Source organism: Watersipora subatra, chromosome 5 (assembly GCF_963576615.1).
Source record: "Watersipora subatra chromosome 5, tzWatSuba1.1, whole genome shotgun sequence".
Classification (NCBI taxonomy): Eukaryota; Metazoa; Bryozoa; class Gymnolaemata; order Cheilostomatida; family Watersiporidae; genus Watersipora; species Watersipora subatra.
The window spans coordinates 56,562,268-56,634,356 of record NC_088712.1 but is presented as its reverse complement, the minus strand read 5'-3'; the positions used below and the strand labels follow the sequence as shown (position 1 = coordinate 56,634,356).

Genomic DNA, 72,089 nt, shown 5'->3' with positions numbered 1-72,089 from the left:
CTTGTTGGAGTAATTTTATGAACAATTGAATATTCTTATCATTTTAATAACTTGCAAACCAACCAATAGGCAAGACGACAAGAAGAAAATATAAAAATAAATGTTAGAAACTATAAGTTTATACATACATTTAAGAAACATACATGTTAGAAACATTAAGTTTATACAACTAGCTGAATGCCCGAATTGATATTAATAAAATAATTACCCAATAAATTTGATACAAATAAATAACTTAATCTGGTCTAAATCTTGCTATAATAATAGTAATGTCTGAAGACAGTTTAATAATCGTTATGTTACACGTGATGATCTCTCACTGGACACTTGGCAATGGATCAACAAACAGACAAACACTGAAATTTAGACATGCAGAAATAAAAAGTACTCTCATTACATTACGAGAAAAATAAAGAAAAATCTAAAAACAAACTCACCTTGAATAGTCGAGACACGCACGGTGATAGAGCTGGCACGCTGAGAAGAGAACTCAGCGAAGCATTTGAAGCTAATACCAAGCAGCTCTGTTGAAACAGTTCCTATTAAAGAGAAAACATATGGAGGGGCAGAAGCTGCAACAAGTTGACAGTATGCTTCTGTGAGTGCGGATATCTTTGTTATAAGCAGCTCATTAACAGGTAGCCATTTGTTGGTATTAACGTCATAACGGCAAGCAGTTCTAGGGCTAGCCACATTATCCCCATTGACCAAGTACACAGCTGTAACTTCAGACTCTCCAATAGCCGCGCATGATATTTTTATCCGCTCATCTCTGTAGAAGGTTCCAGGGTACCCGAATGTCTCTATGGACAATCTAACTTCGTTTCCTACAAGCACAAAGAAGTCAGAAATTATATGCATACTAGTACCATGGTAGTTTAGTGAGCAGTAAAAGATTGGCATTAGTAATGAGTCTTTGCACAGTTATTCGGAAATCTTAAACGGCTGACCGAGTGGGGCAGTTGTGAGAGTGTAGGTCTACCATTCTGCTAGGTCAGAGTTCAAATCCTGTATCGTGCTCTCTTTTTGTCTATTTTTATAGTACAAAAGATTAAGGAACATAATATTTTTATTGTTTGAGTTTTTGGCATTGAAATTCATGGAAACCCAGAGAAATAACCAATCGTCGGCATTAAACTTCATGAAGCTCTTTGGTACATTAAATGCTATACTGTAGATGCAAATGCATTGATTTGGTTTTAAAAATTTGAAGCCAATGTAATTAGCTTTCTAAAGGAATTAAACTTTTTCTGCTTGTTGTATTTAAAAATGCAAGCATAGTATTAATTAGCACTCAACACAATAGAGAACTTTTAGGTTGCAAATATTGTGTAGATCAATAGCTTCAACCTACTTTGAGCCGTAGCACACTCTTTACATTTACAAAACTCAAGGCACACCACTAAACAAAATGATACAGAATGACACTCTAATACAGTTACACATAAAATTAGTCAGTTTTTCCTTCCATTTATATGTTCACTCGGTGTAAAATCTGCTCTTGTTTCAATGAAGACAACTTGGATATCCTAGCAGAAATAGCAAAAAACACATGAAGCTCTCAGCCACCTCCCAAAGCCTCAGAATAATAATGCCAATTTGAGAAAAAAAACTCTTTCTTAAGGAGTTTGAACCCATGGCATTATGATTGGCACACTGGCACTTTGACAAACTGCACTAAGCAGCAACCTACATTATACCTTTACTAAAGAATAATTGTTCAAGTACTTCTCTGTGCTTTATAATCAAAAGTTTGCAGATTAATGAAGAGCAACCAATACTAATATGAATGAAGCTTAAAAAGAGGCGTGTTATTGATAACTTCCCACGACCTGTCTGACTATTTCTCATGACACGCTAGTGTGCCCAGCATACTGGTTCGAAATCACTAGTGTAGATCAGCAATAGTGAGCTAAACATTGTTTAACGTGTTTTACTTTCTGCAGATAAAAACTCATTTGTAGTTCATTCAAAACATTTATTGAAAATAAAATGGGCTTCATGTGATTAAAAAAACTGCCTAATAACTTTGATTTTAATTTCAATTATTGGTAAAGATTGCTGAGACAATTAAGTTAGAAATGTTGTGTCTCAACATCCTATGTTTCTGTGAGAATTTGCAGCCATTTTCTTTATGTACTTTTTGTTCCATTTAGTATATGCTTGCAGCTTTCACTCCTCACTTGATTTCAAACAGTTGGAAGCCATAGAAGAGTTCATAGCGCCACTCTCCCTCACCATTTTCGCTACTTTGGCCTTGAAGATAAACTTAAATAAAATTTTTGGAAATTTTGTTAGAAAGTATCAGTATTTTTTATTATTTGTAATTGGTGTTAATGTTTGAGGTGATCTGCTGGCCAGGATTAACCTCAACAAAACTTGATCACTATAAAAACGCTAAGGAGAAAAATATGTGCGAAATGATCTCATTAGTTGTTGTTGTTGCGATAGTTGATACCGGCTAATGTGACTGCATTACGTGTCTCCATTCTGTCAGTCTCTTTGCAAATATAGACGTTATAGTTGCATTTCACTTGGTCTGAGTATTTTAACTACGATAGAGTTTTATCGGTTTTAATCTTAAAATATCCTGGCTATCAGATCACCTTGAACATCAAAGAACAATCGCAAATGATAGAAAATGACTCATACTTTTTAATAAAATGTACTAATATTTTTGTGTAAGTTCATCTTTAAATGTTGTGCAATCTAGAAACAGACAGACGACCCAAGAAACTCTGGGAACTCTGCAGTCTATTTAAACAACATCATTGCAGTTGCCCTAGACCCAGACACTCACATATGCAGACTGAGGAAAGTATCCATGAGTTGAAAAAAGCCCACCTTCGGCTCGAAACCAAAAATCCAACTTGTTTGCCAGAAGAGCGCGACATAGCTCTTCAAAAAAAGGAGGCCCTAAAACATACTTTTACAAGGTGTCTGAGCCTTCATGGGTGCTGATAATTGCCACAGACAACTCATCTGCAAGTATTCCAGAGCAGAGCAACCTCTGATTCCACTGTGCTTACAGAACAGTTCCTTTAGTTAGTGCCTAGAATGACAGTAAGCATCCGAAGCAAGCACTAAAGGATATCAAGTGACTGCATCTGTTCTAGCTCACACTGACTATTAGCTACAGTTCAGTCTGGGTGCAGCTGTCAATAAAATAAGCCTTGCAGCCATCTACTCTTAAGCCTGGTTTCCAAATATGTCGCAAGAACTGGCTACAGCATCACAGTGCTCTCAGCGGTAAAATGTAATTCTACGCCCCGTGTTCCGCGAGTAGCTGGCGCGGCCAACACAATAGTTCAGCAGTGTTCAACTTTTGCGAAAAGCCGCAGGCAAAGCCTTCCCAAAATGGACTGTACATGTGAAAGTCAGCACATTCGAGACAGCATGGCTAGCTGCCATTTTTTATGCAATCACCAGCAACGCAGCTTTATGTGAACATTAGCCGTTGAGCTTAGTGCCGCAAGTGTTTTTCTGCACGAGATCACTGCAGGAGTTTCGCATTCGATATGGAAACCAAACTTTAAGAGCAAGTCAAACATGAACTACTGGTCTCCAAACAGTCCATCACTATCTTTCCTGAGGAGAAATATTATTGTGTTACATTGCAAAAACTTTTGGTCATCATACAGGTGGTAGTACTCTACAAACTACAGTTATAAAAACAACCATCTGTGGTGAGAGCTTGCTATGCTTCAGTAGCATTTTTATAAACAGCAGCTCCTCAAAAACAACTTCAATGGTGGCTGGAGATATACTACAAAAGTAATAGCGACCAAGGAGGTAATTATCTGTAGATCAGGATGGATTTATTGTCTACCTAATAGATCTGAAAATTATGTAGTGCACACACTCACCAGGTTTTAGGATGAAGATTAAGTGTAGCAAAGGCAATGAAGTAGTTTAGAACAAGAAAACCAGAGATACTAGAAAATATTAGCAGAAAGACAATTGTAATATACTAATCAAAGTAGTCTGCAACACCCAGTATAAAAAACCCTCATTGAATCAAGAATCGCAAAACCACAACTGCTTGCAAGATACTCTACGATCAAGAGGTTTTTGGTAAATAATCCAACACTGGAGAAATGTTTTGAGAATATTGAGGAAATGAAGGCAGTCCTACCAGCAACAACAAAAGTCTCATACTAATGTTATTAGTTCTGACTCCTTACGATTATCAATTGTGTCTTCTTGATTGTAGAAACTGTTTCTGAGATGCCGAAATACTTGAATTGGATCTAGATGGCCCTATAAGTTTATGCTGACTTTTGACTTGGCTCTAGACTTGGTTTGTTTAAACCGCCAGAGAACAAAGAGACCCGCCAGGCCTGCGGTGAAGGCGAGCTTCCTTTACCTTTCCTTACCTAAACTATGTTACTATGTTTTTATGACACTCATGATGCTCATTTAGAGTTGTGCACGAGTTGAGTTACCAGGCCCGTATTCCCTGTGGTGGCTGGGTGGCTGGGCGGCTGAGCCGCCCCATCCTTTTAATGAACTTTGGCGGCTAAGTACTAAGAATTGCAGTATAAGCTCATTCACTTGGAATTTTCAACAACTGATCAACTAGCTCTAGCGCAAGTGCTAGTGCAATTAGTGTTAGTTAGCGCTAGTTGCTCTAACGCTAACGCAACTAGCGCTAGTTGCGCTCTAGCGATGAAATGGAGAGGCTCACTAATCTAGTATTGGTTTTGCTTGTTACTAATGCAGTGAGTGAGAGATCCTTTTCTGCATTGAAGCGAATCAAAACGTCGGTGAGGAGGACTACGAGGCAGACTCGTCTAAATAATCTTCTAATATTACATATATATAAAGATGTTCTAATAGATGCAGAATCAGCTGTGAAAGATTTCTGCCATGGACACATTGACAGAACAAGAGCTATTGCAGTAAATAAGTAATAGCTCTTTTTCTGTCAATGTCCTTTACAGAAATCTGTAGTGTCATGAGTTTTATACCATCCGTTGAATAAACCTAACATAAACCATAAACAATATACTTATGTAGATTTTGACGCTTACAATGGATTGCATTTATGCATACTTTGGGGGTTGTTGATGCTTAGAAGGTCTAGAGCTTCCGAACCCCGATGGGGGGCTTACACCGCCCCCAAACCCAAAGGTGTTCATAACCAGTTGCCTAACATTTGCAGCCCCATCTTGCAACCAGGGAATACAGGCCTGTGAGTTACTGTGCAATCAAGTGTTTCAATAGACGGTCACACACCGCCATTTAATGACACCGCACGGCTTAGGTGAAAAGATGAGACTGTGTCGCTAATAATTGACCCTGCAGGTCAATAAATAGCGACACAGTCTTTTCACGCTTAGCAGCATACCAAACATTAGCCCAATCGGAATCAAAATAAAAACGAATGAATTGTGAAAATGTTTAGAATGGAATAGCTTGCACAGTATTTTAATGTAACACATTTGCAAGTGCCGACTCCGTCAATCGCAAGGAAGAAATATCTGATAAAGATGTGAGAGTAGCAAAACCCGTTTAGCTTGGGGATTTATGCTGCTTCTATGATGCAGATGGCTTGCAGATTGGTTCAAACTTGCGCATCATGAAAACAGTGATATACAGGGAAGCCTCAGAAGTAAGAGACAAAATGCCTTCCACCTTTTCATATGTGCTTCTTCTATATATATATACACTGCATATATATATAAATATGTATATTACATATATCACATATATTTTTTAAAGTATGTCTGTGGACCTGTAGATCTGTCATTCCAGCTATAGCTATAGTGCATGCTGATTATTTTACCAATGCGGCCAGGCTTACGATGCTCCTGTTAAGAAATATTTTTTGTAAGGTTCCATTACTATATCTGGGGTCAAGGCCAATTCGTCTCATGTGGACAATTATATCATCTCTATGGAAAGAGCTTACATATTCAGGATTTTTATTTTGTTTTCTCAGTTCATATTTATTGCATCATTACCGAATCATCTTTTATTGTAATCGTAGCAAAGCTGACTTAATTTAGCTATTACTTGCTAATTATTTTACATTTACATCTAAACCTTTTTATAGGTGTTTTATTTTTTTTAATTTATTTGACCTGCACGAAACATTTTCCTCATGATATGAAGTTTAAAATTTGTTTGACAAAGTTTGAAAACTTTTACAGTTGCTTTTATTTACTCTTTTAATTTATTTCAATTACACCACAACACTTTTCTCATGACATGTAGTTTGAAAGTTAGAATGGCAAATGTTGTTATATGTTAAATACAAATCAATTTTCTGACCAAAGACTTTTTATTACCTGGGCAACGCTGAGGAGCACAACTATCATTGTATACTGCTTATGAATACAGATATATACTTGATTATCACTCTGCAGTTGATTTGAGATTAATGTGGTATACTGTGAAGAAGTTTCTTAAACTTACACTCATATTTCCTAAGCATAACTGCAAGTACTCAGCCAGACATTGCTAAAAAGATTTTCAACATTACATATTCCCCAACTTTGCCATTTTCCAATACTTATAAAGAGGTTTTTCTAGTTCTGTAGATCTATATATGAAGGTTTACATGTAAATAAAGATTATCAGCTTAAATCATTGTTTTAGTTGTAATAGCTAGGCTCCCAAAAAGTCTTTTGATTTATTTAGTAGCTAACTAAAAGTTTCAAAACCCTCTGAACCCTGGCCATCCTTGTAAATGTGCATGAGTAACCCTGGACAATTTGTCTAACAATCCAAGGTTTTTAAAATGTCATTAAATATATCTGAATGCACTCATAATACAATGATATTTGACAAAACATTAGTAGAAAAGTTCTGCATCACACAGAACATGTTACCAAGCAGAAAATTGTATTTCACAGTTATTCAGGCAAAAACCATAAAATTTTTTTATGATTTTAGAGAAGTCGTGAAATTATTTACAGTAACATTATATCTATCAAGCACAGATTTATAATTGTTTCATGAATCTAAATAAACTGGAAAATTATAGTTAGTATCATAGAACTCTTCATTTGCATCACAATCATCCATGACTGATCAACAAACAAGTCGTATTGACTTTTTTGCGATATCATTCCAATAATAATGGTTACTACAACGAAGGAAGTAGATAAACATATTTGAAAAAAGTTAAAACTAGAAGCAAAAATTCTGGTCTAATGCCCAGTGCAAGAATTAATTTGATTGGTTTACACTGTTGCCTAGGAACAGCATTTGTAAATAGAGCCAGGTGAATGCTGTTATTCTGGCAGTTAGGGTTTCTGACACACCCTACGTAATGCCGGAATACCGGTCATTAAGGTTCAAAGGGTTAAACAGCTAGCCCTAAAGAAATAAAAGCGGTAAAGAAATCAAATATTAAGGCTTCACAAAAGATGGCCAACAATGATATGGTAAAATATGAGTAGATACATCAGCTATGATTATAGGATGTGATATATGATTAAGTATTTCTGACAAGTTCAATCTCCTTACCTCCACTTGCCTTCAGCAGCAGAAAAAGTAGAAGAAAAATACCGCTCTGCACTTGCATGCCTCTCCTAAGAAAATATTGATGTTAGGTATTATTTACAGGAGTATGGGATTTCATTGTTGTTCTATAAAAATTTCAAATCACCAATTGAATCCAGCAGCAAAAAGACTTAATAAAGTTTCAACTTCATAAAGCCAAGCCAATATTGTTCAACAGCTCAATAAAAGCGATGTGATGACATAATTAAAAAGACTTTTGCCATTTCCCGTTTCCAATTATGAAAAGCACAAATATGTATCTTTACACTTTTAAATACCCTTCCAGCTTTAGTTTCATAGATAGTTTAACAGTGAGTGTGTAAATTGAATGTTGCAGCTCATCTAAATTGGCAGCTTTGTTTGAATGAACATTATTAAATGACATGAAAATAAACTCTCTATATGAATGCAGCAAAACAAATTATAACTATCTCGTTATATAATGCACTTTATAACAGCCTTAGCTATGTTAAAAGCACCACATCTGGTCATTATAAAATAAGCTATTGAAAGTTTGCCTTTTTAGACTTTTATTTTTTTGATATGTTTCTCAGATTTTAAACAAATTTCCTGCTTTTAATTGGCTAATTTTGCTTTATGAACGACAAGCAAAGTATGAAAGGGAAAAATTGGAGTTGTTTGCAATTTTTCCAGTAGTCATTTCTAATATATACGGGTGTCCCACAATTTTAACATGCTTAGGTAGCCATTTAATGTTCTAGTAAATTCAACTTCCTTTGGCATATCTAGTTATGAAAGCTTATTTACTGTGAAAAGGTAATTGCCTGCTATGTAGTCTGTACAAATACTGAGCACACTCACACACTACTCAACAGGTTTACCAGTACATAAGTCTGTTATACTACATAAGCCAAATGATAGTATCTCACAAATATTGTCAAAAAGCTATGCAATGAACCACAGCTGCTATCAAACAAATCGTTTGCAAATGTTAACCAGAACTTATTTGGAGCAACAACAAAAAATAAAACTGTTTTATAATTTCATAGTGATGCACCAATGAATATTGTAAACAATTTATAGAAAAGTTCAGGCGTTGGAGCAAATCTATATAATTATTGTATACAACGGCAGCAACCTAGTGCAAATTTAAAAACTTAAGCGAAACTTTGACAAAATAACATTTCGGAAGAGTAAATACAGTTTTAGAGTGCATGAGCAGACAAAATTTCAAAGGGTTGTAGATATTCCTATGTTGTTCATTAGCCTTTTTTTAAAATACTTCTGCAATGTGCATAAAAGAAATATTTTGATCGCTACATCAATATTAGCAACATCACGTGAAAAAAAGTACAACTACATTAATAATTGCTTCTGTACTATTATCTATTTTAGCCAGTAGTTTTACTCAATACATTAACCAAAGATTATTATGGAAATCAGGAGTTTCCCAAAGACTACCTACCTTTAAATCGAGTAAATATGCAATAACCTTACTGAATATGCCACAACTATGTATAAAATAACTTTCTAACATAACATTGCGTTAAGCTAATCAGTGTAGGCACATCATCGCAGCAAAATTAACATTGCAATCATATTCTAGTAACATAAGGTTTGAAAACCTTCTTTATTAGCAATGGCTAAAAAAGTTGTATTAACACACACTAACCTTGTAATAAGTCCTATCATACAGAGCCTCTGGTTTAGTTCCTCTCATCTGACTACTATAGGGAAGTATCATGTGCAAGAGACATCAACCTGTCTAGTGCAGTGTAAATGAACTTTAACAATCTCTGCAAATCAACATAAAATTATTTCTCTATTTAGATAACTAACAAGGAATGAGAATGCATGATGTTTTGTCATCTTTTGTCATTGTTCACTGAGTGAACTGGGCAATTTTCTGGTGGCTGATGTGTTCATAGACATGATCAAAAGCTATCATGTTTAGCTAATTTAAAATGCTTATTCATGGTTAACTGATCTGAACTGCACTATGAAAGGGATCCTAAGTTAGCTTTTAGGGAAAGAGAGAGACAAAGGTTGACATGAGTGTAGGCTGGTTTTGTAACACTCCTTCTTGATTGCATATAAGTCTCTAAGTCTATGAGAAAGCTTCAGATTAAAAATTTGTAACTCTATTGTTACGCTCTTATGCCATAGTATTGGACTAAGGCTAATGATGCTCCTAGTATTTGCCTTTTTGTCAGCTTGATTATGTTTAGGTGTTAAACTGAGCAATAGTCCTGTACGCTATGAACAAGATAGGTAATTTCCTTAATAGAGCCGTTGTGTGAGCTCAGCAAATCTTTTCCTACTGGTTAAAACTTTTTGTAGAAGTAGTTATGTAACAGGACTGAAATATATAATTAGTACTCAATCTACTTTGTTTATTTTTTACAATATTAAGAAGCTCGAAGTTTTTTTTTTCATGAATTATGACAATAATAAATTTGGGCTTTTAGATATTTCTAACTTGATTTGACTTGAGTTGATTGACAAGGGATACAGCCAAATACAAAGTTTGCATTAAAATGGTTAAATTAAATTTATAGCACAAATGAAAAATATTATAGTGATGGAATGTTAGATCAAGGATTAAATGACAGTTGAACTGTAGGAAGCTTTTGTGCAACCAGCTCCTTTATTCCTTTTGCGCAACCAGCTCCTTTATTCCTTTTGTGCAACCAGCTCCTTTATTCCTTTTGTGCAACCAGCTCCTTTATTCCTTTCGTGCAACCAGCTCCTTTATTCCTTTTGTGCAACCAGCTCCTTTATTCCTTTTGTGCAAACAGCTCCTTTATTCCTTTTGTGCAACCAGCTCCTTTATTCCTTTCGTGCAACCAGCTCCTTTATTCCTTAAGTGCAACCAGCTCCTTTATTCCTTTTGTGCAACCAGCTCCTTTATTCCTTTTGTGCAACCAGCTCCTTTATTCCTTTCGTGCAACCAGCTCCTTTATTCCTTTCGTGCAACCAGCTCCTTTATTCCTTTCGTGCAACCAGCTCCTTTATTCCTTTCGTGCAACCAGCTCCTTAATTCCTTTTCAAATGCTATTCATATTTTTATTTCCAGCTTATCCTAAATTTGATATGTTATCTAGGTCAACTAGATTTTCTTTGTGGTCTATTTAGATAGCTCTGTTTTCATATATGCTCATTATATATATACATATACATATATATATATATATATATATATATATATATATATATATATATATATATACATGTACGTGTATTATTTTTTTGCTACCATGATGCAAAAATTGTGAAAGAGAATTAGCATTATTTTTATCATAGATATTTCCTACCCCAAGCTACAAACTGCTTTTTGTATGTCAAGTCTGATTTGAATATTTATTTTCTTTCATTTTGGAGATTCTACACTAAGAAATTAGCTGAGCTCTTGAGTAATCTAGTATTTGCTATTTTCTGCCATTTATTAGAAAATATTAAAAACTTGTAGTTTTTAATACACTGATAATAGGTGTTGGAGTTGTAGAAGTTTTATCAACAATTATTATATCTTGATAGTTGGTTACCAGTTTTCACTACTAAAGCATGTTTTATATTTTTATCAGTAAGCTGTTAAACAGAATTGCATTTATATGTAGCCAAATAACATAGTCAATTTATCTGTTTAATCTGTTAAGAGAAATGGAACCAATTACAAGGCCTTTTTAATTTTTTCTGCAGTTGCTGTGCCAACTAGACGGTCACTAATCATTAAGAGACTTTTAGCAAACTTCTCAATGTATCGTTCCGACTGTCAGCAAGGAGGTTTGCTCAACTCTTTCACTACCGTGATAAAATCTGATTGAATTATTACTCTGACTGAATTAATTCAAACAGATTTTCAAAAAAAGATATACTGCTAGTATTTATGCAATATCTCGAGAATCAATGCAGATATTGTCTTACTGTAAAATACATCTCAATCAGAACAAAATTCTCTACAAGATAACTATAAAATTGTTTTGTAAATTCTACCTTCGCAAAATTTCTGATGCTTCCTTTGCATTGATAGAGCGCGTTGAGCTCATTATTGCCATGACAATAGCAATTTGGTTTTCCTTCTTTGAAAAAATGATAAGAATCGGAACTGCTTAGCAAAAAGGCTGTTTTGTTAGAGACAGAATTTGATAGGTCTAGTTTATGCTTTATAATGAAAAGAAAAGTGAAACCCTATTGCTAAGCCGATACACCGGCTTTTGGTCTGTACTTATATTACAGCTTACCATAGCGAAAGTGTTAAAGCAGGAAATATTCAAGTTCGCTTCATCTTCGATTATTGATAGATGTGACAGGAAAAGTCAAATTAACAATTTATTAAAAAATAAGAAATATACATCAGTACATTTGATCAATAAAATCAGTTTACAATAGAGAGTATATACACTACAAATATACATGGTGTTGATCCAGTCTGAGTGTATCGCTTGTTGTGTGGTGAGAAAACTTCTGTGAATTATTTCATAGCTGAAACTCCACCCTCCTGCCCAAGAGCCAGCTGGTCCTTTTTCCTTCAGACCAGTTTCCTGCTGGCTAGATTGTCACAGGCTTCAGTTGGACTGAGTTGAAGGCCAAGTTGAGGGTGGGCACTTATCACACATAGACACAAACGAAACTAAAAATGACAAAACCTTAACCAAAGGGTCTTGTACAAGTAATTTCATGCTGTCAGCTGTGAAAAACAAAATTTTAAAAGTTGATCTACCTATCTACACAAGATACTATCAATAGGCTCTCATTTTGTAAATTCTATAGTGTCAGCACAATGGTAAGCGACTTGCTGCCCACTCACATGAGTATTTAAATAATGACCTGTGGTTTGTGCTTTTTGGCCAGTATCAAACGACCTTGTCCTCTAAAGCATTTTTGACACCATGCTTCAGCATATTTCATACTGCTGAATAGGTAGCTCTAGGTAGCACGTTAGGATAAGTAGCACGTTAAGCAAACCAGCAGCTTTGATACTATACAAGTTTTAAATGACTTTCTTTGAAATATTTAGATTTATGACCAGCTGTATGAATGACACAACATATTTATATTTAGGAAAGTGTTCTAGTAGATGCACAAAATGCATAAATTACATTGATTTGCTGCAATTAGTTTTATTTTGTCTTGTCTCTTCTGACTGTAAAATCGTAATTTGCAACATTAGTGCAGAAGCAGCAGTGGAAGCCATTATAATAGAAAATTTTTTTTCACTCAATTTTTCTATACAAATATGTTAAGCATTCACTGGTTGACCCATTTTAAGTTAATGATACGGTCACTCTCAACGGGTATCTGTTCGTTTATGGCCATTTGGGTTGCTTTTAGGTAAAGCCACTTATATCAATGAAGTTAACGACCACAAGAACATTCATGAATCTTCCTCTATGATTAATAGTAATCTTGATACTCTAATCTTTGAAATTCATGACTGAAGGCTGGTTCACGCTATATCGTAAACCAGCCGGTTTACGATTCACATAATCAATGATGAATGCCGAAAGGAAAACGCCGTATGTCGGCGTTTTTTTTTTGGATCCATCATTGAGTATGTAAATCGTAAATCGATGGAATTGACAAAGCAACATGGATTTATTGCGATAGTTTGCATCAGTCAAAATTTATCGATATTATGACAAGCATCGTCGGTAGCATTCACGATTGCGGGTAGCGTGTTTTATTTATTCCCATTTATGATAGTTGCTGCGAGACTAGTATTTGATTCAAGCATGCAAAAACAAAAAAGTTTCTTCAGGAAAAATGAAAAAGAAAAAATGAGAACTTTAGGTCACAAAGTATTTACAGATGCAAACACTGGGTTTACATCAGGTTTGCATATATACATATATATGCATATATCCAACACCCCTGGCATCCAACACACCATCAGTGGATGCAAACAGCTATACCGAAAACGCATACACGGCGTGGCTTAATCATGTTGCAGGTGTTGTGTACAGAAGTCTATGCGATGAGTATAGCCTTAATCAACCCCAACACTGGTGGGAAGTTCCTGGTAAGGTCAATGAAAATGACCGCGCTAAGATTCATTGGGACTTCTACATTCGAACTGAAAAACACGTCCTAGCAAACCAACTAGATATAGTGGTGGTGGAAAAAAAGAACAAGAGGGCTACTATAATAAATATAGCGGTGCCCAATGACTACAATATAGCCAGCAAAACAAAAGAAAATGTGGATAAATATCTCCCTCTTGGAGGAAAGACTGAGAAATTCTAGGATGTAAAAACAGCTGTAACTCGAGTAGTCATTGGGCACTGGGTGCAATAACACCTTCACATGAAATGTGGCTTGCCCAGATACCCGCAACAATCAACTCAAATGAGTTGCAGAAAAGTGCGCTATTGAGAACAACTACGATCTTGAGGCGAGTGCTCAAACTCCCAGGTCTCTGATGAGGGACCCAAGTTAGAGCAGAAATTGCCACCCATACGGGGTATCCGAGGTGAGGAAACAATTATATATATATATATATAAAAAACTATGTGAGCTAAAAGACTACGTAGTTTGTTAGTACACATGGCTTTATATCAGCCCTGTTTTTACTCAAAACATTGAGCATTCTTTCTACTGTGTATAAGTATAACTTATATATATATATATATATATATATATATATATATATATATATATATATATATATATATAGAACTATATTTCCCAACTAGGAGGCTTCTATCAATATATAATCCATGTTAGGAGGCTCTGAAAAATTAGGAGGCGTCCAGGGAGCCTCCTAATTCTAGTAGTGTTTATAGTGCTTAACAACCCTATAGAAGTATTTTAAACATGATTCCCATAATCGCCTTATATATCTATATTCATATATATGGAAAAGAGGAGACAACTCCAACAAAAATGTGTAATTTTCTATCAATAAATTATAAACCCTAGGAGGCTCTTATATATGGAACTAGGAGGCATATATCAATTTTAAAACATTCTTACTTTTAACTGTTTTGGTATCGTTTCAGTTAATAGCACAATCTATTTAAAAACATATTGCAATAAGTTTATGACTAAGCATCAGCAAATACAAAGAATTAGCAACTATGTCGGATACAGTCAGTTTTGCTAATATTCATGATAGCTTTATTAGATTTGAGAAATAAAGTTGTATATTAACAAACTACAATACATTACAATTTATTTGCTGACCCTCTTTATAGTTTTCAAGACTGCCATTTAAGCACTCCCTTTTTTTGCAAGGTTTCTCATTGATCTGCTCTTTTTTGTGAAAATTCACAATAATTGCACATTATGGTTTCAACTGATGTTTAAGCATGGCTGTAGTAAAAGTTTAAATGAGTCTATAATCAGTACAATTCATATTTTCTATGCCGTTGCATCCAGCCACAAAATAAATCTTTTTTTGAAACTTTGCATCCAAACGCAATACCTGAGAGATGGTTTTTTAGTCGAAGAATTGATTTTTTAAATTTATTGAAGTAAAGTGGCAAAAGTATAACCACAGTATATAACAGCTAGAGAGATGTGGCTGTTATAATGTTGCTGTGGCTGTTAGGACTATTAGTTCTTCACCCATGTAGTCTACTAGAGCTTGGTAGCAGCAGAATGACTACATGTAAGGGAGCAAGTCACATTCGGTAAGTTGTTCATGTTATTTTAGTCAATTTACAGTTTATTTACTTAAAACATACAGTTGTAGAAAAGCAGTATAAATTTTATTTAATATTGAAATAGGACTAGCGTGAAAAAAGTATGTTTCAATTATTATAATTTTTAAGGAATGTAGCACAGAACACGTTTGATATATTTTTTACATCCGTTTATGTCATCCAACTGCTGATATTGTTCTGCATAGAAAAGTCAAGAAAGGTCAGCATTATATTACCAAAAAGGAAAAAATCAAAACTTTTTGTAAAGTCCTAATTTTTGACTTTATTATTGTTACACGAATGTTCAGTTTTGTAACATCAACACAGACACGCCAGCTGACAATTAATAGTTATTTTAGTGAATCAGTTAATTCTCAAACTTTAATCTATTTTCAGTTATTATTATTATAATTTTTGATGTTTTTTATAATGATAAGTAACGTTATTAATGTGGTTCTACCAACAGTCAAAACTGTTATTAGAATAACATGATCATAAAGTAATTGTATTATTGTTATCATGAATAGTGAGAGTTTGCGTATTTCAGTTATGATTTTGTAAGTAATAGTAGTACATGCATAGGCATAAGCAAGTAAGTGGGTATATGCAGCCTTTGAATTTTGAAACTTTTAGTATTTAGTTTGAATCTTGTGTAGTAATTGTGTAGTAATTAAGAGCTTAGCTGTTTTATAGAGCTTCAGTAGTAGGAGGCAGACATTCAAGTTTGCCAAAAAAAAACCTAACCAGTGAACTAAAATGTGTATTTTGCATTCATTTTGGTTTGTATATCTGTTTATGCTACTTGAATTATCTTTTCATTTTTGTAGAAACTTGGTAAGCATTATTGCCAAGATGGCATATTTATCAGATGGCAGAGAGTATTAGACAAAGTTGGATGTTCTTTTCTAGAAAAGGTATGTTGCTAATTACACGTTGGTTTGCATAAAAATATGTCAAAATAATCAAGGTTTCATCTACCGAAATTTATAATATTTCTTAACATATACATAATTATAGATTACAAACTATAAAACATTATATCAGTAAGGTTGTATTTTGAAATGTAGTAAAGTTTGACGTTTTGGCAAAGTCACTATGATAAGCAAAACTTTAAATTCACCAACACAAAATATACTGTACAAAGTTTTACTGTAACTAGCAAATGTATACCTGACGTAAGAATGTAACAGCATGCCCAAAAGTAGTTTTTCTTTGTATAGTGGCAAATAATCAATGACGCTTTAGTTATAGATAACTGCTGGATGAGAAGCATTGATGGCCCACACCAAAGACTGATTTGCAGACATCAAATTAAAGGTATGCGATATTGCAATAAGTTGCTGTAAATTAGCACATTATACATGCGAGCCAAAAATTAGTGTAATAATTTGATATAGCCATAGCTTCAGTAAGAAAAGTTGTTAATTTTTACAGGCATTGTATTATTTAAACGCTTACATAAACCATTATGCCACTTTTGTGTTCTATTCATCTATTATTGGCAGATTACATAATATAAATAGCGCAAACCAATCAAAGGAATGTAGCATAGCAAAGAGATTTAGTATTGCTCTTCTTAGTCTTTATGAGTCATGGTTGCAATTGCTGAGCAATTGCATAATTATATAAAATGAATAGTTTTCCATGGTTACTCATTACCACTTTTAGTTACTCAGTCAACACTGAGAGTAATTATCAGATTTGAGATATCATGTTTAGAGGCAGGAGATTGACAAATATTTTGTTGGTTTTTACTCTTACCCTACCGTATGCGAATTTATGCTAAATCTATCAGCAACTGCCGTATGCACATTTTTGCGAATTTTCCAACAATTGCGTGGTCACCTAATTTTATTATCCATTAAAAACATAACAGATGATTTTAAAACTTTGATGGTATTGTCAGTGTGGTTCGAATATTTCTCTAAAAGATTAGTCTAAGATAACCAAGCAGTTTCAAATTTTTTTTTGAGAATTTCCAAAATATAAATGGACATTTTTTGTGTAAGTTTTGTTAAGTATCGCGCAAGTCAGAAAACATATAATTACTTACATGTATGTTGATGACACTATAGTCAATTCAAATTCAGATTTTTGTGATTACACAGATAATTAAATTAGCAGCAGTGACTCTGATGATAGTGAAAATAAAAGTTTTTTAAGTGTAAGGGACATTGTAGAGCATCGTTTTAGCTTCGTAGCGATTGTAGCTTCACATAGCTTTAGCAATGCACAAAGTGAAGGTACATTGATTTTTGCATAGCACTATATGTTAAAATTTTAGCAAAATAAAATATATTACAAAAAGTTTATAGATAAACTTTGAAGTTGAAACAAAATAGTATACATGCTTCATGTACATATCATGAAGCTAAATTGGCAATTTTTGGTGAAATGGCTGGCGGTAGGCCGGTAGCTTAGTTTGTACATGGGTGGCAGTAAAAGGGTAAAGCTATAAAAGAATTAGAGATACAAGTGTATGTATTTCCTTTTGAATGATTTAGTGAACTTTGATGATTCAAGACAATGAGTTTGGCGAGTGATATATATATATAAGATGCTGCTGAAGTTGCGCAATTCAACTCATGGCTTTTAATTATTACCTCAAAATGTTGAAAACACGCGATAGGAAGGGCCAGAACACTACTAAAACTCATAGTTACTCAAACCTGAAATACAGTAGGTTTTATACAAATTGCTGTACAATAACAAAACTGCAAAACTATTGGTTAAAATATAAATAGCAATATATATTATTATTTTTGGCCTTCGGTATCGGGCAGCATGTATGCAGTTTGTTTGCTGATGTTAACAAAAGTTTTACTAATAAGCTACATAATTTGCTCAATTATTTGTGTCAACTTTAAAATTTAAAACAAATGTAGTGTTAGCACTTTTAGAATATACTACAAACAACGCAGAGGAACTTTTTGTGGCATATGACTTGAATTTAAAAGTTCTCTGAAAATGCAACTCGTATTTGCCCATTTTAATACTTTAAAATGTCAAAGGGAGCTCATAATGAAAGCAACTTTAATATAATTTCAAGATGCTCAAAGCGGTACGGATGTTATGTTGACAAACATTAAAAGGTCACTCTGTACTATGGCTAGTAAGTATTTACATGTATTTAGATTTTGCATTGATGCTTTCAATTAGGTAGTGTAGGAAATCTATTTACATTAGCTAAATTACCAGCATGTGCAATACCCAGCTTTGTTTCCTATCCATCCCAAACATTTTGCCAATGCTTATAATAATTCATTGCTCTTTTCAAATCTCATTTCTGAACCAAAGGTAGTTTTAGCAATATAAGAACATATACTTCTCTTCCTATGGGTCTACTCACTTTTCTGTAGCAGCAAAGGCCATTGTTTTTAAAAGGTCTGTAAGAATTGTATTACTTATTTTGACTTCCATTGGTGCTCGTAGCAAATATAATTTCAGTACAATTTGCATCAATAAAGTTATTATTACTTGTTTGTGAAGTATTTGGAGCAAAACAATATTTTATGTGCACAGCAAACATTTTTGCTGCAAGCTTACCAAAACAAAATAAAACGTTTATTTTTATGTTACATTTTAATTAAACATCATGTTCTATTCAGTTATTGCTGTCAGTACTATGCAGTTATTGCTGTCAATGTTCTTTGTGCATTCTTGGCACACTTTTATGTTAAACTTCCAATGCATTAAACACTTTAGAAATAAAGTGTCCAAACAAGGATGCATAACATGAGATTTGTCACTGGCTTGTTTTGACCTATATCTAGCACTCTTTAGCCAAAGGTGTCTAGCTTTACTAAAATATTTGGTAGTGAAATTGTACATAAATTCATTGCCTGCATACACATCAATCATGATGCCTATGCTCTTATTATGTGTGTTCTACTATTGCCTGCTTAGCTAATTCACTTTCTACTTCTCAATAGCCTCAGCCTCTGAATGAAAGCTATTGTTGTTATTCCTATTCTTTGTAACTTTATAATGAAGGAGGTTGTGGTTGGGCAGCTCATTTGCTTTTCACTCTATTAGAAATATTGCAGCACAAGTATAACTGCAGTAATAAAATCTTCACAGAATTGCATAATGTGGTCTTATTCTCCAAGGTCTTCTCACTAGCAGAAATGACCTATGTACCTATGCAATTGTGGTTTGTGCTTAAAGTGACTCATTCTCCTAATGTGGCATGGCTTGCTATCTTCTTGCATGCTAGTCAATTGATTAAATAGATTGTAAGAAACAAGCCAACCTCTCATTCCTACACAACCTAAAGACTTATCACATAAGTTCAACCTTCTAGCGAGATTGTAGCCGCTAAGCATTTTGCTTTTTTCACGCGTCTAGCCATTTAGGGTTTTGCAGCAGCAGAAGAACAGACTAATCATGTCACAATTGGTATATTTGTTTGTCACAATTGTTTTATATTACTTTTGCCAATTTTGTCATTGAATTAATTGTACCATATTATGGTGAAAAGGCATCATGAAAAAGTATTTTACTTCGCCTCAATACCAATGCAAAAGGTTAGACCGGTAGTGGCCATTTTTGACCTTTAGGGCGAGCCACTTTAAATACTATATCTAAGCAACTTACTCATGTCATCAAATTGCGACGGCAAACAACAATGCATTGGTTTTCGCAGCTAATTTGGATTTTGATTTTACTGCCTTAATTGCAAGATCGTAATATTGTCAACTTAAAAAGGTCAAGAAACCCCAACTTTATAATGCTAAAAGAATGAAATTATTACTAATCTTCATAAAATGATAATTTTGTAATTATACACAAGGGTAGCTTTGTGAGATTAACCGACACACATTAAAAATAGTTATGGTAACATATAGCACAGTAGCCAGCAATTGATGAATATCTGTGACTCTGTCGATGCTCCTAACTTTTGTAACTTTTTAAAAAGCATTAAAATAATTATGGATGCTTTTTATTCTGATTAGTAGTGTTAGCTGATTGATAGCACCAAACAGGCAGAATTATTAGTAGCCTATACTATACTGCCCTGAGCAAGCAAAACGCTGTATCTTGATATTTGTAAATTGTTCAGCACAAGCACAAACGTGTTTTGGTCAAGCCTGGCATCAGTATTAGCAGTATTTTAGTTTTTTTTTTTATTTATTATGGTGAGATATCCAACAATCTTTACTGAATTTTTTTTTCGTGAAACTTTAAAATCAAAGGAGTTATTTCACTTAGGGCACTTTGTTTGCTTAAATTGACAATTTACTAAGCTGGCACTAGGCAATCAAAACGCCCTATCACTGCAGATAGGGCCTTTTGATTGCTTAATTGGACTGGTTTCTCATTGTTAGTTTGCCACAAGACCATTTGCCATGACTGGATTATCAAAGGATTACAAGTTTAAATTCTGATATTAACCCGCAATTAGTCAACAAAATGATATATGTTGCAATTCCTATTACTCATCTAGTCAACACATGGATTAAAACCCTGTAATAGCCATATTTAGCTCAAAAGTTAAGAGATGATCAAAGATCTAGGTATCCTTCAAACCAGATGTCATGAAATAAAAGGAATAAGTAAAATAGTAGTTTAAAAAAGATCAAACGCTTTTATTAAAAATAATTTAAAGCAAACAACTGAGTGCAATAATGTAAGTATTTTAAAAAAGCAAAACCTTCCAATGGACATGTAATTAAAACAAATTTTTCATCAAATCTCTGAGTCGGATCTTTAAATCGAGACTTTTGTCACTTAGATATCGTCTTGTCATAATAAATATATTATGATAAAAAATATAGCAATAAGATTGAGCACTTAGAAGTGCACTAGTTTTTATGAGCTGCCTTGAAACAACCAAATATATACCCTAGGACACTTAAGTATTCGCGGCATCTAACTTTCGCGTTTTCGCGGAGTCATCATCACGCGAAAAATTCATGCGCGAAACTAAACTATCATAACGAACTAGCGAAAATTCGAAATTAAACAGCTATGTTCTACACAGGCCTGTATTCACTGGTTGCAAGTTGGGGGGCTAATGTTAGACGATCAGTTATGAACATCTGGGGTGTAGAGAAGGAGGGGGGGTGCTGTAAGCTCCCAACAGGTTTCTCTTATGTAGGGCCTCAGCCGGGCCTCTCACGTGAAGTTTTATTGGCAAGTATCAACATTTTTTTATTTTTTGAGATTTGCTTTGTTTTAGCTGATGTGACTGACAAAACGTTTTAAAATTAAAACAGGCAAAACTTGTATGCAGTTAAAAAGCTCAGAAAGAAGACATCTTTTTCTTTTAAGCGTTTTAACAAAGATCATTTTTGCCGATTTTATTTCAAGTTCATTAAGTAGGATATGGGCAAGCAGATGTTTGCTAAAACTTGATATTTTGCAAACCTTTATAAAAGTCGTTAACAAGAATATTTTGCCGCTGATGAAGATAATAATGACGCCTATGAACTACTAAAAGTTGATGTTTGTATCTATGGCTTCGAATAAAGTGATATTCTACAGCGATCAAAACCTTTCTATAGCCGTTGGACTATGAAATTCCTAAAAAGTTGGGGCGTCTTAGCCGGCCAGCTGTCCAAGGGAATACGGCCCTGCAGTTCATTGATATCCACAACGAAATCGTGATATTAGAAATGCAGATAATTTTGTGCGTGATTGAGCTCATTGGGAAATTTCTAGTAAATTCGTTAATACACCGAATGAGCAGCATGGCAAAGCAAATTAAGATAACAAGTTTTTTTGGAAAAGCCAAGACAAACGAAGAAGATGATGATATCAGTTTAGTCACCGAATTTGTAACTGATGAGGATGAAAGTCTGGTAGGTGAAGTCATACAATTAAATAATACTTATTGCAGTGATTAATTTTACTGCCAACCAAAAACGATAACAACCCTCACCAGGTCCAACCATGTTATACAGTTCTGGTTGTGATGTTGGTTGTTATCTATTTTCATTTTTATAAGACATGTACTGTATTTGATTTTTTTAAATTTGAAATATTGTGAACTCAAAACGTGCCATGGCCATCGCTTGCTATAAATACTTGAGATCTAATATTGGTACCATATCGCTCACGACGGAAAGGACCGAGACGTCATTGATAGTCCAGGAAACAAATGGCAGCAAGCGATCACGTTGAATTATCGATTTCTGCCATACATTTATACCTGCGGGTTACAAATACAAACTAGTCGCAAATATAAAAACTTTTTTTACTAGAGGACCGGACCTGAGGAATCTAATTTGTTTGTTCCACTGTATTTATTTTCACATAACTATATTTTCGCACTCATCAGAGCTGCGAAATTAAGTTGCAGCGAAATTTTACTCTGTGTGCTACTCACGAAACTAAATACTAGCGAAATATAAGTGTCCTAGGGTATGCTTCAGTTTCGCTTCCCTTTGTTTATATACTCTTTGATTACATAATGCTGCTCATAATGTCCAACTTTGTGTATGTTCAGGCCAATCAAAACGCTGTATCTGCAGATAGAGCGCTTTGATTGCCACTTTATATGTGGTAAATGTGGATAGGGCGTTTTGCACATTGTGAAAAGTGCTATTTCTGGTGGTCTCAGATATATGAAATTTTGAGACATGTTAGATCTCAACCTAAATTACATATAAGCACAAAAAAGTGAATTTTGAAAAACTTTTCAGATAGGACGTTTTGCTTGCTTAGGGCAGTATAAAGTTATGATAATGTATTATTTTCATTGTAATTAACAAGTTGATGCATTTTAGTCGTAATTTGATACGGATTTAAACTAAAGGCTGAGTCATAAGTAAGTGACTGGAGTAAATGAAATCCTTTAAATTGTTGAAGCTTTAAAATCTATGTTTCAATTTTGTAGAAGAATATCGCATGAGATAAAATATTACAGCTTCATAGAATTTTAGTAATGGGAGGTAGGGACACGGGTTTGCTGAAAAACCTAAAAACAACAGGCATCACTTTTTAATCTGCATAACATCTGTTTGGGCTATTAAAATTGTTTTGCTTATTTTGGTAGAAACCTGGTCACTGCATCCAAGCACTATATCCACCAGATGGAAAATGGTACGAAGCACAGCTGGACGCTTTCTTGAAGGGGGTATGTTGCTGATTAACGGTTAATTTCCACAAGAGCGTGCCACATTAATAAAAGTTTTATTTCAAAAAATTTATAAGAAATAATATTACTATAAAATCTATGTCTGAATGCCATGGCACTGCATTTTTTAACCCTTCCAATTATAGTGGCAAAAATTGTCGATTGTGCTTCGTAATATATGTTCAATCTTTATTAGCTTCAACTCTATCTAAAACCTTTTTGTTATAGATTTTATTTTTCCAACACGTTAAAAAATAGTACTATTCAAAAAACTTAATGCATTCCTACTTCGTGCATTGCTAATGCTATGTGAAGCTACGATCCCTTCGAATCTCAAAAAACAATGCTCTACCATGTTTCTTACTCTTACAAAAACTATTACTTTGACCACCATTGGAGTCACTATTGGAGCTGCTACTTTAATTATATGTGTAATCACTAAAATCTTAATCCGTCAGTCATCAACAATCATCAATAATGTTATCAACATAAGTAATTATCTGTTTTCAATTCTGGATGTACTTGCGAAAGCTATAATAGCACTAAATATTTCGAAAATCAGAAAGAACAAATGTTTCCTTTTATGTTGAAAAGTCCTAAACAAAAACTTAAAATTGCTTCGTGAGTTTAGGGTAATTTTACAGGGAAACTTTTGGACAACACTGTCAATACCATAAAAAGTCTTAAAGACTGTTAGTTATGTTGTCAACGAATAATAAAATTAAGTTACTACGCAATTGCCAGGAAATTCGCAACATGCACATATGCCAGTCGTCCATTGATTTCGCCTAAATGCGCATGCAGCGGTGAAAGGGTTAATAAAATATTATGTAATCTCTAATTGAATCCCCATTCATTTAAACGCCCCTCTACTAGACCTGTACTATAATAGATGACGGTTAAAGATAGAACGCCGCCGTTCAAGTGAACGTTACTTCTTTTGAAAAAAACACATAAAAAACTATATAACACACAAACTAAGCTGTGATTCAGTGATAACATATACACTGGGCGTTGAGCTTGCAAAATGCCATCGTTAACTGCTTATTCTAATGCTGTAGCATGTGCAAGAAATTTTAGCCTCAAATAGTAGTACAGATTTCATCATATTTGCTAAACCGTTTTTTCATATATGCCGAACTATCAAGGCCGCTTAAACAATAAAATTATTATCAGCCTGATAGAGTTATTAATTATTTCCACGGTGCTGCTTTCAAAGCTTTAACGAAAACACTGTAAAGCTTAGAAGTTAGAAAACCCGCTTCAATATGCATTGACAAAAGTATTAATTGCTATTGTTGTAACTGAGTCATTGTTAGTAAAAATTTGTCAACATTTTTCTATCCATCCTGTCCAAAATTGGATCCAAAGATCAGAGAATGTTGAAGTCGCAGTCAGCTAGATGTGGTTGTCAATTAAAGTGTGACACTCTAGTTTTCAACACTTGTAGAATAGCACTCGAATGAACATGGCCTTCAAATTAAGATTCTACCTTATGTCAATTTAGCTGTATTTCAGAATGTTATAATATTGGAGTTTTGGGTCAAGGTTAAAATAGCAAGCATAACTTTGCAAATATTGACGCAACAAGATTTTAGTTTTAAATAAGGCTCTGCTTTCATATATTTGCAAATCACTAATGCATGAATTTAAAAAAAGAACCCAAGGGTATATTTCTCTTTGTGTAGTAGCATCTAATCAAAAATGCATTGATTTTAAATAAGTGCAGAGTGACATACATGGATTATCAACACCGAAGAGTGATTTTCAGACATCAGATTAAATGTGGGTGATGCTATGATAAGTGGCTTTAAACTAACACAATGTACTAGGGAACCAAGCGTGATTATTTTGCTGTAGCTCAAATGCAGTAGAAAAAATAAAGGTGTCTAACTTTTCAAGTATTTCAGTCAAATTCGTTGCCTACATAAATGCTGACACTAGTCTTTGTGTTCTGCTGCTGTCAGGTTACAAAACATAGCTCTCCTAGTCAGAGGCATTTAGGTATCTAGAGCAATCTAGGCTTTAGTGGTTTCAATGAACACCTGAACAATGGTGTTTAACCACATTGCTTGACCCCATAGGTCAAGTATTAGCCTAATTAATGACTCAATAAATAGCTACCCAGTCAGGTCACACTAAGCTTAGCAGCAATCGTTCTGAACACTGGCCATTGCGACTGCTCAATGAATGTTAATCCTGATAATTTCTCTAATAATTTGAAGCAAATAGAAATCCAAACTGCTCTATCGCATGCATGCAAGTGGCACACCATTTAGTTTCATAATTAGCTACTAAAGTAGTATATAGAAGTGGTCATCAAAGTACCTTCTACAGTATATGTGTGTTTTGAATAACAATACATTGGTTAAGTATTATATTACTAAATGAGAAATGACACTAACGAGCATTAATGTCCTTATTGTTCACTTGTATCTTAGAAACCATCAATTCTGTTTTGACTTGCAGCACGTAAACCAGCTTATTTAACTTTTGAATGGAGCTGAGCAATGATATGTGATTCATCAAAGCCATAGCTTATTAGATTTTTATAAATGATAATTCACATTATTTACTATTTCAGTCAGCAGAAAACGGTAAAGTGCAGAGGAAATAGCAGAATTTGACAAGTACTGGACTGAAAAATCAGGCAAACTGCCAACAAGATCAGTGTTGGATGCTAAACACTCAACGCTGCCTAGCAGAAGTGTTACAGTGATTCGGGCTCGAGCCAAAAACTTGCTAAAGAAGGCTGCGAGAAAAAATGCCAGCTGAATTTTTTATGTTGTTGAACCTTCTTATTATCATTGCGTTGTATTTGTCAATAAATGTGCTCTTTTTGAAGACTAAAAGATACCAACTCCGCAGTAATGCACTTGTATAGTTATTTTGTATCAAGCAGTCTTAGCTATTATTTTATGTACAGAAAATGTGCATAAAACAATGACTATGATAGATAATACAATACTGACAATAGATATTATCTGTTGTACTGCACTGTACACTATGATGTATTATTCAAGAAACAAGCTCTAAGATAAATTATAATAATTCTTTTAAAGAAAAACTAAATATAAGGAAATATGCCGCAGCAGCCAGTCTACTGACAACTTACTGCCAAACCGACAAGCCCAAAAAATTACTTAGAACGCTGTGCTTGACTAAAAACAATCAGAAATTCACTACACAATGAGAAATATATCTTTTTGGGTCATTTTCCAAATTTAAGTGAATGTGTCTGAGTAGAATGTTCTATCAATTTCTTGATAGTTCAGGGCATTATTATTACTGGTAAAATGTGAATAATAGCACTCAGTATTACTATTGATCAATAAAACCACCCAAAGTCAAGAGATCTAAAGTTAGAAAAAATTTGGTACTGTGCTGGGTCCAGCCCGACTGATCATTGCTAACAATAAATTGCAGTAAGAAAGAAGTTTTGAAAAGCGAAAATGCCCTCAAGATAGAATGTTATTGTATTTTTATTGGCTCTCTATGTGACATTAAGTTTTTCCCTGGGTTCTACATAGGCACAATGGGCTTGTTTGAAATCTACCCAATTTATGGTGCTGTGGTATTGCGCAGGTTTTGCAACCTGACACTCCATTCCCGAGTGGGGAAATGTTTTTACTTAACGTTCTAAGAGTGGCTTAAGATGAATAGAAAGACATTGCTGTTATTGTATGTTAGATTGAGTAACTAAGTATGTTGTGCAAGTAATTCATATTATTACTGTAGATAATATGCACAGCAAGCAAAAATGTGTGTGTTTCATTTTAGCAATCACAGTAACTGAGTTGCGTCCATGCATTGTTACCAACTAATTTTTTTTAATTTTTTGTATGCAGTGCAGCAGCGATATGTGACTGAATAAGAAACTATAACATAGACCATATTTACAAATATTGAGTTACATTATTCGTTTATATTAGTGAGCAGAAAGTTATGCAGCCTAAAAGAAAATTGAGAGTTCAAAAAGCCATGATCGGAAGATTGAGGCAAACTACCAAAAATGCCAGAGCTGTATACTGTTAAAAGAAATTGGTGTTTGAAAATTATAATGATGACTTATGCCCGAGCCCACAACTTACTCAAGAAGCTGCAAAATTTAACTGGCAGCAGGGTCTTCTTGTTGTTGAGGCTTTTGTAATATCGCATTAAACTTGACGTCTGAATAAATTTACTCCGTTTGGTGACTAAGCAACGACCATTCTATGGTACTTGACTAGTTGAATTTTTTAGTATCAAGCATGGTGGCTGTTGTTGTTTTAAATACAAATTTATTGACTCCTACGTTAAAGTTTAACATACTATACAATATGTAGGTTCTAACAACAATTATTGTTGTTTTATACAGATTGTTGTTTTATTGTACAGATTATAGCAGACTCTTAGTTGATCTATAAGTGATAGCAACATCTCAAATTATATGTAAGCCATGGCACCTCTGCATTGATATGTAAGTTATAGCAACCTCCTAAATGATATATAAATAACAGCAGCTTCCTAATTACTATATAATTCATTGCAGCCTCCTAACTGATATATAAATAGTAGCTACCAACTATATAAAATTCAAATTATAGTAAACTCTTTTGTGATCTATAAGTCATAGCAACATCCTAAATTCTATGTAACCCATAGCAACCACTGCAATGATATGTAAGTTATAGCAACCTCCTAAATGATATATAAATAGCAGCAGCCACCTAGTTAATATATAATTCATAGCAGTCTCCTAACTGATATATAAATAGTACTGTAGCTACCAACTATATGAAATTCAAATTATAGCAAACTCTCAGGCGATCTATAAGTGATAGCAGCATCCTAAATTATATGTAACCCATAGCAGCCTCTGCAATGATATGTAAGTTATAGAAACCTCCTAAATGATATATAAATAGCAGCAGCCTCCTAATTAATATATAATTCATTGCAGCCTCCTAACTGATATATAAATAGTAGCTACCAACTATATGAAATTCAAATTATAGTAAACTCTTATGTGATCTATAAGTCATAGCAGCATCCTAAATTCTATGTAACCCATAGCAACCACTGCAATGATATGTAAGTTATAGCAACCTCCTAAATGATGTTAAAATAGCAGCAGCCTCCTAATTTATATATAATTCATTGCAGCCTACTAAATGATATATAGATAATATCTATCAACAATGGAAAATTCAAAATATAGCAAAGTCTTAGGTGATCTATAAGTGATAGCATCATCCTAAATTATATGAAACTCATAGCAGCCTCTGCAATGATATGTAAGTTATAGCAACCTCCTAAATGATATATAAATATCAGCAGCCTCCTAATTAATATATAATCCATTGCACCCTCCTAACTGATATATAAATAATAGCTATCAACTATGGAAAATTCAAATTATAGCAAGGTCTTAGGTGATCTATAAGTGATAGCATCATCCTAAATTATATGTAACTCATCGCAGCCTCTGCAATGATATGTAAGTTATAGCAACCTCCTAAATGATATATAAATATCAGCAGCCTCCTAATTAATATATAATCCATAGCAGCCTCCTAACTGATATATAAATAATAGCTATCAACTATGGAAAATTCAAATTATAGCAAGGTCTTAGGTGATCTATAAGTGATAGCAACATCCTAAATTATATGTAACTCATAGCAGCCTCTGCAATGATATGTAAGTTATAGCAACCTCCTAAATGATATATAAATATCAGCAGCCTCCTAATTAATATATAATCCATAGCAGCCTCCTAACTGATATATAAATAATAGCTATCAACTATGGAAAATTCAAATTATAGCAAGGTCTTAGGTGATCTATAAGTGATAGCAACATCCTAAATTATATGTAACTCATAGCAGCCTCTGCAATGATATGTAAGTTATAGCAACCTCCTAAATGATATATAAATATCAGCTGCCTCCTAATTAATATATAATCCATAGCAGCCTCCTAACTGATATATAGATAATTGCTACCAACTATGTGAAATTCAAATTATATCAATTTCTCAAATGATCTATAAGTTATAGCAACATACTTTATTATATGTAAATCAGAGCAGCTTCTAAAAGAAACAAGTTATAGCAAACTCCTAAATGATATAAGTTACGGCATCTTACTAAAGGTAAGCTATGCCATGCTATGTAATGTTTCCATTGTAACTATTACATAAGTTACAATGGTAACATTCTAATTTATGTGTAGTTTGTAGCAATCTGATAACTGGTAATCATTATTTTTGCTTACTCATTGAGGTATGAATTATTTTACCTTCAAATTGATATGTAATTTACAACAACGATCTAGACATTCTCCAAGTTTTGACAGTTTTTCAAGTATGCATATATACAAAGTATGATAAGGCGATGAATATGTATTGTATGATACCATATTCTCCTAAAATTTCCATAAAAATATATAATAATTAGGAGGTGAATAAATATATATATATCTACAATTTAGATAAATTAGACCATATAGGAGGCTTACCCATATATACTTGCGTTAACTCCTAATCCCTTATATTCCGCAACCTCCTAACTGGTATATATTTATTCAACTCCTAACTCGGAAATATGGGTATATATATATATATATATATATATATATATATATATATATATATATATATATATATATATATGGGTTAACCGGGGTGAGCAAACAATTTTTATTTAAAAAAAATATATATATATGTATATTGAAACTTATCACACCTAGAACTAAAATCAAAGCCCTCAACATAGAATGGAGCAGTATAAATTAGTAGAGAAATAGTTAGTCTACTTATCTTTTGTTATCTACTAGCAGTTTCTTGCTTATGCAATCATCAGGCTGTAGATCTCAACTGAAAAAAGATGTTGACTTATTAAATATCCCACTCTGTCACTTGATTGGTGGATTCTTTCGTGCTCTGATTAGTTTATTACTAAAATAACAGAGAAAACAACTCTTAGAGTGAGGACAGAATGAAGCACTTTCTGTTCTTTTATTAAGTGTTGTTATGGCAGGTTTTTTCATATTGTAATTTTTTTACAAAGACACAAATTGAACCTTTTGCTTATGTTAATGTAGGATTTAGCATGCTTTAGTATAGTCTAGTCTAGTTTGAAGTCAATGATTCTGTCTTTCAGCGCCCATATATGGTTACTCAGTTCTGTAGCATTTCCTTTTTGAGCTATTATTTATACCGGCTTTATGGTTACGGTATCTTGTTTAAAGTCGGTTCACAAAGTCCCACATAGGTCTCAGAATTGTTGTTGTGTAGTCTTGTCACTTGTGCTTTGTACACTACACTCTTCTAAAAGCAGTTTTAGTTAAGTGGACAGTCTGATTGCATTCTGAAGTTGAATTTCTTGGTGTCGGTTGTTAGTAGTTTTGAAAGTAGCTTTTTGTTATGGTATTCTATTTTATCTTTATTGTTATAAGCATAGTAGAATAGCAAAAATAGAAAAAACAAGAGAAGACAAACTAGACAATGAACCATAACTTGGTATAATCTACCATTTAACTCAAATGTAAAAACTACCACATGAAAAAATATCTGACTTTGATCAACAAATGCTTCCAAAAGACAAATTCTTACATAAACTATTTAACAAAAAAAAACCTAAAATTGAGCTATTCTACTATGCCTAACATTAAAAACAAAATAGAATACCATAGCAAAAAGCTACTTTCACAACCACTAACAACTGACGCTAAGAAATGCAACTGCAGAACAAAATCAGACTGTCCACTTAACCAAAACTGCCTTTAGAAGAGTGTAGTGTACAAAGCCCAATTGACAAGACTAGACAACAACACTTCTGAAACCTATGTGGGACATTGTGAACCAACTTTAAAACAAGATACCGTAACCATAAAGCCGGTATAAATAATAGCTCAAAAAAGAAATGCTGCAGAACTGAGTAACAATATATGGGCGCTGAAAGACAGAGACATTGACTTCAAACTAGACTAGACTATACTAAAACATGCCAAATCCTACATTACCATAAGCAAAAGGTGCAATTTTTGTCTTTCTAAAAAAATTACATCATTAAAAAACTTGACATAACAACACTTAATAGAAGAACAGAAAGTGCTTCATTCTGTGCTCACTCTAAAAGTTGTATTCTCTGTAATTTTAGTAATAAACTAATCAGAGCACGACAGAATCCACCAATCACGTGACAGAGTGGGACATTTAATAAGTCACCATCCTTTTTTAGTTGAAATCTACAGCCTGATGATTGCCTGAGCAAGAAACAGCCAGTAACTGACAAAAGATAAGTAGACTATCCAATATTTCACTATTTTATGCTGCTCCCTTCTACTTTGAGCACTGTGATTTTCTGTAATCTTAGTAATAAGCCAATCAGAGCACAACAAAACCCATCTTGTTTCTGTAGAAATCTACAGCCTGATGATTGCGTGAACAAGAAACAGCCAGTAGATAACATAAGATAAGAAGACTATCTAATTTTCTACTAATTTATATAATTAAATTGTTTCCTCACCCGGTTAACCCGTATGGGTGGTACTTTTCTGCTCTAACTTGGGTCTCCTACCAGAGACCTGGGAGTTTGAGCACTCGCCTCAAGATCTTAGCTGTTCCTAATAGCGCACTTTTCTGCAACTCACCTGAGTTGATTGCTGTTGGTATCTGGGCAAGCCACAATTTATGCGCTGGTGTTATTGCGCCCATTGCCCCAATGGCTACTGGGATTACAGTTGTTTTTACATCCCAGCATTTTTCAATCTCTTCTCCAAGAGGGAGATATTTCTCTACCTTTTCTTTTTCTTTGCTGTCTATATTGTAGTCATTGGGTACTGCTATATCTATTATAGTAGCTCTCTTGTTCTCCTTGTCCACCACCACTATATCTGGTTGGTTTGCTAGGACATGCTTGTCAGCTCGGATGTAGAAGTCCCAGAGGATCTTAGCGCGGTCATTTTCATTGACCTTACCAGGAGCTTCCCACCAGTGTTGTGGTTTATTAAGGCCATACTCGTCACATAGACTTCTATATGCAGCACTTGTGACATGATTATGCCGTTCAGTGTATGTGTTCCCTGCTAGCTGCTTGCTTCCACTGATGATGTGTTGAATGGTCTCAGGCGCATCTTTGCACAGTCTGCATCTAGGATCGTCTCTAGTGTGATAGATTTTTGTTTGGAGTTGCCTTGTTGGGAGCACTTGGTCCTTGTCTGCCATGAGTAGCAACTCTGTATTGGCCTTTAGGTTTCCTTTGCTTAGTCACATTTGTCTGGTGAAGATTCCCAACTTTAGATACTTGTCGGTGGTAAGCACCATGAAGAGGTTTCATGTGCCAGTCAATTTTTTCATCATTGGGCGAAGCTCCATTGTCAGAGCAGCCGATTGAAATTCAGCTAGCAACTTCTCTGAAGTGGCCATGGAGGCTGCATAGGCTTTGATGCTTTGTTCTTCCTCTTTCACTATCTGCTGTACACTTTTGAGTCCCCTACCGCCATCTTTCCTATCGAGATACAATTTAGTAGCATCAGATTTTGGATGGAGTGCTCCATGCATGGTCAGCAGTTCATGAGTTTCTATATCTGTTTCCTTTATGACTTCCTCAGTCCACTTTATTATGCTTGCTGGATATATTATTACTGGCAGTGCGTAGGTGTTTATTGCCATGACTTGATTCCTGGCATTAAGCTGGCTCGTAGGACCTGCCGAAGATGTTTCTTGAAGACCTCGGCTCCGTGGTTGACGTTGCTTTGCATAATCCCTAAGTACTTGTACCCTTCTTCTATATCTTTGATGGTACCATTTTATTTAGCATTTTTAGGCCATCTGTGAGCATAGAATTGTCTTTCTTAAGAATTAGCCTTCCACATTTCTCAATACTGAAGGTCATTCTGATGCCCTTGCTGTATACCTGAGTAAGGTGCATTAGCGAATTAATGTCCTTTTCTTTGTTAGCGTACAGCTTGATGTCATCCATGTAGAAGAGGTGGTTTATCTTGGTGCCACTCCTAAACTGGTACCCATATTGAGTCTTCTCCAGCATATTGCTTAGAGGGTTTAGGCATATGCAGAAGATCAGTGGTGATGCGGAGTCACCTTGATAGATGCCTCGCTTAATTTGTACACTCGCCAGCTTTTTGCCATTAGCCTCCAGTTCCGTTTTCCATTTGGTCATTGACATCTTGATGAATGCCACAAGAGCAGGGTGAACATTGTACATACTGAGGCACTCAAATATCCAACTATGGGAAATTGAGTCATAGGCCTTTTTGCAATCGATCCAAGCCATGGCAAGGTTGGTATGCCTTCTTCTGCTGTCTTGACAGACCGTCCGATCCACCAGTAACTGATGGTTGGCTCCTCGGGTGTTGTGCCCAATTCCTTTCTGAGCACTGGTCATATAGTGACTCATGTGCTCTTCCAGTTTGTCGGCAACTATTACTGAGAGCAGTGTTCAGGTATATATATATATATATATATATATATATATATATATATATATATATAGCAGTACCCAATGACTACAATATAGCCAGCAAAGAAAAAGAAAAGGTAGAGAAATATCTCCTTCTTGGAGAAGAAATTGAAAAATGCTGGAATGTAAGAACAACTGTAATCCCAGTAGTCATTGGGGCACTGGGCGCAATAACACCGGCGCATAAAATGTGGCTTGCCCAAATACCAACAACAATCAACTCAGGTGAGTTGCAGAAAAGTGAGCTATTGGGAACAGCTAAGATCTTGAGGCGAGTGCTCAAACTCCCAGGTCTCTGGTAGGAGACCCGAGTTAGAGCAGAATTTACCACCCATAAGGGGTATCCGGGGTGAGGAAACAATTTTATATATATATATATATATATATATATTGTTGTAGTCATCCAGTTAAAATAGACACAGAGATTAACTTAGAGACAAGACAGCTTAGAAAATGTACCAGCTACTGGTAATGAGCACTGATGTAGTTTTATCAATTAATCATTGTGTAATTTATTTCTCGATACTATTATAATGCAAGGAAAAGTTGCAGCTGATGTTGCGAATGGTGCAGTGGATTTTATTTATTTGCTGATAGTTAAGGCTGCAGTGGGCACCAACATAAACACTGAGAAACTGCAACATCACAGGAAGACGCAAGTATATAAGTCTGCAAACTCAGAATATAAGACAGGCGAAATAATACAATGTTTTGTAGTAACAAATTGGTAAGAATTTTAGTTTTTAGCAAATATTTAATATATTGAATCATAATAATTGTTGAGAAGTGTATTAAACTAATTAATGTATTAAATGAGAAATGTATGTTGAATGTATTAAAAATGTTTATTTTACGTACATAACCTGAATGAAAAAACAACAACAACAAGACATGTTTTAATAAATGAACAGAGTATCGTATGACCATCAACATTCACATGCTGACAAATAATGCAAAACTAGGTCAAAACAGCAGAATGGGATTGATATGGGAAACTTCCTTGAAACAATAAACAGTCTGAGCAAGAATGGTGAGGAAGATATGCTGTGAGCTCCCCCATAGCAAGCTATCATCTATTGAATGAAAGCAGTACAGTATGCATATGTTCAAGTTACAAGACGATTGCAACCTACTATCTCTGTAATGAAAGTGACCTACAGCGAGCTATCATCTATTTAAAGAACCCACTAGCTTACAAAGCAAGCTATCACCTATAACAAAGCTATCATCTCTGTAATAAAAATAACAATTATACAGCGAGCTATCATCACTTGCTTAAAAAGTAAGCTATCACCTACAAAAAAGCATAAGCATGTGCATAGTAGCTGTCACTACCTTTTGGCTCTTTATTTTTCACTGACATAGGGTCACTGGCTGCATGGTGACCTCTTTTCAATCAGTTTTTTACATACTTAGTAGGATTGAAAAGATGAATGTGAGGACCAACAATATTGACAAACATGAGACCTGAAACTTGTTTGATGTGTAGACTATTTCTTTTAGATGTGATGGAATGTTTTCATGAACATAATTGACCATTTATAATAAGCTGGTGAGTCAAGTTGAGCCAAAACTTTTTTGTTGATGGTATTACAACGAACTATATACATTACAAGTTCAAGTAGTTGGTGAGACAGAAACTCACTGACCCTGTGTTGTGTCTAGTACGAAATTAAAAGTAGGCCTAGCTGCACAACCTGGGTGCTCTATGACTATGGAGACTCCAGGTTGTGATGTGAATGAGTCAAGAAACCCTATGGACAGTCCACACAAACCCCAGACACAACACAGTCCCATCCCCAAGCTACCATGAATATTATTATATAAGCTCAGTCACTTACGATTTTCTTAAATACAGACTCTAAATTCATGACAGCCACTAATTCTTACTCACCTTTAAAGAAGTTATTTATTGGCCCATGCTGTTTCATTATAAATTGAAAGAAACAATAAAGAAACTAGTATAATAAGCAAGAACTTATTCAAAACTACCATCCAAAACACAAGAGAAGAATCCAAGCAATGATGAATTTTAAGCTATTCGAGGATTCCACAGGGCGGCTGACACAAGGGCCCTTCAATTGTGTCGGTTGACAGAAAACTGATCGTTTTTCAGGCCTTTGACAAAATAATCTATTTGATACACTATAATAGCGGAAAACTAACTGAATAAATCAAAGATAAATAGTGTAGTTCTCTCGTCCCGAAAACGCGCACTGTTTTCGTTGTAGTGAACTTGGGCTAATATAAGTTCGAGAAGGGAATCGTTAAGAACAACATTCCGATGCAGGTAGGCGGGATCTTTTTTCTGACCTCACATCGACCTTCCATTTCATTGGTCTACAACATTTTCAGGAACCGCTCTGACAAATGTTTATGATTGTCCCATTTGTGGCGGGTGATATTAAAGACAACCATTATTCACGTGGTGAGTGATATACAATGTACGTTTGTGATTACTATTGGTGGGTTGTAATTAGTTATGCTGCCTATACGATGCCATTATTACGTGCGGCGGGAAAATGGAGAGAAAGTTTGTTTCACTTGAGAAAACTTTAAATTTTTTAGCCAAAGTTGAGTATGAACAGAAATCAAAGTTTGTACACCCGAGGTTCTCAACAGTGCTATCCAGGCCATTGTTTATAGATGGTGAGTTGACTCCATTTTAGCAATGGAATGAATGAAGTACAGTAAAGAAACTTGTGGTTCATTCATGGCCCACTCATTTATTCATGATCCTCATCTGATGATGATTCAACTCATTCTTCTTGGAATATTACTGCTGAAATTATATGAGGTGAAATGTAGGGATGTGGATGATAGGGTGATGACTGATTGATGAGATCTTGGAGGAACGAGAAGACTTCCTTCCTCTAAGATGAGATAGAATACTTTGTGTAATGTTTTAGACCTGTTTTATTAACAGACTATAAATATTTTGTTGTTAATGCGTTGTTAATTACATGTGTCGGCGTTGTATCCACAAAATATGTGCCTTGTATGTGCGTTGCTAGTGCCTTGTATGTGCGTTGTATGCACGTTTTACTGACTTAAGATGCACCGTTACCGATCAATACAATCAACGAGATAACTCCTTGATCCAATCAATAAACTGGTCCATGACCCATATAATGAAAAGTGATCTAAAAGTCTAGCTTGCGCCCAAGCTACTAAAAGTCAGCAGGACAATGGAAGGAATAGCCAAGCTGTTTGATCAGTAGCCAACCTGTAATAAGAATGTATGGTTTGCTAGGGTTTGCACAAGTTAGGGGAAAAATGTATAATTATCGGTGTCAATGCAAACCATGAAAATTAAGATGTGAATTACCCACTTATCCACACACTCTCTCAATTTAGAGCCCTTCAGCTTCAACAAGAAGAGGATTTAATTTGAAAACCATTTGCGGTATATTGTGGTAGGAAGCTGTCATATGTGCTGTCAGAATGGCAGGGACTTCCATGTTAAATCTAAGAGGAAACATAAAGAACGGTCTGAGGTAGGCAGGCATGAGCTACTTGTGTTTTGTTCTGTTGAGTCAACCCATTTGAGCCAATTTCCTTTTGGTGCAATCAATGATTTATGAATCAATAATATATACATTATGATTTCAAAAAAATAACAGAATTCCTAAAGGGGAGCTTGGAAAGTAAATAAGATTTGTGAAGGATAGGATGGATGAAATGAGTCTGAACTTATAAAAGTATGAATAAATAGGGAGTCTGTTAATAAGGTGATAGGATTTTCAGCTCCTAAGAGAACAGCATGATTCCTCCAGATGCATTGTGTATCCGCTATTATATATTTACAGGCTGCCACCAATGAAAACCACAGCGCTGCTGTCAGACACAGGATGCTCATTCATAACACCTATAAGTTCTATTGTCCAGCTTGTGTTCATATTAAAAGAACCATTATATATCCTGACTTCAAAGTAAGCATTCAGCAGGTATTCTCAAGTTATTTCTCCTATTCCATATTGTTGTTTGTCCTCTTTGGCTGCTATTAACTATCATATCACTTAAGTCATATTTTTAGAGATGTGTTGCCTCATTGTCCAACATTAATTTTTTAGCTGAAGAAAGACACGAAACATTGCAGACAACTGACCTCACCGCTGTTAAGGAAGAGTGGAGACACTGTCCGGTTCCACGAAGAGTTTCATATAATGATTCCATCAGCAACTTAACATAAGAATCACAACACTAGTCTGGTAGAATAAGTGCTGTTATACCTTTCCTTTAAATTTACTTCACCATCATTCTATTTCCCTCATCTAAAAAAATAATAACTATAATATCACTATAAATTATTCTTTGGCGGAGTTGTCTGTTCACATTGTTGGTGAGTCAACCACCTTTCTCTGATCATAGTAACATGGTTCAGGTACCTGGTCCTGGTACCTATGTCAAGACGACCTTCAAGTCAACTGATTTTGGTCACAAGACATGAGTACATAGCATAGATTGTTCGTTTCCTTTAATAGCATTATTAGCGTTATTAGTATAATTGAACATTGTTTTATGTGTAAGGTAACCGGTGTCAATTGATGTCTGTGATAACACTCAATTATTTTATTGTTGCAGACGGATTCATGCCACTTTAGAGTTGATCCCCGAGTGTTAGAAAAGCTGAAGCAACTCATCAAAGAAAGCCCACACACTGATCCATCAAAAATGGCAGGATTGTTGAAACAATATGTTCACGATGTGCTATTCATGGGCCTAAGCCCACCTGAACAAAATGATACGAGGTTCTTTCCAGGCCACAGAACTATTTACAATCACATATACAACACACAAGCTGAAATGCTGTAAGTATAAAAATCTATGGGTTTATTTTGGATATTATGTGCTGATATCTGTAGTATATGGTGAACTGCGTTTGAACCTAGGTATAAATCAAAATCACGACATGATGTTTCTTGCTGGGCAAAGTCATACAAAATACTGACTATACGTACATGTATGTCATGAACATGAAATGCTGTCAACATTTACATATAATCATGATGATTAACAGTGAAAAAAATCTAAAACCTCGTTAATTCTTCTAAGCCGTGGCTCGTGCATTACTGCTTGGTCACTGGGTGCAAGCACTGAAAATGCTAGCCTTGCACATATCTATATGAAAGCAAATTTTATCCCAAATTATGTACCCCTTCGGACTTGGACAGACAGATTAGAGGGGGAATAGAAATCAGAAGCATTTGTTGTTCATTCCTTATTTAATTCTAAATCGTAGACTACTAGATCACAAAATCACCCTATTCCTGTCAATCAATAAATAAATATGTGGTATTATATTACAAATACTCTGCTGATGACCAAGAGAACCTTTCTATTTTACTAATGAAGCAGAAAGAGACTGATAAATCCTTCCTGCAGAAGATTGTCAACGAAAAGGATAGAAACCTTTTATTTGTACACCAGACAACAGACCAAAGACGCCTCATGGAGCTTTATGGCAATGAGATCTGCCTTCTTGATGCCACCCACAAAATGACAAAATATGCACTGCCATTGTTTTTTGTAGTGATCCCTGTGAATACAGACTATCAAGTTGTAGCAACATTTATAGTAAATACAGAAACAGAAGCTGCCATAACCGAAGCGCTTGAGGTACTAAAGTCATGGAATTGTAATTGGCATCCCGGATATTAGATGTTGGACTGTTGCCTTGCAGAGATAAACTCCCTGGAGAAATTGTTTAAGGGTAAGTACGATATATCATTATTCTAACACATAAATGATTATCACCCTATATATTGTCAAGTCATGGTTCACAACACACATGAAATGAGATACTCGTGCAATGCAATGACACTTATAACTGTTCCAAAATATTATATTTTGAAAAATCGATATATAGCTTGTCTCTCTCATCAGATGGAGTTAACTCCTTGGTTAAATTTCCTCGTTCATTTTGTTGCATGTGGTGTGAGGCTGTTTCATTTTATTATTCATTTACAGATACATGTAGCTCTGTACTTCTGTGTGACTTCCACAGTCTTCAAGCCTGGCATCGGTTTCTGGTTAAGACTGAGAATGGTGTATCCGTGGAACATCAATAAACATTAAAATATGTTTATCTAAGCAGACTAGCTGATAGCAGGTCTGAAAATGAGCTTAGGGGAAGAGAGGTGCAACTAAAGGCTAGCATTGAATGGCTGAGTAATAAGAAATCCCAAGACTACATGCTCCAACAATGGCTTTGTGATAATATGTACAAGGTAAGTCTTCACTGGATGGATGTATATGTAGACTACACAGTATTCATCTGTATTTGCCAAGAAGTTTTTCTATTCTTTTCCCCAGAAGTTACCCAAACCGAACATAACTGCAAGTGAAATAATCATATTATTGTGGTTGCACAAGCGATTTCTCCTGATACATGCCTCAACACTACCAGTAACTTAAAGTACATCACATGACATGTGACGACACCAATGAATAAAAAATGAGTATGCAGTTCTTAATACCAATTTTTATTTTAGAGATGGGTGAGTGGCTTCAGATCAGCCAGGCTTCTAAGAGCTGTAAGAACGAATTATGGTATAAAAAGTATCAACAATGCTGTGAAAAGATTTACGGCAGGGCCTCGACGGCCAACACTCTCAAAGCTTATCCTACGTTTACTGGCCTGGCATAAAGATAGATACACTAGGTAAAAGTTATTATAATTAGTGTTCAGTGTTTAATAATGCTTTACCCCTTGTGCTCTCCTTGCATTGATGATATTTCACAATGGTGTGCAACCAGGAAAATCCAGAAATGAGGCTAAACAAATAAAATGACTCCTTTTATTATAAAATAGTTAGTCTGTTTAGTATTATAGCCAGTCATCTAACATAAATTTGTATTTAACTATTATGTTTTACCTTTCCATAGATATCTCAAAAAGAATACTAAACTGACTAGTAGCTCCAAGAAGTATAATAGTGATATCACTGCTTCACTTCTTGGCAGACCACATGCATTCATAAGACATGTGTGTAAAAGACTAGGAGATGCAAAAACACTTGGTGAGCATAAATACATCATAACACGCGGCAAGAACCCAAGCTGTTCATGTGAGGATTTCTTGAGACATAACCACCCGTGCAAACATTTGCTTGCCAAATGGCTCAATGAAGACCAGGAGCTCATGATTTCACCAACTGATTCTGATCCATGGTAGATTATTGATCCTGCTGCTATTGCTCCAACCACCCATCAATCCGAGTCCAATGACATCTTGGACGATGATATCCTAATCGAACTCACAGCCACAGGTTCACCACAAGAAACTTCAGTAGAATACCACCCTAAACAGAATCCAGTACCCAGACCAGCAATAGAAGATTTATCTTTTGAAATAAGAGAGATTTTGCTCTAGCTAAAAGACATGACAAATATAAATAAGGACGAAACATGCGCATCAGCCCTTCTTTTTCAGTTAAAGGAAAGCTTGGTCCTGCTCCATTAAAAACTTCCAAAGCGTGACAAGCTGCTATTACTCCCATATCAAAAGCCTAAAAAACGAAAACTAACTACAAGACCAAATCCAGCACTAAAAGTCAGAAAAAAAAGTCCCATCACTACACAGGAAGAGTGGGGAGTAAAACTAACTCAGTGGTGAAAGATCTAAAATGATATCTGAAAGCTACAGTAAAGGAAGAGGGACAAAGACTGCCCATCACATCACAAATTGGCCTACCTAATGCCCTAGAGTTGATAAACCCTCCCTCTACAATATCAGAGGTCAACATAGATATAACCAGGCAAGATTACCAGCTAACTGATATTGACATTGACTTGGGTTTAGCCCTTATTCAAAAGCAGTGGAAGGATGTGAAAACACAGGGTTGTTTGAATATTCAGCGGCCAAAGAAGTTTGATCAAGCGGTCTACGCTAACCATGGCTCATATGCACAGATTATTCATATGAAAGAGACTTAACATTAGATGACAGTAACAAATGTTGGAGCCCCATTCAGATCTGTCAGGGTATTTGACAGTCTAGGGTTGAAGCTAACTCATGAGGTCAAGGAGGCCATTGCAAGTAAGTTTAATTGATTATATTAAAAACCGAGTTTGCCATAGATGCTATATGTCTTGTTATGAGTGCCCTGCTTTATCTGCTGCCCATTCTGCGCTGATACTTTGCTGCACCTTTATTTTACTTTTGATTCGCCCAGAAAAAATCTCCCCCTTTACTGTTTAGTTAATCAGCTACTATTTTTGATATTCCAGGTCAGAAAAACTAAGCTATCCTCAATATTTCCACATAGTGTATGATACCATTCTAGGTTGAGATGTTCAAATTTGTATAATTTTCCATTTGTTGTTTACAAAGGCTTAGAAATGACACCTGGTGATTCAGTTGAGTTGAATATTGAGGGTGTACAGTCACAGAGAGGGTCAAATGATTGTGGAGTGTTTGCTTTGGCGTTCCTTATTGAGGTTCTAACAGGAGGTAACCCACGTAATGTCAACTTTAATCAAGACCAGATGAGATGTCATTTGTATAAGTGTCTAGCCAATAAACGGTGGGAGGCTTTTCCGAGGAATAAGACTAAACAGCCGAAGGTCAAAAGCAAAACACAAACTTTCAAGGTAAATTGAGAAATCAATACAAGGATAAACATCTAAACAACAAGGCCCGCAAAGACAGAATCTACCATGTTTGGATGTCTCTGTTATCTCAAATTGACAGCTCCCAAACCCAAATAATGGTTGCCTCATCATTCCCCATTTTCAATGCATTTTTACACATAATATATTTTTATTTTAGGTATACTACCATTGTCGTATGCTGTATAAAAGACTTAAATTGGATGGATTCATGGTGGAATGTGAAAAGTGTTTGAGATCGTATCACCGCAAATGTGAGAGAATTTCTCCAAATGTAATCTGCCCATTGACTGGCAATGTGGAATTCTTTCATTATAGCCAGTGCAAAAAACAGGAGATAGCTTTTAATATCTAGTTCTCTTTATGGTTTGTTGTGAAATTCTCCAGTTTTTAGTATATTTTAGTTGCATTCTTTTTCATTTTGCTACCATTATTGTTTGTGAACATTGGGAAATTCTATTGTATTTTTATGAACTATTTCCCATTATGATGGTGTTAGTTAAGGAAGTTTTTCCATGCTATTATACCTTTCATCACACACAACTGAAATCCGCAAGATGCGTCTGAGATAAGATGTGGCTGGAAATCAAATGCAAACAACACAGCGCCAATAACATTTTTTATATGTCGGGATATGTCTATATGATGGTCATGAACTTTTTCAGCTTATATTTGCAATTTTGGGTAGCTTATATACAAAAGTAGTGTTTTATAATAGAGGGAAATTTGTTCATGACAATATAATCTAATCCTTGATCCATATAATTATGTATGTTCATTCATCAAGCCATTGTCAAAGCAATCATATGATTCGTCTGTAATTCAATTGAACCAACAGGTATCTCAATCTGTAGAATCAATGATATATCATTGGTAGGATTAATGATATACCTACATATATACCATGAATCTTGGAGTAAAGAGGAGGATGGACAAACACCTTTCTGTTGTTATATCAGGGTAATATCATGATAGGCATGAGTTTATAGTTTTATAAGTTTATAATGAGGCTGTGCGATTATATAGAACCTAGATAGAGGCTTATATACTATACGCAATGAACCAATGAACTCTTTCATCGGCAATGTCATTGACTAGCATGGAAAGCATCACACGTGCCCATACCCCGCGTTAATCATTTAAAGCTCAATGGAAGCCACTTAAATGTAAGTATCAGCCAATGCCATAGCGACCAATAACAGAGCAGTGTCTCATCACGTGGTACTTGCCTCGGAGTGTTGCGCTTAACGGTTCCCGTTCGAGAAGAAAAGGGAAAAAAATTGTCTGAATATTTCACTTCATTTCGATTATACAGCATTTAATAAGATATGGGCAACCTTATATGAGGGAGTACGCCTCTCAGGGAGTACCCCCACTAATCCACTAATTTTTCTTAGGGGTACGCCGTACCCATACATACCCCCCATTTCGAGCACTGGCTCTCATTATAGTTAAGAATTAGACTAGCTTAAATCACTTGAATTCATTGGGTGAAGAAACTTAACCAATGGAAACTACATTACCATTACAATGAGTTTGAGTAACATAAGTTAGTAATTTGGATAAAACTTTAACCTTGACTATAATAAGAGCCTTGTCTGTTTGAAACCAGCTAAAAGCATTTAGAAAAAAAATTGCACCACACAGGAATTGTTTCCATACATTCAGATGTAAGGATGGGAGGTCAAGTGTACAACCACTAAACCATGCAGTCATTTTGCCACGCTTGAGAATAATTGTGCGTGTTATCATTACACATCAGGATCTCCCACAGTACACTGGACTGCTGAAGTGTGCATATTTAACCAATTAATATTATTGGGTATACAAATGAGGGCAGGAGAAAATATTTGACTTCATGCATATGGATTAAAAGGCTACAACTCACATTTTCACTAAAAACATAGTTTTAAAAACTTACAAGCCTTCAATTGACTTTTTGTTTGGAGAGCGAATTAGAATTGATCATTAGATATTATTTAGTGATCATTTTTTGCTATAGGCACTGTTAGAATACATACCTCTTATGCTACCAGCCCGCTAGCTGTAAATCTTTCACTTGTCTAACAAAACGATGTGAAGAATCAGATTTATAATGCTTTTAGATGTCTGAATTTTACAAAAAATTCTAAAAATTTTAGTGAAAATAAATTGATCAAATTAGGAAATATTTATAGCTGCTTTCTTGCAGCAATGTCTGAGGTTTGAACCGTGCTAATAATTGGCTTGGTAGGCTTGTCACTTCTGAGACGCATACACCCTTTTGTAGCAAAAGAGTTACAAGAATAAATTGTATTAACCATATAAAAAAGTCTGTGTTAAAAGTTACAGGCAGCATAAACAAGAAAATTGGTTCTCTCACCTGATGGGACTTTAAACTACTATTTTCTTATCTGTTGTTTAATGCCTATATTACATGCTAGACGCTTCATTTGATAAATTATTATGCTATTGATGTTTGGGTTTTGGTCTTTGAAAGCTCTGTAGGTCAGCTAATCAAACTGAAATAAAAAACACACACAGAGGAATTACTTTATGTAATAAATTGTATTGCATTTAAAATCAAACAAAAATAGCATCTTGATTTTTATCTAAGCAAGTTATGCCCAAATTATTGCTGCACAACACTAAAGCTTTTCTCTTTATTAAAAATTTGAATTATTGCTAGGCAAACGAACAATCACATCCCAAACCAAGCTGGTTAAACTGGAGCAAATGCCGACAATGTTTTATCTATCTAATAGATTAAAGGAAAAAAGTCAAATTAGACAAATTAGGTTTAGAGATAATAATTTGTGACAGCAAGCTATTTAAATCCTAATTTAAGCTTGGCTACTTCGTCTGTGATAAACTTTCCAAACCGCTCAACCTTTTCTTTGAACCATTCCACTGTTTTAATTAATCGGCGTTTGATCGCATCAAACATCTGGGTGATAAATATGCTGACTTTTATCCAGAGGTCATTGAGGATTCTTGTGGCTCTTTCTTTATCTTCAGCAGACATATTTGGCTAAATAAATAGTACAAGTATAGTGTTTAACTAAAGCAACAGAATAGAAAATGGAATGAAGTTCCACTCATAATTTTGTAGTAAACATTTTCAACACTCAATACTCTGTAAAATAGTACATTTTCTAAACTCAATTTAAGCTGAGCTATCATAGATTTCCAACACAAAGACAGTTGCAAGATATACAAAAATATGAAGCATTTCCTCAATATGTGCTGGAGTGAGGTTTCACATGTAATAGCAATTTTAGATGCTCTTTGCATAGAAACGAATTCGTTAAGAAAAGTTAAGAAATACTTTTCGACTTGAAAATAAATACATAGGTAATGATGAATTGAGGTTTTAGGGGTAATCTAGCAAATCTCGGCTCTTACCAGGTGATCTTTTACTTGTCTAGCAGTTTCATTCAGTATGTCTGACACCTTCATTTGACACGTCTTAACCAAGCGGTTTGCCGCGGCTAAAAATATTAATTTAATTATTAGCAATCACTATTGAACAGAATAAAATAGTTCCTTGAGCAAATGACTCGTAAGTGAGAAGATAATATGTTTAGATTGAATGAGAGCTGCATACTAATGAAAAAAACAACAAATAAACTTCATTTAAGTGGGTTACCCTACTTCTAGTCAATATAAATTTGGTCATATGTACGTGTATAGAACAGTTGATGGCAACAATATAGAAATGACTAGAAAAAACATGATGAACATAATGATGATATTACGAAGACTAAAAACTATAACTCAAAACTAAATACTAGTCAACAAGTGACTAGGAGCTTGTTAACTATAAATAGTAACTAGAATATGAATAGTCACTACACCTAAATATTAGACACCAGAGGCCATGATACAGAACTAATGTACTTTTGAACTTTTTCCCGAAATACAACTTGTGCCACTATAACTATCTTTAATGAATGTTATTCTGTGTGAATAATTGTAGTGTTCTCCACATAGATTTGAAAACCTTTTTTCATTTTTGCTATTTAATAATATATTATTTGTGCATTGTGCCAAGATCTATTTAAAAATCTTTATGGAACCAAAAGGTAGTTAAAAAGTATGAAAAAACATCAAACTTTTGTCAAATTAGTTTAGCATATGTAAGCAAGTCAAAAGCTTTATAATATGTTGTTTTTGTCACTTCAATTTTATCTGTCCTTTTTGTAAAAAAACTCACTGTTTTCACACCATCATACTGATACTAAAACAATTAGTTACCATTAGCTTTTTCTGTATCCCCTTTCTCTGCTCTCGTTGAATCCAGAAAGATTTCTTCAGGAACTGGGTAGCCATCATACGGTTCTTCATGGTGCTTGTTGCATTCACCACACTTTACTATTGTAGCATTTCGAGCATTTGCAACTCTTTCCATGTTACCTTGTAAAATAATATTTTACACAAAACTTGAAGCATAGAACACAAAACATTTTACCTTTTGCATTGACTAAAATGATTGCATTTGTTTTTTTTATATCATTACACTATTATACATGTACATGATTCACCTGCACCTATAGTAAAACACCTGGTTTTATTAGATATACCCACTAAATTCCTTCTAATAATTCTGCGCTATATGAAAATATGGTTCATTTCATAGAATTGTGCACCAGTAAGGATATATCTGAACAAAGATGTCAGTGAAGTCCCGTGTCGCTAGCTGCACACGTTTTTACAAAAACTCGATATCACTAGCTATATTTTATTGGTCAATAATATGCACCACTAACTAGTACAGTATATCTCTATGGTTTACTTGTTCGCTGACAATGAATGTATTTATAACCATTATAACTTCTTGTAATAACAGGCCCATAACAGTTCATTCTACCGAAAAGCCTTTATAACAACTAATCCTAACACCTAAGCAAAAACAATGACCACGGATCATAATGTTACCAAGTAGTTACGTTTCTCAGATCTACCCAAAAATATGCTCTAGCAAGTCTAGGAAGCTAGTTTGTTAATTTTTCTGAAAAAAGTGAAAGAGCTACATATTTTTTCTTTTACTAAAAAATCGAAGCCTTAAAATGTGGTTTTAATTTTTTATTTCTAGTATAGGAAAAATGAATAGAAATATCATAAACAGTAACAAAACTATACTTCTGCTAGTCAAATTCTTGAACAGTAGGCCAAAGATATTTCGAGTATTGCATTTTAATATTAGATAATATGTGTTTGCCTTTTGGTCAAACTGCAAAAGCAGTTGGGTTTTTCTTTCTCAGCCGGTTTCACTAAACTGCAAAGTATTAAAACATTCATCTTGTTTATCAGATGCATCTGTTTTTATGCAAAACGTTCGCTGATTCTAAAAACTTCAAATTGATGTTGTATGACAGAAAATCTTTTTTCAAAGCAAAAATACCGAGTGTATGCCAGACAATAATGGCAGACACGACCTAATTCTACAAGAAAAACAAAAAAATCCTTGGTGAAGTAGATTATATTTCTTGTAGAAACGGTCAATAGACCAATCTAATATGTGTAGTTAAATTAGCAATTGTAGGTTATTGTTATTTTGGTTATTTTCATGTCAATTTTTTGCAAGAATTGACAAACTTTGACTTTGTTTATTTAGGAGAATTGAATTCAATTGAGTCATTGAAGTAAGAAAAGCTAACTAATTAGGAATGAAATTGTGATATTTTTCCAAAATTTTTGAATTGAATTGATTCTTGCGCAGCATATGATGCAAAAAATGGGAATTGAATTTATCATTTATAAGCTCAATAAACATCTCTGCCAAATGAATCAGATTAGGGTAGAGCTAAAACAAAAACAAATAATATATTAGGAGGCCCATGAGAAAAGGAAAACAGATTACCTTTGCTCTTTGCTTCATAACACGGTCAACATTCTATTTCATTATATATGCAAATATGCGTAGTAATCTTGAATACCAGCTTGCTGTTGATTGAGATTTGGTGTGTGAATCACGAAGGGTTATTTTGTCTTATTTTACAATATCTAAAAAGTGTCCTCAAATGTTGGCTCTTGCTAACATCGAGCTCATTTGTTTATTTCTTCACTCACACTTGCGATATTTTTAAATTTAGTCTATCATAGGGGTTGTCACTTATCAAGTAAATAAATGGATATTTGAAAACTTTATGAGTAACACAGCAGCAACAATTGGAATTTCTATGGCTATAAACTGCAGCGAGCAATCGACAGCCAACATTAACCAATGCGGAATATCTAATAGTACTCACCATAACAATTTGAGCAGATGACACTTTTGCATGGAAACTCTAGCACGTTTATGGGAGAAAAACAGTTTGAGCAGTTTCCTCGGTTCTCTGAAAAAGCTGATGTAGAGTTTGTAGATGCTTTATTTCCCATTCTATAATAGATACATATATGAATCAACTTTAGCATAAGGTATTAAATGTAGCGAAGACTTGAATAAGCCAAACTGTGTCTATTACCAGAATCAGCCATGAGCTCGTTATAAATATAATGCGATAGGTACAAATAACCATTATCGATATACTACACAATCTACATACACTCCAAACCAATATAATACACCAGGTACAAATACTCATTATCAATATAATACACAAGGTACAAAGATTCATTATCAATACAATACACAAGGTACAAAGACTCATTATCAATATAATACACTAGCCACTATGCCACTATGCCATTTATATGCCACTATGCCATTTATACAGGCCACAAAGGATACTATAAAAAGAGGTGAAGCTAAAAGGAAACTGTTCAGGAAAAGCATTCTTCAATGCTCTGACGCTATAAACGGCTGTTAGGCTGACCGAACCATAGTCAGCATTGCAGATGTTTCTTACTAAAAGTGATAGTCCTTTAACAAAATGACACTTATCCCCTAAACAGCTGGCCAACTCAATTTACTTGATCACTGATTTCACACGAGTCCTAGTTTTAGATGACTTTCCACACCGCCTTATCAGTGCCACCAAATAAAAAAAAAAACGCTCGGCAAACTTAGTAAATTATTTTATAGTAAAACCTCTTCAAAAACAGCGACTCAGAGTTATGACATGAACCCTGACTGCCTTAAAAATGACAGTTCAGTAACTGAGTAGGCTCTACCTAAAAATGACAACACATGCTTGAGGATTTGAACATGAGCTGCATTCAACGTGGCAGTATGATTTGCAATTTACACTTGAGAGGCCTTAAAAGAAGAGCTGAAGAATATGGATGAGCTAGTCCAATATCAGCTGTTTTTGATGCACAGCAGGCCCAGTTTGAATGGTTCCCCTGACAGGCTTAAATTTGGCATAGCTATTCGAGACAGAGCAGCAAGAATTCTCCAAAGGAGCCTACAAAGGGTCTAAAACGGCTGATCTTAATTTTCAATGGTGACCTTCCCAACCCATGCCAGACCAACATAGCAAAGGAAACACTTTTCAACTTGCTAAAGTACCTTTCTTTTGAGCAACACCTTTTGGAGGTGTCCACCCGCACACTGATCAATGCTGTAAGAGCTGGACATAGCTTTTTAGAAATAAAAGTAGAAGAGCACCCTCCCACCACCACTCTATCAAGGTACTTGATACAATCACTTAGCCATATACAGTTTGTACAGGAAAATGCCATCAGCCAGCCCATGCTGATGTTACAGCAGATAACGCAAAATGTTAAGATTACACAGCCAAGATCCTTGAAACTGACTAGAGAAAAGCAACATCCATAGCAGAAAGAATGTGGTTAACATTCTACTTGATAATCTGGCTTTCTATCTGGCTGAACAGCTTGAAAACAAAAAATCTTTGTGGTGAGCTTCATCAGCAAAGATGCCATCTTAGAGATGCCATTTATTTTGGTTCTCTAATGCTCTTTGAAGCTTAGGTAGACCATGATCTACATGTATATAGATAAAAAGCTAGTGACATGTATGGAAAAACACATTCCCTGCTGCACTTTAATAACCAAGTGGTATGGGAGTTGATAATTTCAGCCTGTATGGAAATGGTCATAGTCTGCTGGTTCTACCACTCGGAACTATTGACTTTTGTTGCCTTTAGAAGCTATCTGAATAGCTGTAAAGGTTAAGAGTCTGAAATTGTATTGCCAGATAGTTGCGAGATGTTTTAACCTCATGTGGCAAATAAAGGCCCTTAATTCTGTCACTACCATCGACTCATACAAAAGCGTGGCAAACAAACAGTTGGATGACAACTCTGACAGTTGAGATCTAAAGAAGGAGAGGCATTAGAGAGAAGAGTTTCTGCTTGACTGGAAGCTTTGTTGCAAGCTGCTCAACCAAATTGCAAGAAGCCAGACAAAGCCGAGAGGCTAGCTAACCTACTGACATGTTATAATTGTGCTTTTAGCTCAGATGACGATTATGTAGGACAGACCTCTGAGAACAAATATTTAATTTTACTCAGGGAAGATAGTTGATCAGTCTGACAGTTGTCCTACTGGCTTAAACCAGATAAAAAACAGAAGCAGAAAAGCATGTGCAAAATCTTTTGCAGAAAGGCCTCATAGAGCTTGGCTGTCGAGCATCAGGCTCACTGGTGCCGTTAGTCCGGAAGAAAAAAGGTGAGAATTCTGCATTTATTACTGATGGTTAAAGGCTGTTAATGAGAATGCTAGATGATGTTCCTTAAATCTATACATGTTCTTAGTTTAGGTCCTTGGACAGACAACAGTCTGAACTTGCTGTCTGATTGTCAGTTGTTCAGCACACTTGTCGTGGTCGGCACATTCTGGCCAGCGCTCATGAATGCTGATGCCCAAAAAAAGTCCATTTTCTCCACTTGTTCCAGTTTTCAAAAACAAAAGTTTTTGTTATCTAGGCTACTTTCTGTCTTGGCTACTCCCCAAAGCTAGTTGGAGCATGGCTTGCACAGGCTTAGCCGGCATACTATCACATATATATCATGTAATATCATATAGCATATAATATCACAAAATCATCGTGATTATCACAGACTTTGAGACACATCTGCATCGCTTTGAGGAGATATCCTAGAAGCTGCAGAAAACCGGGTTTAATCTGAAACAGCAATATGCAAACTACTTTAGCCTTAACTCTGGTGTCAGAGCTATTTTCTCAGCAAGAAGGGAGTGTCTACCAATAAGATCAAGTTAAATGGTAAGGGAGTGGCCTGTGTTTGAGAAAATCAAACAACTGCTAGAGATCTTGAGTACTCCTAGCTGCTTTCGACAGCACACTCCCAAGTTCGCAACTGTTGAATAACCACCAAATAAGCTGATGGCCAAAAGAAACTCTAGAGGTAGCTCAACAAAAACAGCCAAATTCTGAGTGCCGCCAATCAAGAAGTTATTAGTTAATTTGACTAGTGTGAAATGATTGTAATTATGGTCGCTTCTAATCATGTTTTATAGCAATTCAAGGCCGATATTTTCAATAAAAATCAATGAAGGTACAATAAGATAACATTGCTTCGCTTGACTTGAACGACTGTGCCACCATCTGTTGCTGTCTTGGATGGATTGCAGTTGTTTAAAGTTGAGTTAGTCTTCCTGATCACATTAGTTATAACAGAAAACATCGTTATAATTGTCTCTGACAGCTAAGCAATCAGAGCCCTTTTCATTGGTTGTAGATCCCCTTGTTGAGACATTGAAACTAGAGCTTTTCCAAATCCCCACCCTTCATTTAACCAGAGCTAGCCTGGAAGTAGTGTATGAGCCAACTGGTATTCGTCAACTCACACAAGTATGGCATAGTGGCTGTGCTGATAGACTGTAAAGATCAGTACAGCCATTGCTGGTTTACCACCAGCAAACATCATTCAAGGCATCGTGTAATGCAACATTTTGCAGTATTTGTATGCCTGTTTGCATGGCAACAGATATTACGAAACAGAGTTCTACAACACCAAGGATGCGATTAGGTGCATGAAACCAGGTCAGTCATTCCTTTGATAAACCTGCTAGAATGGAGACATAGCCAGCTCGTTTGAGTTTAAGATTAAAAAAATTTCTTGCACCCACACAATAAAAAATAAAATGCTACTTTGACAAAACTAGCAAGACAACCAGCCAGCCAGAATTTAGGACATGAATAATGAGTGGCATACTTCAAAGACGGCATTTTGGCCTAGCCTTAAAATTCAACTGGCATCTATGATGCAAGTCAAGTTAAGGATCTCAAAAAGAAAAGCTAATTAGCTCTGTCTACATGTAGGTAGAGATGATTAAACCTTGGCAGCCCAGGCCACAGAAGATATTACTCCTGGCACGAACATGAATTCCATGGAGTGGAGATCGGTGACTGAAGAGATTAGCAGTTTAAAACAGGTAGTCCAGCAACACAGAGTTTTGGTCCAGCTGGCAGTCTTACCTGCTTATCCTTATTTGGTACTCTTACCTGAGTGGATAATGTTGCTCCCAAAGAAGAAGTGAGTGGTGGAATCGAAACAGCCCTGTTTCACTCTCAGCTCTCAACTACACTACAAAGCTAATTAAGAAGCTGATCTAACACTGGTTATAAGGGGCGGCGCTTGCTACCATTACACCTATGAAAGAAAAACATTGCAAGCAAAAAGGCAAAGCAATTTTTTGCTCTTCTCATAGATGTACTTCATTGTATACGGTTTTATAAAAATACATAAATATATTGTTGACTACCAGTGTGAAAGTCTTTGATATCGGTGTGGTACGCCATAAAAGTCTCCTAATTTCCCTTAAAATTACTATGTTGTGGCCAATGAGGTCATCCTTACAATGAATCAATGATTGTTGCTGAAGTCAAATGATTTGAGATGACCATCACAAAATAATACATAAAATCACAAGTTTTTCTAATGTATTGAATGATTTGCCTAGTGAAAATACTTTTTTAATAGAGTTGGCTAGTGTATATTTTGAAGAGATAGATAAGCTTACTGTGTTGCTCACTTATCCTACTTCTGAGAATCAGGATTGAGATATCAGACTATGTATCCTATTCATTGAGTTACATATATATGTCCCAATGCTTGTTATGTATGCTTGTCATCTAATGTAAGGAGAGGTCATTGAGTTACATATGCCCCAATGCTTGTTATGTATGCTTGTCATCTAATGTAAGGAGAGGTCATTGAGTTACATATGCCCCAATGCTTGTTATGTATGCTTGCCATCTAATGTAAAGAGAGGTCATTGAGTTACATATGTCCCAATGCTTGTTATGTATGCTTGCCATCTAATGTAAGGAGAGGTCATTGAGTTACATATGTCCCAATGCTTGTTATGTATGCTTGCCATCTAATGTAAGGAGAGGTCATTGAGTTACATATGTCCCAATGCTTGTTAAGTATGCTTGCCATCTAATGTAAGGAGAGGTCATTGAGTTACATATGTCCCAATGCTTGTTATGTATGCTTGCCATCTAATGTAAGGAGAGGTCATTGAGTTACATATGTCCCAATGCTTGTTATGTATGCTTGCCATCTAATGTAAGGAGAGGTCATTGAGTTACATATGTCCCAATGCTTGTTATGTATGCTTGCCATCTAATGTGAGGAGAGGTCATTGAGTTACATATGTCCCAATGCTTGTTATGTGTGCTTGCCATCTAATGTAAGGAGAGGTCATTGAGTTACATATGTCCCAATGCTTGTTATGTGTGCTTGCCATCTAATGTAAGGAGAGGTCATTGAGTTACATATGCCCCAATGCTTGTTATGTATGCTTGCCATCTAATGTAAGGAGAGGTCATTGAGTTACATATGTCCCCATGCTTGTTATGTATCCTTGCCATCTAATGTAAGGAGAGGTCATTGAGTTACATATGTTCCAATGCTTGTTATGTGTGCTTGCCATCTAATGTAAGTAGAGGTCATTGAGTTACATATGCCCCAATGCTTGTTATGTGTGCTTGCCATCTAATGTAAAGAGAGGTCATTGAGTTACATATGTCCCAATGCTTGTTATGTGTGCTTGCCATCTAATGTAAGGAGAGGTCATTGAGTTACATATGTCCCAATGCTTGTTATGTGTGCTTGCCATCTAATGTAAGTAGAGGTCATTGAGTTACATATGCCCCAATGCTTGTTATGTATGCTTGCCATCTAATGTAAAGAGAGGTCATTGAGTTACATATGTCCTAATGCTTGTTATGTATGCTTGCCATCTAATGTAAGGAGAGGTCATTGAGTTACATATGTCCCAATGCTTGTTATGTATGCTTGCCATCTAATGTAAGGAGAGGTCATTGAGTTACATATGCCCCAATGCTTGTTATGCATGCTTGCCATCTAATGTAAGGAGAGGTCATTGAGTTACATATGTCCCAATGCTTGTTATGCATGCTTGCCATCTAATGTAAGGAGAGGTCATTGAGTTACATATGTTCCAATGCTTGTTATGTATGCTTGCCATCTAATGTAAGGAGAGGTCATTGAGTTACATATGTCCCAATGCTTGTTATGTATGCTTGCCATCTAATGTAAGGAGAGGTCATTGAGTTACATATGTCCCAATGCTTGTTATGTATGCTTGCCATCTAATGTAAGGAGAGGTCATTGAGTTACATATGTCCCAATGCTTGTTATGTGTGCTTGCCATCTAATGTAAGGAGAGGTCATTGAGTTACATATGTCCCAATGCTTGTTATGTATGCTTGCCATCTAATGTAAGGAGAGGTCATTGAGTTACATATGTCCCAATGCTTGTTATGTATGCTTGCCATCTAATGTAAGGAGAGGTCATTGAGTTACATATGTCCCAATGCTTGTTATGTATGCTTGCCATCTAATGTAAGGAGAGGTCATTGAGTTACATATGTCCCAATGCTTGTTATGTGTGCTTGCCATCTAATGTAAGGAGAGGTCATTGAGTTACATATGCCCCAATGCTTGTTATGTGTGCTTGCCATCTAATGTAAAGAGAGGTCATTGAGTTACATATGTCCTAATGCTTGTTATGTATGCTTGCCATCTAATGTAAGGAGAGGTCATTGAGTTACATATGTCCCAATGCTTGTTATGTTTGCTTGCCATCTAATGTAAGGAGAGGTCATTGAGTTACATATGTCCCAATGCTTGTTATGCATGCTTGCCATCTAATGTAAGGAGAGGTCATTGAGTTACATATGTCCCAATGCTTGTTATGTATGCTTGCCATCTAATGTAAGGAGAGGTCATTGAGTTACATATGTTCCAATGCTTGTTATGTATGCTTGCCATCTAATGTAAGGAGAGGTCATTGAGTTACATATGCCCCAATGCTTGTTATGTATGCTTGTCATCTAATGTAAGGAGAGGTCCTTGAGTTACATATGTCCCAATGCTTGTTATGTGTGCTTGCCATCTAATGTAAGGTACATGAAGTTTAAGATGAAAGCCATAGCTATGACATCTGTCTACGCTGTAAATGAGCGTTAAAAATCAATGATTTTCTGGAAACCAATCTCTCAACTCTTCTCATAAAAAGCGTATGCTTCCATGTCAAGACTTTTTCCACAATCTTAACATCTCTCTAATTAGCCATGGCAGTCATTTTCAGGCTGTTGTCAGAAATTTAAATAAGAAACAGCAGGTAAACAGTGGTGTGGGAGGTTTAGGTGCTGAAGGATTACACCATCAACTGAATCACTTTTTTAAAGTTTCTCATTGCTCGGTTACTCAAGCTCAAAGTACTAATTAAAACTCAAATCAACGTTTTATGAGGTCTCAGCTAGTCACCTTTTTTTCTCAACCCAGCAAGCGATAGCCCCCAGTAAACTAGTTTAGAAATCCCTGGTTCGTCTATACATATTCAGTGGTGGAAAAGTTTAGAGTTAAGTGGCAGTTCTTTTAGTCTAAAACCTATTCATAACAAAAGGATGCAGTCCGTGCACTAAAACACTGTTTACAAAACAAAGCGCTTGCAACTGTAAAAACTATCGACACTAATCAGTCCATTTCATAGAAATGCATTGTTAGATAGCAGATTAAACAGCTTTTACTTTTGCATATCAGCGAGTGCTCAGCAGGCATACTGCTATGCAGAAAAGATAAAAGACCTCATAAGATAAATGAGATAAGACAATCTAAACTGACACTTTGTTTTTGATAAGCTACAAGGCAAGCAAGGCAAGACTGTGCAGTTATTACAATTCTATCGCTACTCTTACCGTATACCTCCTGTATACCCTTTTTTCCGATTACTAAATAATTTATTAATTTATACATTGTACCAACGGGTTATGATGCCCAGGCTATTAAATATTTTTTCGCCTTATTCTATGAAACATGAAGGCAAACTTGTTTGACGCCATCCGATACCAACAACAAATTTTCTCGAAATTAAAATTTGACGATTGTTGTGCTGATTATGGCGAAAAAACAAAAACGTCAATTTGCTATTTGCTGAACTACCTCCCACAATGCCGAAAAGAGATATACGTTGCTAGCTATTACAGTTCAGTGTTATTCGTTATGGTTAAAACAAAATTCACAAACAACAAAATGATACATATATATATAATATATATATAATAGATAAATAAACAAATAATAGATTTGAACTGAAGATTTGCTATGCTACCAACCAGCATCATTTTATCATTTTAATGTAAGCAAATACAACAATTTTTCTAAAATTTATTTTATTACAAATTGTGAGACAAATATATATATATATATATATATATTTGTCTCACAATTTGTAATAAAATAAATTTTAGAAAAATTGTTGTATTTGCTTACATCAAAATGATAAAATGATGCTGGTTGGTAGCAAAGCAAACCTTCAGTTCAAATTCCAGTTATTTATCACTGACCTAATGTATTTATACATTTTTGTATCTCTCTGGTGACTGGTGCTCTCTAGTAGAACTGCCGGTGCCGAGCGGTAGAACCCTCAGCCTGCAGACATCCAGATTTTGGCTTACTCTCAGTATCAGGTCAACCAGCATCAGCAAACTTGCAAATGATTTTTAGGAATGTGGAGTTTCGTTGTGTGTGCTTTCCCTCCCCATCCATCACTACCCCTTTGGAGCCTTGTTTGGCTATGGCTGTCTGTTTGGTAAGGCTAAAATTCCTATATAACTCCTGATTTTTGCCATTTTTTAAAAGGAATTCATCTTTCACATTGACTTTTCTGCCAGAAACCTTCTCATCTAAATAAGTTTCAGTATGAGCTTTTGATAGCGCATCACTATTGGCAGCTTTCTCTAAAACTGTTGGATTTTTTTTGACCATGTTTGAAATTTTGTTTCCATTTCTTGACTGCACAACAAAGTGAAAGCGCCACACCTGTTTTATTGTGTGTGATTGATCTTTGGGTCATCAAGAACTTTCTCAGAGGTCTAGCTACGTTCTAACTATCCTCATTGGCTATTTTCAGAGTTTTCAAAACTGTTCTGTTTATCGTTGCTACTTCTCCATTTGCTTGCGGCCATAGTGGAGTTGTGAAGACCCATCTTATGCTGCACTTTTGAGGTACTCTTGAAATTCACGCCAAATAAATTGTGGTTTGTTGTCTGATCTTAGCATGTCAAAAAGCCGAACCTGCAAAGAATTTGATAACTTTTCTAATTTTTTTTGTGAGTCTAATAAATGCACACTCAAAATAAAGGTTATAATAACCAATGACCACAACGAATGACTAATCATTGGTCCAAATATATCTGTACTGAGATAAGACTGAGATTTTTTCTGAAAACTTCATAATAGAAACTGTTTGTGGTGAATCAAGTTGTGAAACAGTTATGCAATATAAACACTGACGGCTATAATAGTTCTCAGCCTGTTTACCAATATGTGGCTACCGTACTCTACTTATTTTTTTATCAGTATATGAAATGAAACTGCAAACGTGAAAACGCAAGAGAATAGTAACATATGGTTCTTATCGTTTTGTTATCAAACAGAGTATTATGTAACTACCCACCCATTTTTTATCAGTATATGAAATGAAACTGCAAACATGAAAACGCAAGAAAATAGTAACATATGGTTCTTATCGTTTTGTTATCAAACAGAGCATTATGTAACTACCCACCCATTTTTTATCAGTATATGAAATGAAACTGCAAACGTGAAAACGCAAGAGAATAGTAACATATGGTTCTTATCGTTTTGCTATCAAACAGAGTATTACGTAACTACCCAGCCTATCAAAAACATAGATCCTTTCACTAGATCCAGTCACGTTACCATGACGGTAGGTTTTAAACGCGCCACATCTAATACATCGTGAGATCTGAATCTATCGACACGCTTTTATTAGTATCAGTCTGAGCATCATATGTAACGTATGACGCTGGTTTTGCAGAAGTTACCTTACATTCTTTTCGCTATGTGTCCCAGGCTCTCTTTTGCCACCCACCCTCCAAGAAAGCCATGCCCAGGCTAACGCAAAGGCTTCCTGGCATGGGTAGCTGGTCGGTTATACATGGTAGCAAATCTGGATTTTGCTCATGAGCTATCTACAAAACAAGTAATGTACCTAAAGGATATTTATAGAACAAATAAAGTCAGTCTAGGTCAGTCAATCAGAGTGAAACGATGTTCCTATAATATAACAAGCAAAATACATACGTAAAAATGTCAGCGGAGAAAAGATATGATTGTGGTGCTAGACATGTAAACTCTGTAGCAATTGGCTAATGGTACACTGTATACCCTGCTTGTTTGCTGCACTATTGTGAAATTTTTGGTCATGGCTACTGCTGGAAGCACTGTTCTTTTGCTCTCTGGGAAGGTAAAGACAGCAATGGAGCGGTTAGAGAATTACTTTGTGTTACACAACACTGCTCACAGCAAGCATAAATGCATACTGATAATGGGGCTGTATGAAGCACAGTATAAGATGCTGTCAAACCTTATACCTCTCAGTGACTAAGCGAAAAAAATTATGATGACTCGGTAGTGCTTTTAAAATCTCACTTTGGCTAGATTACTGACAAAATGATGGAGAGCCAAGTTCGGAGAAACAAAGCGCAAATCAGAAGAGACAGTAGCTAATTTTGTTGTCTGCTTAAGGGCTCAGGCTTATTGTTTAAGCCCTTGCAGGCAGTTAAAGGAAGGTGTAGCTGAGCAGTGGAGACTCAGGATAGATAATAAGGCTGCCTGGATGGTTATCAAATTGTTAAAGGTAGATAAACTAGTGCAGTTCAAAGAATTGGTGAAAGTAGCGTCAGCCTCAAAGATAAAAGAGAAAATAGACACAATGTTGCTATCTTTGCTGACATAACAATTTGCTGTTGTTTGAAAAGGGCGCCCTACAAAAAAGATGTAGCTTGAACGAGGGAGTTTAGACCTAGCTCTGCTCTAAAGAGGTTTTGCTACCAATGTAGGAGTAACAAGCACCTGAGTAATGATAATCCATGCGTTGCAGTACACCACACTTCTATAATCTGTTACAAAAAATGACATAATGCCGATACAAAGTTTTGTAAAGTATCATCTACTGTATAGTGGCGGTGGTGAATGATGACAAGCAATAATGATGATGGTCCGTATTTCCTCTTGGTCCAAAATGTGAAGAGTAAGATGCCAAGATGTGAACTCAAAATAATTGGTGAGCTAGTTTCATTTATTGTTGCCACAGGAGCTTGCAGCAACATAATGAGTGTTGATCACTACAGCAATCTTAAAAGCAAACTAAAGCTGCAGCTTGTTACTGAGGACTTTGACTACGACTAAAGCAGAAAAAGCAGACTAGACATTTTTTCTTAATTCAGTGCCACAAAAAATGCAGAAGTAAACAGACACCTGCTGTTTTCTATGTGTATAATGGCATACCTAAATGCTTAGTAAGCCGCAAAATAGCTGTTGGGCTGTTTCTCGTGTTATATCGTGATAATGTTCTGTCTGATGTTTTACTTGAGAATTTTGGTGATATTATCGACAGCTTTTTAAAAGTTTTCTTAGAGGTGAGTGCACTGAAAAGTTATCGATTAAAATTTTACATTAATTTTAGTGTGGAGTTAGTGGCTCAGTGCAGAAAAAGCTTTTAGGACTTAGAGATAACCTGAAAGGCAAACTAGTCAGTTATGACTGGTAATGTCATAGAATGGGCTGTAGGTGTCCCGTCGCTCTAGAGTAGTCGACTTTTGTGTGTCATAAGGAACAATGGTAAAATCAAAATGACGGTCGATATGCGCCGGGGTAACCAGACAATTATTCATGAGTGCCATCTTATCTCTGTCATAAAAAAGATGATAGTTAACTTGGAGGGTGAAAACATTTTTTCAAAGTTTGACATCAATCAGCAGTTTCATCAAGTAATGGTCATCTGTTTGGCCTTTACAGATACAAGCACTTAATTATGGGTGTAAATGCCAGCTATAAGTGCTTTCAATACATTGTTTACAGGCTCTTTTTGGTTCGGAGAGTGTTCAAAATGTGCCCAAAGATATTGTTCTCTATGCTAACAGTCCTGATCATCATGACATCTAATTTGAAGGCTTCTTAAAGAGGTGTCTTGAACTACGTATAACGCTAAATCCTAAGAAGCGTAACTTCGATGCAAATCCATAGCTTCAAGATTTTACTGTCTCTGACAAAGGTTTGTCAGCTGACCCACAGAAGATAAAAGCTTTAGTTAACTTCTAGGTGCCTAAAAGTGCCAATTAGTGCAGAAGTTTTATAGGCCTGGTAAACTTTGTGGGTAGTTCCATTCTAGACTTGGCAACTATTTCTGAGCCTATCAGGAGGCTCATTCAGAAAAATGTTGTGTTCAGATAGGGTAATGAGCAGCTGAAAGCATTTCAGAAAATCAAAGACATGATGTCGAACAGTAGCACATTGGCCCATTATGATCACAAGTCTAAGACTAAACTTGTTGCAGATGCCAGTTCATTTAATTTAAGCGTAGTACTCATGCAAACTCAAAATGGTGTTGATCGTGTTATTGCTCATGGGTATAGATCATTGTCTCACATTAAAAGACAATATAGTCAGACAAAAAAGCGCTTTTGTTAGTCTGGAGCTAAAAAATTTCATGATGTATTTTTAGGAACTGAGTTTCAGTTGATAACAGACTACTAGCCACTCCAAGTCATATTCAACAATCTATAATCTCCACCTGTGGCCAAAATAGAGTGCTAGGCTTTTAAATTTAGAGTCATTGAAGTCTTGTGTAGTGTACCAAAGAGACACAAGAAATATGGCTGATCCATTTTCACAAATTGTACACAAGATAGACGATTCACCGCTAATAGCAACAGTTGTAGGTAACCAGTATGTCAGTAGTGTTGCTCATGAATCACTTTTGTAGCTTTAAATTGAGAAGATCTGGGGGAAATCTAAACATTCTCATGAGATTCAGAATGTGATTGAAGCACTTTGCAGTAATGACTTTAAAATTAGTTCCATCTCTCTCAAATCTATAATTAGTTAGCTCTGTGAGATAAATAGAGTGCTGTTGAGAGGCAATCATATATCGTGATTCCTGTAAGCTTCAGCTCATAAAGGACATCAGGACATTGTCAAAACCAAACAGTAAGTAGAGTACGGTGGCCAGGTATTGGTAAACAGGCTGAGAACTATTATAGCCGTCAGTGTTTATATTGCATAACTGTTTCACAACTTGATTCACCACAAACATTTTCTATTGTAAAGTTTCCAGAAAAACCATAAGTAGTAATACCCTGTTTGATAACCGAACGATAAGAACCATATGTTACTATTCTCTTGCGTTTTCACATTTGCAATTTCATTTCATATACTGAAAAAACATGGGTGGGTTGTTATGTAACACCCAGCTTGATAACAAAACGATAAGAACCATATGTTACTATTCTCTTGCGCTTTCACATTAGCGGTTTCATTTCATATACCGATAAAAAATGGGTGGTTAGTTACGTAATGCCCTGTTTGATAACAAAACGATAAGAACCATATGTTACCATTCTTTTGCGTTTTCACGTTTGCAGGTTCATTTCATATACTGATAAAAAAATGGAGCGATTCAAAAATCATCTATCAAAGCTAGGCATAGTCACACTGAGACCAGAACAGTCTCAAGCATTACAACATATTATCAAGGGTTTTGACTAATTTATAGTTCTTCCTACTGGCTTCGGAAAAAGTATTTGCTCCCAGATGGCACCGTTTCGCCGTGGTAGGTCCGAGTTGTTCATCATAACTGTGGCCAGTAATCATAAAACTTGCGAGTAAAACAAAACTGAGATTACTTTTTACTAGATAAACTTTTCTTTACTAGCAGCATGCGATTCATTTTTGTTGTTCTATTGCTATTCGTTTGTATTGTTATATTGCAAATTTTTGATTTAAATTTTTATTATAATTCAATCAAAACCTAATTAATTAAACATATGAAATAATATAACTCCTGTGATTGATTTATTATGCAATCAACATTTCATACTTACCAACCAGCGTTTGTTTGCTGCCAATTCAGATTAAAAATAATACATAGTACTCGAGTAGATCATAAAAAAGACTGTCACATGATACTCCCTTGGAAATGACGATTGTGATATTAGCAACTACAGAAGTCGACTTTTAGAGTTGTCTTCCCTGGTGTTGCTATGTGTCCCAGGCTCTCTTTCTCCCCCACCCTCCAAGAGAGCCATGCCCAGGCTACATTTGCGACACCTCTCTACTGTGAGAAACTATGGCAGAAAGTTACTGCGTCACCTCCTTGTTCTGAGTGGAAACTTCGGAAAACTTTTGCGTTGCCTTTTTATTGTTTCTTGAAGCCTTTCTCCTTATAATCTATCTTAGCCCTGTGAGTCCAGCGAACTGGCCAGAGCACCTTTTGCTAAAGCTTGAACAATTGTAGGCCTTAGTACAACCAGTAGTTGGCACTATTGTTCTGGCCCTTTATCGTTTCTTTGGTTTGGCTGTCTTTTTACTGGGGCTGTCCCTGGAGATGTGCTTCTGACATCTACAGCCCCATCGCTGAAGGTGTTTAACTGGCACAGCTTCTTTAAAGTTGTGTCACTCATTTTGCAGCTGCCGAACCTGCTTCATCAGGTACTGATGAAGCAGGTTCGGCAGCAGACAAATGTAAGCTGGCTGATTTGAAAGATATTATAATATCTCAACGAAGAAGACCGCAGGAATTGACCTAAATTTGTCAGCCTTATATGACAACCATTATCTCGTTATAATAACATCGCTGTAACATTCCAAGAACAATACTCATTTACACAAGCTATGCAATGTTTACTGTTTTATTTCTATCGACAGTCATTGTTGACATTAATTACTATGAACAATGTCTAAGGCCAACAATCTCATCCTGTCTCTGCCTTCAAAGTTTATTCTTGATACATTTCATCCAACTTAATGATATATTTTCCTGTGAACTTTGGTTATACCATCGGTGTCTAAAACAGCAAAGGCATATTTTGACTAAAGTTGTGCGTCACATATACCAAGTTGTGTTTGGCAAATTTATCCTTTGACATCAATCATGCTGTCACAGTTTTTGTATAAAACAACCATTTTTTGCTATTTGTCAGCAGTTCTTTACATATGATTGCTATGTGCACAGTGTATCTGACTCAAATACAATAACTTGCTTAACGCTTAGAATGAACGCCTTGTTTCATGCCGAACCCATAAGTGTGAGGTCAGCACACCCTCACAGATTATCTGGTCTTGGACCACTGCTACCTGCTCAACTAGCCCTTCCTCCGCGAACCGAACAGCCGTCTACTGACATTCCCCAAACTGAATCTGGAGGAACTCGGTGCCAGCTCAAACTTCATTGGTCAACATGGGTGGTGACACAGACGGTAAATGCCATTGCAGGCCAGAGTTGTTTAATATGCTGCAAAACATCTTTGCCATATTAGCCCTTTGGGGTCTGGCAGGTCATCGTATACCACTCGAATCAGCTGTTCTCTACCGGTGGCATGCTCCTAGAGGATGGCTTGTGCGGCCCTTCTCAGGGTGCAGTTAGACTGAGCCTGCCAAAACAAGGCCAAACCAAGTCCTTAGCACATCAAAGAAGGCTTCTAGTCTGCTGGTCTGTCTACAGTTCTCCGCCTAATTCTTTAAAGTTGTTCAGTGCTTTCTGAACGGAGCCCTTAGTGCGCCGAAAACGGTTTCTACTCGGTTGACCTGTCTGTAGTTCTCTGCCTCCTTTTTTGGAGCTTTAGATCTTTTAGAGCTTTTTCGCTTGTAGCAGAGCAGTTAGCTTTAGTTTAGCCATTTGTTTTTGCTACCTATTAGAAGCGATTTATGAAATACTCCACACCTTCCAAGCTGGTGTAGTAAGGTGACTTGAACTGGTAAGCCAGGGTATCATTATCAACCTCTCAAGCATGTTGGCTGGACAATCCGTATCTCGGTCTGCACCTTTGGCACTTCTGGCCACCTTTCTCATCTTTTTTGACGAAAGGAACCTGTCATAGCTTTGGAAGCAAGCTGCCATTTTTAAACAGCTAGGCTTTCTCTAGTCCTCAGTGTATTTTACCTAGAAATATTCATGCTCCCTGTGTCCCTCCTCCTATTATTACTAGGACAGCCTCACGCAGTTCATACAAGGGTCGGCTAGTTCTTGTTGAGCAAAAATACAAGAAATCCTGCTGATGCCACCAGTGTAAAGGGTCTTCTGCAATCCTTTAATTCTTACAACAAACCGAACCACTTTGAGTGGCTACTTATATATATATATTTGAAAAATTTATATATATATATTTGAAAAATTTATATATATATAAATTTATATGCTTTTTATATGCTTTTGCAAGCTCTTTTAGTTACTATATGTATATATACTTCTCCTAATATATAAATAATCACAGTGTACATATGCTCAACAAAAAGCTGATGGAAATGAGGCTTTTTTGTGGTCTGCCACTTTCTGTTTGATGAGCTTCCTATACACCATAAACGTTGGCAGGCTCTGCCTCTTTTCTGGAACGACTGAGTCTATGGTATGACTGTACATTTAGGGCCAGCTTGATAGCAGGTTGGTTTTTATCTGCCAGTTTGAAAGCAAGTCAGTTTTTTAGCTTGTCAGCTCAGCAATCAGAATAAGGGCCAATGGCCTACTGTCTGTACTTCCAGCTGGGTCAAAGGCCAGCTTGGTTTCTCCCTGTCTCGGTCCAGCAGAACCTATCAGAGCCCCGAGCAACTCAGAGAGGCTCAGAGAGGCTGAGTCATCCTCTTGGCCTTGGTATAGTCTAAAGGTCATAATGGCCCTCCTTGGCCCTAAGCCTAGCAATCGTCCGCCACCACAGTTTAACAGTTTCTCTCACTATTTTAAGTTTAACAGTCTTTCAGTAGACTAAGTATAACGCTCTCTACAATTATTCAAAGTATATTGATCTCTTCCACAAGTCCAAGTATCTCACTCTTTTTCGCTAGCATTTTCCATAAGTGCTTTAACTGAGTTAGTGCTTCGAAATGCTGTGAACTCTTTTGTTTGATTAAAATTGCTATTGCCTCGAGATACAACTGCCTTTCAACATATCGTCATTGAACACTAACAACTCTTTCATAGTAATTTGTTTACTAAATTATTTTGTTGCCTCAATTAATATTTGTCGCTGACCACCATGTTGTATAATGCAAAAGGACTGATTATAATATGTTTAGCAAACAAGCAAAGATGTTAAGGCGTGGTCTTTTATTTGAAGACGAAAATTGGGCAAGATTATGTGAAAAAAATGTACCACGTAACAGCTGGTATACACAAGTAATGTTGCATTAATTATCAATCATTGATACAATTCTTTAAATTAATTAGACATAAATTAGGACTAGCTTATTTATACATATGAAAGCAGCATAATTAAATCTTCAACTATTACATTAATCTAGATTGAAATAAAGTAGTAAGCTTGATAATCCTTTATTTAAGCTGTTTTGTGCCAATTAAAAACAACAACCAAACTGGTGCGTAAGCATTACGAATTGGGTATACAGAATATTATATTTAATGCTACACTAAATGAGGTTTTTGCATGTCAAAATTTTTAAAGTAAACCAAAAGCTACATTACATAATAACTTCCAACTTAGTTAAGCTGTGATGCTAGAGAAGAATATCACATCCCGAATGGCTGATCTTTAAGTCGTGATGGAGTTGCCACAAAGAGATCAGTAGCGCCGACCTTTATCTGAAAATAAAATGTGCACAACTTTGAAATTAGTTTACTTTTGATGTGCAGGCTGAAACATAGCCTGTCTTAACAAACTGTTGCTTTTGCGGAGTTGTCCCCCGTCGAGCGGGCGAGCAACAACAGCTTGTCACAAGACGTACTGCACCTGATGCATCAGCTGCATTCATAGGGAGTTGTTCTCTTCCGTCTACGCGGCTTGGTTGCGATGTTATGCCAGTCGCTCCATTGGTAATCATAACGGATTTCACGCAAAATTTTATGTAGAAAAAAATAAGATGTCAACGTTTAACCGAAAACCAGTCTTTGTGGTAAACTTTAGTAAAGTTTAAGAATAAAATAAATTGAAAATAAAATCAATAAGAAGAAATAAAACTGACTGATACAAAATAGAAATAAAACTGACTGAGCGCACAAATAACGACATGTTTAGTCGCTGTTGTTACCTAAGTTCTCAAATTCTACTAAAGTTTACTGCAGAAACGGGTCGCGAGTTAAACGTTTTTATCTCAATTTTTCTACATTGGATTTTTGAGCGAAATCCGTTATGATTACTAATGGAGCGACCGACATAACATCGCAACCAAGCCGCATAGACGGAAGAGAACAACTCCCTATAAGTGCAGCTGATGCATCAGGTGCAGTACGTCTTGTGACAAGCTGTTGTTGTTCGCCCGCTCAACGTGGGACAACTCCACAAAAAACAACAGTTTGTCAAGACAGGCTAGCTGAAACAACACTTAATGGTTTTGGGAGTTTTACGCTGTCATATTTAGCAGAGTCTATGTCAAAGTAAACAGGACCAATTATTGTTAGTGTATTACAAAACATAATGGTTACAAAGAACAATTACCTTTCTTTCTTTTCCAGCAAATGACGACTGCAAGTAGTAGTGCAATAGACAAAAATACAAAAGTTATAAGAAAAGCTGACAGAACTTTGTTTTGATGCTTTAACTTGTCTGTCAGTGTTGTTGCTGATGGTATGCTGGAAACACCACAAACCGATTCAATAGTCCAAGTGATCGTAACAGGTTGAAAGGCTGTAAAAAGTGAACATGAAACTAAATTAAAATGTCAATAAATGTAGTGCCTGTACATGCAAATTGATACATTACAAAATAGTATAAGCTGTTGCGTTGTTCACATATACAAACTATAATTTTCATGCTTCGTGCAGGTTTACCTCTTCATAAATTATTTATATGTAACCTTTGCCAAACATCACTAATATGGTTCGATTGGAGCCCATCCCACATCTTAGTATCACTAAATGAGTGGTTTGGATAGCACCACTGATATCACTTATTAGCAGGTATTAATAGTACCGCTCATGATGTGGCTTTATTAGCATCACTCATACAGATATATTTATTATGATGATTTATTATAAAATATCTAGAATGCAGCAACATAATTATAGCATTGTTTAAAACCGCTCTAGCAGTGGTATTAGTTTAGTACCGCTTGTGGTGTGATATTAGCTAATACCAATTTTAAACAATTTTTTTTTAAACAATGATATAATTATGTTGCTGCATTCTAGATATTTTATAATAAATGATCAAGATAACTATCTCTGTATGAGTGATGCTAATCAAACCACATCATGAGAGGCACTAATAATACCTGCTAATAAGTGGTATTAGTGGTGCCATCTAAACCACTCATTTAGGGATACTAAGATGCTGGATACACTGTTGGATTGGTAATGTTTTGCAAAAGTCCTTTCTTTTCAGTTTTCTAATAAATCTGCTGAATTTCTTTTCAACTACCTACAAATATTTTTAAAGCCAATATCCTGAAGGTTTTTAATATCCAGTTGTTCACTTGTTAAATTGACCAATTAATCTATTAAACCATTCTTCACAATTTTGTCACAACATATTTTAATAAAAGCTTTCCATACAATCTTAATGTATATGTAGCTGTGGCAAAGTTACAATTGTTAGTATCTGAGCTAGATTCATGTCCAAGGCAACAGCGATGGCTTTGAAACTTCTGGGCTAGTTGACGCCGTGTGGATTAGCACATGCTGAGTGTAAAGTAATGGATAAAACAAAAGAGATATTTTCCTTATGGTATGCAACCTGCAAGTGAATGGTATCTGATTACACATTTGGTAAAACTTTGACTTTTGTAACTGTGAATCAGCAAGTAGGAAAATTTATTTTTTCTTTTTTCTCTCTCTGTGCATATGTGCATGCATGCGACCGTGCGTTTGCATGTGTTTGTGCGTGTGCGTATATGCGTGTATGTGTGTGTATGCGTGTGTGCGTGTTTGTGTGGTCTATAAAGCATGGAGTGTAGAGCGTGGAATGTGAAGGTAGTGTATAGAGCATAGAGCACGAGGCCCGGTGCATTGAGCATGGTGCGCTGTGCATCGCGAGTAATGCATGTCCTCTACTAAAAGTGGGTGCTACTATAGTGCTGATCAGGAATTTAGTTCCTCCGAAACAGTGAAACAGAGTTCATGACTAGTCATGAAATCATTATTTCTACTCTACTCGAGGCCACAATCTAGCTGAAAAATGTTTTGCCCACAGTCACCTTAACGTTTGCAACTTAAGCAAAGCATGTTGTTTATCAAGAATTACATGTACTTTAGTCTAGGGAATGTCTCCAATCACTGCACCAAAGGGTTTAAAATAAAAAAGTTTGAGTCCCAGGGGCTGGTATGTAAAACTTGATCTCTTATGCCAGCCAAACTTCTCAGGGATGCATTTATGGTAGCAAATTTATTTTACTGTGTTTGGGAGGCTGTGAAAAATACAACTACGGATAAAAACTAATACACACTTTGATAGACTAATACACACGTTTGATCTCAGGTCCAAAGATCTTACGTTTTTTGGATATGTAAGAGAAGAGTTATTGGATCAGACTGCCAGAGCTCCACTTGTTGTCTGTGGCTTATTCAATGTGAAATCGCAAGCCTAATCCAATCAATGCGCAGTTTCAATGAGCAGTTTTGAAACTTCGGTTTTCTACACATTGTAAATATGCCACAATCTTTCCGATTAAAAACCCAGGAATGCGCCTTGCATACATTAAGAACCATCAATGAATGCAGCCAAAGATTGTTGTTATTAAAACAGTGTAGCAATCTATGTTAAAAAGCCTAACTTATGCTACAGGCTTTCAAATTGAGAGAAGAAAGAGCCAGGGCAACACCAGGCTTAGTGTTAGTCATTAAGGAAAAAATCTGACTGACACGCTGTCTCTGTAAAATGATTTAATATTGAAAAAAATCGGCAGATAGTCTCTTTTTTATCAGTGTTGCTTTAAAAATAAGTATACTAACTTGAGCAATACAAACAATGCAAACAATACAAACTTCAAAGGATTCCGTCACCACCTTAAAGAAATTTGGTCAGCCATCACAATGAAGCTATTCAACTGTTGTTTATGTAAGACACTTACGCTCAAGATGAGCTGTGCAACTGACTGTCTCAGTTGTAGGGAAAAATACGGCAGCCTCAGAGCTTTCAAAGCATTTGCTGAATTTCCAACTATACTTTGGCGATGGATAGCTTGGCACATCACAAGACAAATTTAAATCATCTCCAACTGTATGATACATGGGAATCTCTTTTTTCACTTCATTGTCAATGTCTAAAACAGATTCATGTTGTGATAACTGTTTTGAGATAGCTAGATGAGAGGTTTTTCATAAGCGTCTAGAAGTTTTAAACAGGTTTTTTCTTTTGTGTAACCATCAAATTAAATTTATGATCACTAGAATGACTATGAATAGTTTAGCAATTTTGACTTCACACTTGTAATATAGTGCAGAACAAGGAAGTGTTGCAAGCTGTTGCCTTTTAGAGTAAAGCATACTTTTAAATCTCAGAAAGCTATCTTTCATTTATAATCACAATCAAATTTAAAAAAGGTAAGATAAATACCGAGGCACAATGCCCAACCTCGACGAAAATCAAAGCTCTGTGAAGCTAAAAGACATTTCTTAAAGTTCACTATTAACTCACACAATGTAAAATTTCCATAACTTGTGTCTCTGTATAATTATTTTTATTGCAAGCACTGACAAACATATTCGTTGTAAAGTTTGTACAAACATGTAAACAAACCCAAGGCTAGATAGGTGAAATAAGATGACGCCATTTAGGAAGGCTCCAATGTTCTGTCAAGTTTACACAATGCTACCATGAGATTCATGTAAAAATAATATTTTAAACACAATCAAACATATCGAATACAGAATAAATTTAGTTAACTTTATTGGCTAATACAGGTCATGGTTTATAACAAGTAAAAGATGTATTTATGGTAATATAAGTCTACCTTGGAAACAGTGGCAAATGGTAATTTTGAGTAATATTTTTTTGTCATGTGTATTTGGCAAATCAAATATGGGTTGCTGGAAATAAAATTCGAGCAATCATTTTTGGACTCTCTCTGTCTACAGATGCCACTAACCAGAAAAGCCGTCATCTGGTTTTTTCAGCCAAAACCGGTTCCGATACGTACAGAGCTTATATAACTCTATTGGTCTATAACACTTAAATTTGAACAGCCTTGTTGACTAGCTTATTCTAGATTACCCCAACATGGTTAGATGGGCTTATGCTGGTTTTTTAGTAAATATTCAAGCTTACCTAAATTTTTTGTAAACTATAGATCTGGCTAAAACAGCCAAAAACTTACAACGAGGCCTTTTATCTTCTGTTTTAATGATGGCGTCAGGGTAGGCATGCTCCAAAGCTAAATGAGTTGTGTCCACACATTTTAGAGTCAATCCTTTTCTATCTCCTTTACTTGGGCTGTACCGGTTGGTTTTGGTTACCACCTTTTCTTTTCTCAGCACTTCTGTAACATGAGTGCAAGTTGTTAATCATTTTAAACAGGTATGTACCACTTAGTTACATTCAAACTCGATACCCAAATAATAGCTGACAATGATAAAACCTACGGTGTCAGTTTGCTGCATACAAAAGTATCAAAAGAAAAAAAACTGTCAATTTTTTTATTTTATCATCAGATATTATTTTGAATTTGTTTACAAACCATAAGAGAATACTGATGCAGGGCTTCCTCCTGAAGAAGAACAGTTGAATGAGAACTCTTCTCCCTCGTATATCACATTCGGGCTGATCAGTACAATCCTTGTAGGTATATCTACAGAAATTAGCATCAGTGAGAACATAATTTGCTATATAGCTCAATAGAAGTTTAACCAATCCTGAAAGAAAAATGCTTTAATCCAAAACAATTTTGCTAGTTAAGTAACAGATGCAAAGCCAAATTCAAACTTTCATTTTTATTCTGCATTCAGTTGTGTAAGCTTGATTTAGCTAAAACAAAAGTTAGTTATAGTACTTGAGCTAGACATAGTATTTAAGCTAGAAATATATAAGTTATTGAAAGAGTGTATTAACCAGCTTACTATTGATGTCAGTATAACGTCAAATCAAAAATCTCATTCAGTTTTTTGGACAACTACCAACAAAATTTATAACAGGATGACAGATATTTTATATACACCTAAAACATATACATTTGAAGTTTATGCTTTGCTGAAACATGTTCTTCTTCTGCTACAAAAAGTGATAGGACTAAAAACTTAAACCAATAATCAATAAACTAATAACCAAAAGCTTTATTGATCTATTGTTATAAGGCAAATTGTGAATGAGATGTTGGCGTGCCTCAACAATAAGTTTAGCCAAATGTGTAACTTTTATTGCATCAAAGCTATAACAAGCTTGATCATGATTTTAGTTTGTTATATATACTAACATTTAAAGACAGAAATTACCATTTATTGCCCTGATAGATATAGATGAAGAAGTGG

General features: G+C 35.5%; 1 protein-coding gene across 1 annotated transcript; it reads right to left on the bottom strand.

Moving 5' to 3' along the window:
- Window positions 1–45,081: 45,081 nt before the first annotated feature.
- LOC137397495 (uncharacterized) lies at window positions 45,082–52,657 on the bottom strand. Its single transcript, XM_068083787.1, has 5 exons — window positions 52,630–52,657; window positions 48,506–48,636; window positions 46,512–46,670; window positions 45,660–45,745; window positions 45,082–45,285 (listed from the first exon to the last, which is right to left on the bottom strand). The coding sequence occupies exons 2-5, from the start codon at window positions 48,633–48,635 to the stop codon at window positions 45,082–45,084; spliced, it is 579 nt and encodes a 192-aa protein (XP_067939888.1). The 5' UTR covers window position 48,636; window positions 52,630–52,657.
- Window positions 52,658–72,089: the final 19,432 nt, after the last annotated feature.

Coding starts and splice junctions, on each gene's coding strand:
- LOC137397495 (XM_068083787.1), bottom strand. CDS start 48,635: ATGGGAAATAAAGCATCTACAAACTCTACATCAGCTTTTTCAGAGAAC. Junction 45,746..46,511: donor GGATACAGAAAAAGCTAATG/GTAACTAATTGT, acceptor TAATATTTTTAG/CCGCGGCAAACCGCTTGGTT. Junction 45,286..45,659: donor GACAAGTAAAAGATCACCTG/GTAAGAGCCGAG, acceptor CTATTTATTTAG/CCAAATATGTCTGCTGAAGA.